Here is a 72,089-nt window from a genome sequence, read left to right as displayed (position 1 = left end):
AGTGAAAGTATTGGGAATCATATTTGCAGTAAATATAATGCATATGTGAACAAAGTAATGGGGCGAGAAAATAACTCGCCACTGCCAGGTACAGAACCAGTGACCTTGATATAACGCCTTCGGTACTTCACCAACTGAGCAACTGCAGCGCCGTCTCCTCGTCCACTCTATGGGCTAAATAGGCCCATTTGAACCTGGGAGTGTTACCCGTCGCCGCTAGTATCCGTGACGGTGAGTTTTAAATGCTCCTTTCTGCTGATGTCACGGAGCATGTGATTATATTGCGAACTGGTAAGCAATGAATTATTCCTCACATACTATCTAAATGCATCTAGTCTATCAAAACGAGGGTGCTATCCGAGATCGCCCTAGTTTCCTCTGAGTTTATCTCACGTTGTCCTGACAAGAAAGTGGAGAGCGAGAAAGAAGGTTTGCGTAAAGTTGCTACGAATGCGCACATGGTGTCCCGTTTGCATGAGCGGCATTTGCAGATGTTTGAGTGAAGAACACCACGCGCAAACTCTTCAGTACCTCCGCTTATCAAACACATCAACAGCGCAACAACTCCAGCCTGAGTGCTGCACTATTTCTTCTGCAAATGAACGTCACACGGTCCGCGTCGCAGCGACACGGCCGCTGCAGTGGTGGCGTAATTACTTAATCACGCCGTCTACTATGACGGTGTAATTACCGCAGCCTCAACAAAACATCGCGTAGATTTATCTTAAATGGGACTGTTCTGATTCACACAGAATTATTTTTTCAGGTTTACTTACCAATGTTTTATTGCAATTCAGCTAAAATTAGCTTGATATTTGCGAGCGACGTTCAAAATATTTTGGCTCTAATTTCTACACTGTTAAACACTTATGCTTTATATGGCCCTAAGTACCTTGTTATTAGCTTTACGTGGCTTTCTCCGATTGGACTCAGGGAGGTACGGCCTAATTACCTTAGTATTAACATAACGTGACTTATTTATCTTACCCCCAAATACCAGACCAACCCTTCACTCAACTCTTCATCTTGACTTGAGAAAGTACATGAAAGCGCCGTTTCTCGGCAGAGGAAATCACTAAATATTATCGTCAATCAGCAGAGAACCTCAGAAGTGCAGCGTCATTTTCAGTGTAGTAGTGGCCCAGGTTTCCCTATAGAGTCAAGCGCAGATGAAATTTGAGTCAAGGAGCACTTGTGAATACGGGGGTTAGTATAGCTTGTCTTGACTTATATAGCTTCGTATACTACCCAGCCAATCAATTATCAGCAGGGCGCAAGTGTGGGGAAGTAAGTACGCGATGAATAAGGAAATGAAGAGAGCTTGTGGTGACAGAGCTACTGGAACGTTTAAATGTACAGGCCGACCATGATGGTTACAAACGTGGCTTCGGTGATTAGCTCTGGCCGAGGTGTTGTAAGGAAATCGTTGGGAAATAATTTCAGCAGCACTACTGCTTATTATTCTGAGGACCACTTAACCATTTATTCACAAACGTTGCATTGCGTGTATTTGACTTGCCACGGTCTTCAGTGCAGCGTGTTTGAAGCACGTTTGGGCTCCATTTGAGGGAGCGGCAAGTCAAGTTCAATGCAAGAAGCGTTTCTGAATACGGGGTTTATAGCGTGCATTAATCGTTTGAAAATAAACTTCAACTGATGGTACCTCAAAATTGTTTCATCATTAAAGTTTACTGACACTTTCTTGGAGGTTTCTGACCCCTATGGCATTGTATTCTTAGAAAAGGCAGTACAAGAGGCACGTTACGCTATGCGTGAGATTTTAATATGCAAGCATGGATGCAGCTCGATTCTTGCACGTGTACCAGCCGCTCCAGTGGTCTGGTACTTTTAGTGCTCAACTGTTGACCCACAAATCACCGGATCAAATACCAGCCGTTCAGGGCTGCCGCATTTTTGGTGGAGGTGAAATTATTCGAGACCTGTGTAGTTAAACTTAGGTGCATCTTGAAAAACCCCAGGTGGTCTAAATTTCCAGAGCCCTTCAGTACGGCGTCTTTCATAATCATGTGACAAATTTCGGACGTTAACCTGAACAATTATTATTCCAAATATACTTGTACACCCTTGAGCTCTCCCACTAACACCCTCTCGTATAGCCTAACACCCTTTTTCCACTTACATCTTTCTTTTAGGGTGTACAAGCAGAAAAAAAGGTGTTAAAACAATTAGAGAAGGGTGTAAATCAGAGAAACAGCTGTTTTAAACCCTTATGAATGTAAAAACATTTACTGCGTAGGTGTCATAGTAGTGAAGATGCATTTGATTTTGTATCTCTTCTAGCTATGTGAGCCAACGAATGTCACCGGGAGCATTGCGCAGTACATCGGCCATCCGCTGTTTACGTACGGGATTATATCGAATTCGTCGATAGTTCTTACAATGGGAGAACTGAACGATACATTGGCTATAAAGGTAAGTACTTTGTCCAATGTTTCTGTAAGCATTCCATGTGTGAACTTAACTAAGCAATCTACTTAAAAAAAATTACGAAATGAGGTTTCGTTGAATCGTGCGGCATGATGTTGTGCATATCAACTCATATGTGATGAGCCTCGCTTTAGTTGAGCAAAAACAAAGACTTTTAGGGCTTATTTTTCAGTTTTGTTGTTGTTAATACAACCATAATCAAGGCAAATTGATAACTATGCTGAGGAGTATATAGGAGACTTGAAAGTTTTCCAAGTGTGACATAGATGTGTTATAGTAACTAAGAGAAATATGGGGAGGAACGGAGGTCGCGGTAAGGACCAGTTGTCGTTTAATGTAACTGAACCTGCGACCGTAAAGTAACGCATCGTTGCTCGATAATTTGATCTAAGGCGGTGACCATCCGCTCGTACAAGTTTGTAGTGTATACTTGTGCATACAAACCTGAAAGTGTATTTAAAGCCGTGCGCGTTTTTAATGGTGTGTGTGGAACACTCTGTGGAACAATCATCTTTCATATCTTCCTTCGCTTCATTGACTTTTGTTTAAGTAAACTTCTATCAATGGAGAAACGAGGCCTTCAAATTGCATTCGTGCCATACAGCTTTACAGATTTTCTACAGTAATCTGCCACTTATCTCCGATGGCGCTTGTTATCTATACCATTTTTGTCCAACTATACAGAGATATTAGCCTCGTTGTTTTGATGCATTCAACTTATTAGACAAAGCGATTCCTTATATAGGTGGGCACATGATGAAATACGTATTGCAAGCAGTTTAATACCAGCGGTGTGTTAACGATGTACCCTTTATTTTCTGAATTATCAACACCATTGCTCGGGTGCCTACGTCATATTCTGTACTTAGTTTACTGTGGGGTCCCATTCTGTCCCAAACATTATCCGGAGAGGCTTTGCTGCATTTTTGCCCTTTAAAGAGTTTCTGTAAGATTTTTGCGAATCTTTAATCATTGGTAATGGAGCGTTTCGCGTCCATTCCTTTTCGATTGCGAGTGCTATGGCAACGTCTTTTGCTTCTCTTGTCGAGGGTCGATTTATTTAGAGAGAACCTGCGTGCGAGTGAAGGGCTCGAGGCTTTAAATATCGTTGAGCCACTCCACACTCTGCACTATAATATCCCACGCCCCTGGACGCTTGTTACGCAACAATCTTTAGGTAGTACAGGGCAAATACGCAGCTATGTCTGCTTCCACATGGCAAGCTCACCGTTGCGGAGTTGACCGCGCTAAGATTACAGACAGACGCTCATATAAATCAGTACACTCTTCACCTGATCTATCCCACAGCGTGTAAAGACGTATGCTCGTGGTGTAGAGGCAATCCAAAACTCTTTCACGTCACGTGAGAGAGTGCAAAGCACGCGAAGAGCACGACACCAATGGCACATAGAACGAATTCGAGGCGCAGTGGTCTAAGCCAGCCCTGGTAGATCAACATCGGCTCTTTCAAAGATGTAAACGCATTACTCTTAACAGTGTGGCCCTGAAATAGGGGCACCACCCTCAATGAGAGACTACGCTCTTCACCTTTTATATTTCCTGAAGGCCACTGGAGTTATAGCCTGTCTGGTTTATGTATATAACAAAGCTTTGCACTAGTGGTACCACTAACATCGTTGGTTCCGTTTTTTTTGTCTAGAGAATAATTACCCGTACTAATGTGAGTGAAGGAAGTTGGACATGATGGCGTATGACGACGTCGTGCTGTGGCCACTTCAATATGGCGGCATGGCTGAAGTGATAGACTGAAGCGATTGCAGCTTACAAGAAGAGCATGGTGAAGAGCCAGGGCATTGTCTACTTCGGAGCATGCGCATGCGCAACCTGAAGCTCTCTTCTTTCTTTGCGCTGTCAGAGGTCTCAGACCTGAGCTGCGCTAAATCGTCTTCTCCGGCTTTCCGCGTCGCCCAACTAGAAGTATGTGTACGAAAGGAAGGCAGAGGAAGACTGATATGAAATACCAGCGACAATTCGCAGGTTGTCCTTTTAGGAGTTCGAGTCAGCATCGGAAAAATTGTAGGCTATCTGGCAGAGACTGAAGTGGTTGCAACTCCCGCGCCCAAGAAGACCAAGAGCCAGAGTGTTCGGATTGTGACTTGAGGCCCATGCTCCCTCGAGACACGCGGCTCCTTTCTATTGTCGCGTCTGCCGCCATACTAGATGAGCAGGCAACGCACGGGAAAGGAATGAATATCAATAGGGGAGTGAGTGCAAAGAAGCTCAAAACGAATTTTGATAACAGCTACATCTGCCTACACAGCAATGTGGCAGACATTTTGGCGCCCCTCCTTCTGCAGTGCACAGTAAGCGCCTTAAAGCTACAAGCTGCACCAAGAGATGGAGACTCAAACCTCCTCAGTGAAGAGAAGGAGGCTGCGATCTTTCAGCTGGATCAGGTCGACCATCGTCAACTTGTCGATTCAGCCGGGCGGGTAGTTCAGGCCAGAGGGTTCTTTCATTAAGGGACCCTCCCACCTTCACTCACAAGCTTTACGGAATAAATGTTTTCTCTCTTCTGGCAATGACATTTCCAAGAATAAGGTAGGAAAATGAAGCTCTTACCTGAAGTCTTGCCTCATCAGACGGATGTCCGTTTTTAACAGCAGCGCTGTTTCGTCTAGGTGAACCCTCGTGTCGCCTTGACAAGAAATAGTCTTGCTGTGAAGTCACTTGACCTTGCCTATCAACTACCCGGCAGAACTCCACTATCCTTGCCAAGCTTGGCAACCAGTCACATGATGAAGTAACAACTAAAAACGTGATCACGATCACTTAAAATCACTCGACTTGTTCTCACGCTAACCACTTTACATGTCCCGCCAGAAGCATATCACAACTAGTCACGTAATGGTTCCAGCCGTGCTTGATGGTTCCAGTGGTGCGCCACAAGCGGAAGTCGTGAAAGCTTTTTTGCGAGACACGGAACGTGTGACATACGCGGTGGCTTGATAAGTTAAAAAATGTCATAGCGTTCGCACCAAAGAACGCTGCCCTTTTTAGACGGATAGTTCAACACATTCCGGTAAAACACGAAAAGCGCCTTCATTGACGATTTTATTTCAATCGTACCAAAAGCTATTGCAATATAAACTTAGCATTGAAACATTAGTTTTGTAGATACAAAAAAGTGTACTTTTTACATGCGCTTTGTTAAAATAACCCTATTGTTTATATGCATATTTATTTAAACACTGTATTAGTCAGCGACTATGGGCCTAACCAGTATTGCCTATTTTGACGTACTAGTAAGAACTTCAAATCAAGATTCGTTTATTATTGATGATTAGCGGAAACGTACGCTCATTCCAGAAGAGTATTTGGTACCACAACCGCAAGAGACGCTGTTGGCAGCCAAGTTTACCTTGCGTTCAGTCGACGCACGCTGGCGGCGTTCCACAATGTGTTTTTCTTTGGCGAGGCTATCAGCTTCGTAAACACAAGTTCAGTACACACAAGCTGGCCTTAATGGTTCGCTAGAGAGAATATGGCAGCCGGATTTTCGGTGGAGGCGAATATACTTGAAGGCCGTGTACTTGAATATGCGTGCATGTCGAACAGCCACAGGTGGGCGAAAGTTCAGGACCCCTCGGGCACAGGGAGCGTAATCTTATTATGATTGTCTTGATACGTACAATTCCAACAATTACGTGATATATTAATAGCAGATGATGGCATATTATTGAGTTTCCCAAATATACACTAGAGGGAACTTGGGTGCTAGTGTCTATAGAAACTGCAACGCATGGCGCTTCAGTGAGCTTGGGAATGATGGGTAGTACATTGATTCGTCTATTTTTCTACTCCTGGCTCCCTGTGTGTTCTTGTGGCTTGGAGCTGTTTTCTCACAAAACAAAAATCAACAAATGTTCAATGGTTGCCCTTCACTACCTTATTAATTTAGGCTTACTATTTGAAATCGAGTCATGAAGTTCAAAAGGGCCCGTTTTTTCCTCCGAAACGAAATTGAAACCAGGAATAAACGAAGCCACAAGCGCCATTCACTGCCCGCAATTACGAAGACTAGGCAAATCCGGGTGCTACCCATCATTGCCATCGTCGCTGAACGATCGCGGTGCCAGAGCCTCCTGTAGTTAATTTTAGAAAACTCTATGATGGCAACAGCCGCATTAAAATGACTGTCACAGAAAGAGCGGCGTGAACTGGAGTGACCGGCTCCTGGCCATTGAGATGATTGATTGGAGAAAAGTCAGAAGTAGAGTTACCAAATGAATCCACGTTACAATCACTATCGCATATAATTTTAAGTCAGTATTCGTAACGTTTACCGTGCCGTTCTACTAACAAGAGAAAGAAAGTAGGTTGTTGAAGGCGCCGGTGTACCTCTTTTTTATCTATTTATTTATTTATTTATTTATTTTTTATTTGCAATACCTCAAAGGCCCCAATGATGAGGTTTTACATGAGGGGGTGGGCTGGGAATAATGAAGTAGATGTTCCATCGCTGCTATGAAGTTGATGATACTAGAGTAATGTACAACGTAGCGTAAAAAATAGTGAACTTCTCAGGTCTCAAGTTTACTGTGACCAGCAACGGGACGGCCTAGTGCTCTCCAATAGTGCATTACCAGGTACTCTAAATAGTTTACCAGTTTTTTTAAACACAACTTGAGGAGGAAGGCTATCCGAATCTTGTGCGCTCTTGACAAAAAAAAGATTAAAGGTGCGCAGTGATGTGAGCACTTGGCGAGTAAACAGCTTTCCCGTGATTTATGCGATCTGAATGACGATGGGCTGACTTGATGATGGGAGTGCGTAGTGATTCATGATAGAACTTCAAAAACAGGCACAAACGAGCAACACAGCGGCGTGTCGAAAGGGTGACGAGGTTAGCGCGAGATTTAAGTTCGGTTACGCTTGACTGATATGAATAATCTGAAAAGATGAATCTTGCCACCCGGCTTTGCACTGTTTCAAGTGTTTAAGTATTGTTACTCTGATGAGGGTGCCAAACAGCGCATGTGTATTCAAGCTTTGGTGTGATTAGTGTCAGATAAGCGAGTAGTTTGACAGAAGTAGGAGCTAGAGGAAGGTTTCGGCGCAGGCAGCCAAGAGCACGGCTTGCTTCGTTAGTAATGTGCGTCATGTGGAGAGACTATGTTAAATCAGAATGAAAATGGACACCTAGATACTTGTATTTAGTTACACATAAAATTCGAGTGTTGTTGATGAAATATGCGGGAGATGGGTAGTACTGGCGGCGATGAAAAGAGGCTAAGGACGTTTTGTTTGCGTTAAAGAACATCAAGCATGTTTTGCACCAGATTTCAATTTTATGAAGGTCAGTTTAAAGTTCATGAACATCCCATGTGTTGTTGACTGGGCGATAAATGACAGAATGATCGGCAAAAAGTCTGATGTTAGAGGAAATATTACTCGGCAAGTCGCTAATATATATGAGAAAAAGCAAAGGTCCTAGAACCGTTCCTTGAAGCACGCCTGAAATAATGGGGTGTAAAGACGAAGAAAGATAATTAGCGTAAACTAACTGCTGCTAATTAGTTTAAAAGTCGCAAATACACTGAAAAACTAATGGGTCATGTTTCAGACAGAAAGTTTTTAAGAATATGCGTTTATGAGAAACTTTGTCAAAAGCTTTCTCAAAGCCTAAAAAGAGTGCGTGTACGGGTATCTTTGCATCAATGCTAGGGGTAACATTGTTAGTAAACAGAGCTAGTTGAGTGTCACATAAACACTTTTCTGAAAGCCATGTTAGTTTTAATGAAAAAAATGAAGAGTTGCGAGGAAGGTGACTCTGTGGGAATATATTACGCGTTCCATTATTTTAGAGCATACACTTGTGAGCGAAATGGGATGATAACTTTTGCGTGAGTACGAGTAACCTTTCTTCGAGATTGACTATGCGGGAATACATTACGTGTTCCATTATTTTAGAGCATACATTTGTGAGCGAATTGAGGTGATAAATTTTGTGTGAGTGAGAGTTACCTTTCTTCCGAATTGGAATGACCTTGCCTACCTTCCACTCTTGGGACACCACTCTAGATGAGAGTGATAGCTGAAAATGTGTGATAAAATCACACTTATTACAAGTTTAGTGTTCTTCAATATTTTTGTGTTAATGTGATCTATACCCATTAATGAAGTGAGCTTTATTGAGTCGATGGTTTTGGAAGTCCTATTGACATGAAATATAATTTTGGGCCGTGTCAGGTTGCGTACAGAAAGGGCATAGGGAAAATCACCGTCCGGGTCTATGGAGAATACAGAACAGAAGGTTTCATACAATACTTGCGCAGTAAAGCGTTCAGGAATTGAAACATTTTGTTCGTCTCGTAGTGTAATGTTCAAAAAAATGGCAATTGACGTATAATTGAGATTAACTGTTTTCCAAAACTGCTTAGGATTTTTTCGGAGCATATCATGCATACCTTCACCGCATAGAGTGTGGCGTTAGCATAGTTGCGAACTTGACTGCGAAAATACATTGATCATGTACAATGCCTATTGCAGATTTACAAATGTAACATAGATGCATCACACATTGTGAAGTAAAAAAAAACGAGCGCGTAGATGTCTTTTTCGGCACTATTTTGAAACAAACGTCGCCGCTGCAAGGTTCAATGCTAAAACCGGCGCAGAGTGATATACACTGGTGCCAACTAAAAAAAGCAAGAGTTGAGAAGGAGTTCGTAAAAATCTGAAAGATGGATTCATCATAATTTTACTGTTCCCTTGATCGCACTCACATGCATTCCTTTTACGTTAACCGCATAGCCCAGTTAGACGTCTTGTTCAACTGGCGCAGTATCTTTATGATCAAGCGTTTAGAGACGAGGTTTGTTACTGCATATACAGCGGTCAGTGTTTGTCTTGATTTCACTAAATTGGTGCACATTCATTGAGTCATAGGAAAAGCAAACCAGGTAGCTCAAAACCATGCGTAATATGTGTGTCTGTTTTTAACCATCAACCTGCGAGATATTCTGTTAGTTAAAATAGCTGACTAACACAAACTCTCATATTCTGTCACTCGCAGCTCGTCTACGCGACACATACCTTCGGAGAATTGCGTGCACGCACGGCGTGGCTCCTGTACAACGTGCACAATGTGGGCATCGGCAACCAATGCGGCGATCATTCGAAGTCATCAGGCAGTTTTGTTACTCCCTGAAAGGCATCTCACATGAAACGTGTCAAGACTGAGCCGCCTTTTCGTCAATTAAACATGTTCAGCTTCACATTGACTGAATGTGTCCTGCATGCAAACGAACTAGCGAGCAATTAGCTAGTTCTTCCCATTTCTTGGGAGTGGGCTCCGCGAATCTTTGTGTAAGAAAACCTGCCCGAGTGTTTTTAAAGCGAGAACCTTAGATGCCTTTTCATCACGCGCAAAATGACCATATGCGCCGGTGGCGTCAACACGAGCGATGGAAAAACTTGCCATCTTGTGATGACTTCACCGTCTGGCGCCACGAATCACCAGAATTCGTGACGTCACACTGACGTCGCAGTGACGTCATGTTGGTGCGTCATCTCGTAAAGTCACCACTTTTTCGAAGGTAGGCCGATCACGGAGCCGGGAATGAGCGATGTACAGGTGCGGAAAACTTTCAATGCCTCATCGCGGAGGCTTCTGGAAAACGAGATTAGGTGTCAAAAATGTCTCGGACGGGAGAAGGACGCTGATTGCTCTAGTTCGGAAGAATATAAAGCAGGTGGCTCGCGCTTTGCAGCCATGTTGCAGGTTAGTGCACGAGGAGCACTGTTTCTTCTCTCTTTCTTTTCCTTCTTTCTTTCTTTCTTTCTTTCTTTTTTTCTTGTTAAACAGTCGTGCTGGTAGCATCGCATTGCGAAGCATAGTCTGCATCGGTAGAAAGCTGGCCATGACTATTTGCATCATGCTCTTACAACCGATCAGTTCATCAATGTCTCTTTTACTTTTTTTTCTCTTGGTTGTGCTTTTTTCTTGATTCATTTCTCTTTTTTTTGTTTTTTCTCGTTCTTGTATGGTATACATAGTTCCTGCTCTTTCGATTTCATTGCTTAGGCTGGTAACACCGTGCCTTTGTGCTTGTATATATCTTTGTGGAAGGTCGAATCAAGAAATAAATATGAATTCGATACTCGTGCGTGCGTCTCACGCCACTCCCTCATTACAATGGCGACGAAGATGGGTTATTGTCACGCTCCAGGCAACCTTGCGTTGTACTGCTCGTTGAGCTACGCCAAGAAGTGGCTCAGGCCGAACTTCTTCGTCCTCTTTCACACGTAGTTCACCCACATGGAACTATGTGGCAATATCTACTGAAACCTCGAAAGACAGCGGCTAGCAACTGCTTCTGGTTGCAAACGTATTCAGCGAAAGCTGTGTTGAGATCAAAACTCGGGTCAGGCGCGGCGTCGTAGTTGGCCGCCGCCGGTGTCCGTAACCACTTCGCACGAAATCGAATGTGCCAAGGACACAGTGGGACTCTTGCCCCGCTGTGGTGGTCTAGTGGCTAAGGTACTCGGCTGCCGACCCGTAGGTCGCGGGTTCGAATCCCGGCTGCGGCGGCTGCATTTCCGATGTAGGCGGAAATGTTGTAGGCCCGTGTGCTCAGATTTGGGTGCACGTTAAAGAACCCCAGGTGGTCGAAATTTCCGGAGCCCTTCACTACGGCGTCTCTCATAATCATATAGGGGTTTTGGGACATTAAACCCTACATATCAATCAATCAATCACATTGGGACTCGAACCTGGGTCCGCTCCGTGCTAGCTCAGTATTCCACCACGGAGCCACACCAGTGCTTGCGACTTGTTCGCAAACTTGCCTTAAGCAGGCTTGATGTTGGGAATGGAATTGCGTTAATGTTAGTAAATAATGTTTTAGAACAGCAAAAGAACAACCAGGAATCACACAATGCGATTAGCGTAACGAGTGGGTCGTCCAATGCTCCAACCCATTACAAAATCTTGTCTTTGATTACCTATTTACTGTGGCGCATGCCCATTTCAGGCATGATTCCTCATCGTCGTCAGCCACTGCATGAACTATTTGCACAAAATTTTTTGCAAGTGTTTAGCGGATACCGCACTTCTGAGAAGAATGACGAAGGATAACATAGAAAATGTCGTCATACTACCCAGAAATTGTTATTATTATTATTGCCATAGTTGGTACCCGGCAAGTGTGCTTGCAGCAGTTACCCAATGAGTGTTTTTAAAAAGCTCTGAAAGGCTCATCTAGCTCTCGCTGTGACTCTGCTGAACCTTCGGCGCTGGCCTGGATTTTTTTTTTCTTTAGCTGGACAGCATTTCATGATGTGCGATGCCACTTATCATCATATATAAAGCAGGCGAAGAACTTGCGCGTAGATGCAAGTTCAGCGAACAGTGTACTCGAGATAAGGAGTGGTTCCAACACGGTTAATGACTGCGTTGACTGAAAGTGCGAGCATGCTGCCGCAAATGCAGTGACTGCAACGAAGAACTGCCTGTTGCGCAAGACTACGCAGATGCTGGCTGCGAAGAAATGGAAAAATTCTTTCATTTCCTCTGCTGCACGCTCAATTTCGCTCGCGAGAGCAACTGCCTTGTTGAACAAAAGTGAAGACCCTTCTAAATGAAGACGCTCCTGAATACGATGCGAGGGCACAGCAGTAACTTACTGGTGACGTACTTGCGAAGTAAATGCGCATTTCGCGAAGAGCACGGTAAGTGTTGCCACGTATTTTTTAATAGACTGGCCTGGTATGCGATGGTGAAGTGAATGTGATGGTGAAGTGAGTGTCGTTTGACGACCAGGTTGCAGGTGGCATTGATGTGCTTGACCAAAGTCGCCACCGTGGAGATGTATACGTTGGGCGCAGCTATGGTCTCTTCTACTCCTTTGGTCTTTTCGGGCGCCTGCAGACAAGACAGAGTATTGAAGACACGTGGACCCTGGGGTCCCAAAGAGTGCAAATAAGTGCCTCTCATAACTCTGGAAAGAACTCCAAAGCACTGGAAGCCCGCAGGTTTTCTAAGAGATCAATTTAAGTACGAAGTTGCTTCTATTCCAACGTCACTTTCAAGAATCACCGCGCACCAGTCTTCTTTTACGTCGTGGAACAGGGCACTTTTCCCATTTGTCTGGGTAGATGGATGGATAAAAAAATCTTATTAAGATCCAATAGGTCTCGCTAGTGTGCTAGCCCGAAGCGGGCCGCTCCCACGTTGGCATCGAAAGACCTAGCCTTTGAAACGCTTCACCACCCCGTTGGACTGTTCAGTATTGTTCCTCTAATGTAGTACTGCGCAAAGCTGCGTCCCATCGTTCTTCAGTATTTTCCTTGTAACTACGTAACGCGAAGCAGCGCCAGAGCCAGCCAAAGCATATGACCAAGATAAATGGCAGAAAACCTTGAAGCTGTGCATCAGAGGGTCTCAGCTGCAGTGTTTTCAAACGAGCATGGTACTGATTGCTGGAGTAGCTTTGAAATATCCGACAGAGCCGCTTATCCAGCTACCATCAGCACTTCATCAACATTTTCGCTCAATATTCACAAATGAGCTTGCGCTTGCGACAGTTTGGTTCACAGAATTGAGGCATGTGCGCGTGCTCAGCCAGTAGCATCAAAGCTTCGCCGGCTTCTTTTGAAGGTATGAATGACCACGTGTTTCTTCCGAACTGCAGCGATTGGAAAACTTGGACATCGTTGGGCATTTTCATACGTCAAAATTGACGTCCCCTGTTGTAATCATTGAAAAGAAATATGGAAGTATCAGGCTTCGTGTAAATTTACGCGAACCTAACAGAGTCGTCGGGACGAAGAGCTTTCCGCTGCCTCACATGGATGAATTGCTTCTTGCTTTAGTAGTTGTCCCGCCCTTTTCGAAACTGAACTTAGCCTTCACCTACCGTTACGTTCCCCGGTATCTTCAGAGTAGGGACTTGACAGCTTTTACTAGACATGAAGGGCACTACCGGATCAAACGCGTTGGTTTTGGGCTAGCCTGAGCACCTGCTGCGTACTACAAGATGGTGTATTGAATCCTCCGAAGTTGTGTGGGCGTACAATTTTATATGATGATGTCATTGTTTTCGGTAAATTGGCTGAGGAACGCCTAAAGAATTATTGAAGTGTATTGAAGACGCAGGTCTGAAGGTCAGCATTCAATGTGCGTTTGGAGTTCAGGAGATTAAATTCTCTGGTCACAAAATGACACACTGCGGTATATCGCCACTGCCAGGGTATGTGGACGCTGTTGTGGAAACCCCAGTTCCAGGCAATATAACTTAACACAGTTCTCTTTTTTTTTGGGGGGGGGGGATGGAATACTACGCAAACCTGTGTGTCCTACTAATGATATTTTTGCATGTATATAAATAATCTGGTGTATATTTTGAAGTATATTTCCTGCTGTGTGTTTCCTTTTTCACGTATAAACGGTACGCGATTAGTTTATAATAACGTACTAAAACCTTAACGGAATAAAAAAGATCACGAGGAAATATTGTATCCTGGACATAGTTCCTGCATTTTTGGTTTCAGTGTTTAGGCTGGCGACTTTGTGTTCCTGTGATTGTATATATTTGTGGAATGCATTCTAAAGAAAGCAGAATGATATCGCTACCCCTGCGTGCGTGACACGTCGCTCCCTCACTAAAGCTCTGCTTCTCTGTTTCGTTTCCATTATTTATTTCTCCATTTTTGTAATTATTTTTTCATTCCTTCTTTGTCTTTGCTTATATCTCTCCCAGTTTCACACAGGATTTAGCTCGCGGGTTCTTTGTCTTGTAGTTGAGAAGCACCAAGTTTTTTTACTTTTTCTAGTTCTATAGCACATGACTACTGGGAGGCTGCGGACGTTTGTCCCCAGGAATAAACATCTATCTATCTATCTATCTATCTATCTATCTATCTATCTATCTATCTATCTATCTATCTATCTATCTATCTATCTATCTATCTATCTATCTATCTATCTATCTATCTATCTATCTATCTATCTATCTATATCTATCTATCTATCTATCTATATCTATCTATATCTATCTATCTATCTACCTATCTATCTATCTATATCTATCTATCTACCCATATCTATCTATCCATATCTATCTGTCTATCTGTCGATCTATCTATCTGTCTGTCTGTCTGTCTGTCTGTCTGTCTGTCTGTCTATCTGTCTGTCTGTCTGTCTGTCTGTCTGTCTGTCTGTCTGTCTGTCTGTCTGTCTGTCTGTCTGTCTGTCTGTCTGTCTGTCTGTCTGTCCGTCCGTCCGTCCTGCTAAGTGTGTGTGCTGTCACAGCAGTGTTTTATTTGGTGTATACCACAACTTGCTGTGGTAAAAAGAATATTCGCCCGTCTACCAGGACTTGCCTTATCGAAAATAATAATATACTATACGGAATGAGCACGCTAAGTCCCAGCTGTAAAAATTGGAGCAAAAGCCACAGATATTTTGGAAGTAATTGTTTTGTGTGGTGAAGACATATTAGCAAATAATTGTCCAGGCGCACACTGGGCACCTGATACATTAAAAATGAGCATTCCAGTGGACGGCCGATTCTTAATTTAAATTAGTGCTGAGCGCAGTAAATGCGAAACGCTTTCGATTGCTTGTTTTAATCATCATATCATTAAAAGTCAGATAGCGCTATTGCGGATATGAAACTATGCACCACGCAACATTATCCTAAGAGTTCAAGCCTTATGAGCACCGTTTTTTTCTGTTGTTATTGTGCGTGAGGCCTAATAAATTCGCTGTATATCAACGTGTAGTTTTCTTAGTGGAGCTCATTAGGCTGCTTGTCACGCTCGATGATACGAGCAGCAAGTACCGTCGTCTCCATTCCGTATACACTCGTTTCATCCTCTTCATCCATGTTTGACTCGCTTGAAGCTTGAGCCGAATTGCGTGGCGTGGAAAGAGTATTTGTTACATGACCAAATATTTTGGAGGATCCTTGAGTTTCGCCTTCAAGAGTGGAAGACTAACAGCGTTATTGGGCCACTTGCGCATAGTCTTCGCATTGCTAGCGTCGTTTTGGTTTTCAGGGCATAGCCCTAACCACGCCGCAAGCGAATGATCGACATTGCGTGGAAGATTTGCCGTTTTTTGAACTAACCGAAAATACCTACTGCAAGCATATTTCGTTGCCCACTACTATATTTTTCTTTTCCTTTTGTAAATTAGCTAGGGGCTTACTGTGCGTCCATAAGTCAATACAGTAACCTACGCAGCTGCTCACTCTCTTGATTGTTGCACTGCTAATGATGTTGAGAAAATACGTCCGAGCACGTTGTAGTTGATGGCCTTTAAAACGCCAAAGCGTGGCTCACTTCACAATTTTCGATGCCTGGAGAGATTTTAAGCTTTTTACGGCGCAATATTACGCGCGTTGTAGGGGCCCTGCAACAGTTTTTCAACTATCCTTGGAAGGTGTTCACTAAAGGAGCTTTTGGCTTTACGAATCCACCACCGCCGCTTAGTTTTTTTTTTCGGAGCCCGTCAAAGTACCACCAGAGTTACGGAGATTTATTGCACGCTGCAATTGCATTTTCTCTTCTCTCGTCCTGGCGTGAGCGCTCAAAGATAAGCAGGCAGTGATAACAGAGGGGAACAAAATACTCCGCTCACACCTCGTGATCTTGAGTACTTCCTCTCTGTTTTATTTTATTTTTCAAATGCGCGGCCTTTCAATGGCATCGCGCGCGCACGCGTGGACAAGCCCAGGTATCACGCGGCGGCCTCAGTAACGACCGAGCGCGCCAAGTTCTAATCAGCTAATGGCTTACTCTTGGCCTGGGACGCCATGATTTTGAGCCTATAGCGTCATTTGTCAAAATAAGAGAAGGCGATGTTTAGCTGACTTTGAGAAATGATTCTTAATTTCAGGCCGCGCAATGCGTTATAACATTATGCTCACGTGTTCTCAGGAGCCTAGAACGGCCACTTTTTATGACCTTACTCAAGAAGTGGGGCCCTGATAGACTCCCATATGGAAAATTTTAACAATATATGTGCCACATAGGGGAGATTTGTGAATGAATAGATATCAATTGTATCTGTTCTTGTATCATCACACGAGTTTTTTTTTAATTAGTCATTTTTGATTGAGTCATTCCGCTAGATAACATTCATATATTATTTTTCCGAAACATTTTTCGGCAATGTGGCTCCGTGGTACATTCGCTTGTGACGCAGACGATCTATGTTCAGTCTTACCCCGTACTAAAGTCTTTTTTACCTATTTTAGCTTCATATTTTCCTTATTTTTGGTGACGCACAAAATTACTTTTTTACTGTTCCAACAACTTCAACATTGATCCCACCCTGGCGTCTCTCATAATCATATGGTGGTTTTGGGACGTTAAACCCCACATATCAATCATTGATCCCACCATTTCTGCGAAACAAGCTCTTCTACGCCATCGCGTTAATATCCAGTTGCATCACGCAAGAACCAGTCATTCATTTAAAATCACGCAACATCACGTAACAAATGTCACGGCACTTAAAATACCGTATTTCATGTCATATCTAGTAATTTTGCCAAAAAGCACGTGAAATCACGTAATGGGACTAAGATTCGCGTGGAATTTAGTAGCGTGACAAAAACACAGATCTTCGCTAGTCGTACAACAATGGCGCCACGCCACAGCTAGAGACGTGACTAACATCCCAACACTGCGTAGCAACTTGTCACGGGAAATACGCAGCCATAGCTAGCCATACTCAGTATTACTATCAAACTCTTGGGATCCCGAGCAATACCTAGGCATTACTAGCAAAACTTAGTCACGTCGAGCTCTAGCTCCGCTGGTGGTTCCTGTCATGGGCCACCAGAGTAGGCTGTGCACATATTTTCAAATATTTATGTTATCTCTTAACAAGGGTGTCTATGCAGGCTATTCGGTAATTCATTGCAATAATGGGTACACACGTTGCGTACAAAATTGTAAGTAGTATTTGACAGGAAAGACGCGCACTCGCAACTAAGCTTTATTTTGTGTTATTGGTACATTTAAAGCCAAGAAATGACGTGATACCTGTAGCACTGTTACAATGTCAAACAAGATAAAACCAAATAAATACAACATCCGCTCTAACTGTCTAGTTGGTCCACTTCACAAGAAAAGAGTTCAACCAAGTCAAATTCGTTTATTATTCTTACGCAATAAAATCTTGCTACAGAATGATTTACTAGTGTGTTTGCTGCCCAATTTTTTTTATCACAAGCGCCTCAAACAATTCCCTCTATCACTTGCTTCTACACCTTTTTAGTACTCGCGTCTTCTCAAGTTCAGGTGCGCAGTGGCCTGACGCGCACTGCTTGTTGCAATGGAGGGCGAAGTTACTTCCCGTGCCACACTTTAACGTGCTTTTGTGTTCTCTTAGACGATCGTTGAGGCACCACCCCGTTTGGTCAACGTACACCAGTCTGCACGTCAGAGGGATCACGTGCACGACGTTCTTTCGGCACCCAACGAAGAACACGATATGCTTCTTGGTGCACGTCAGAGTTTTGTGTTCACGATAGTTCACTTAGTGGAACATGGCTCTGAGCTCTTTTTGTGCGCTGAAAGCAATAAGAACATCGACGTGTCCCACATTTTTTCTTTTATGCGATGCGAGATGCCGTAAAGATAAGTGATAACCGCAATCTCTGTGTTTCACATCTGTCCTTTGTCTTTCTCTGCAGCTTTGGTGCGTTTCTTACACAGAAACATTGTCGCCAGTTTGTATAGTATGTGAGAGAGAAACTCTGCTTCATTTAATCTCTTCGTTTGGTTTACAAAGCTGTCCTGTACCTTACGGTGGTAAGATCCCTACAATGTGCTCCTCAACGCTGATACCGGGATGACCCGCTTCACGAGCGTGGAGTGGGTAGACGTAAACAGAGGGGAACTTGTTTCGCAGACTTTCGCATGCAGAGGAACACGATTGTTGGCCATACTATCCCTGCTACAAGAAGGCACTTCTTCCGTTTACATCTAGCTCCGGGTACGATGCATACAGCCGCGAGCAATGCTTTGTAATGTGTTCTTTTAGTTGTGAAATTCCAGCCGCCTCACGGCATTTCTCTTTGCCTAATCAACGTTGAAAGCAAAGTGCTTCTGTTCATCTATTCTTTTTTTTGTAGCCACCCAAGCTATCCGATTTGATACAGAGCTTCGATGTTTTTTTCACTAGAACTGTGTTATCGGACGAGAAGCCGCCTCCAAACCAGGCAGTCGTCTCTTCTCTGCCAACGCCCACACCCACACGCCCCTCTGTCCACTGCTTCTTTGCCGCTTAATTTTTGTCATTCTTCTTTCATTCGGAAAGCGTAAGTTTGCTGTAATGAATTTCATTCAACAAAAGGACCATCCGTTGCTCTTAGATACATGACGATATACACACTAACACTAGAGTAATCAATTCTAGTCTTTATACGTTTCGACTAGTCCACTTGTCAAAACGTATACGTTCACAGCCCTAATTGACGGATGATTTCATTGAACAGGGAGTATAACTCCAGTGAATACCGAATTAATCATTCTTGTTCCTCAAGACAGCATCTGCCTACCGGGCTGCGCACTATCGTAATACAAGAGTATATCGTTGTAGCCTCATCATCATCGTCGTTCGTCATCATTATCTTCATCATTTATTAGCAACAGCAATATGCCTCCCACGCAGTCATGCATAGCTCGAGCTGTGCGAGCAATAAAACGACTTCACGTGCCTGGCGTGTCGTATGCTGGCAGCCCCTTCCATTCCACTTCAGCCCTGAAATAAACTGGCGAGATTGGTACGGCCACATCCGCCGCCTTCCCTATGTCGTTTCAGTTCTCTCCTCCCGCCAACTCGCTACACTGGCGACCTGAAGGACACGCCCTTCGATGAACCACCATCTGCCATGCTTCCGCCACTCTGCCCGCCAGTGCCGCCGTTCCAGCTGAGCTAACACCAGGCATGGCTCATACTGCTCGATGCTGTTCTCCCTGTGAATGGCGTCGCGGACCAGCCGCCCGTGCATGCCACTTTCTTCGACACGCTGCCACTTGAGTTTCGCCACCTTGCTGCCAAATTAAACATAAGCCCGCAGCTATATTACACCTTCTGCACTGCGGCGGTCACCTGCTACGGACTCACGCAACGCCAGCTTCCGGGGTCCCACGTCTTTGGGGTTGCCACCGCGTCGCAGCAGGTGCTACCAACCAGCCCACAGCCCTTTATTGAAGACAACCTCACTAGCCTGGCTACGACTCCTTCTACCTCAGATTCACTCACAGGGACATTGTATCCTGCGCCTGACTACGACGGCCAGGTAGAAGACGCTCCCACTTCGACTTATCTCCCCTCCGAGATGTCCGTCTCCTAAGACCCACGTACGAAGATTTATTGCACATGCCTGCCATCTTCACGTCCTCCCGTCCTCCACTATATCGATGGCATCTGATACCTCAGCGCCACAAGACTCTACGACGAATACCTCACAGCACGCCCTGGAGCCTGTCACGACCATATAAATCGTCACGCCCGCTACTCACCCCCTATCACGAAGGCATCACTGTCGACGTTGCCGAAGGAGTGTCTCTACCAACCTTAACGCTCAGCGCGTCGTGCCAGCAGTGACTGCTTCCACCCTCGAAGTCTTGCGCAGCCGAAGTTAAAACAGGACGACATCCCTGATACACATAATTCAGTGCTGACTACACATCTCACGCCTGCTACGGAGACAACCGTCCATTATACAGACCTATCCTCATGCGCGGACAACCAAAGGTTGTTTCACAAGCATAGGTGTGCTACCCGATTTTCTTGCAGAGCCGACGCTTACTGGGTTTTACAACCACCATCCCAGGTGCCTTGGTCACAGGCCGGCAACCACCAGACTCATGGCCACAACGCAGGCTCGTCGGTCACAACAGCGACGATGCCAAATACTACTGCATGTCTATCACCCATGACACTACGCCGATGGAGTTGACAGACAGACAGACAAACAGACAGACATACAGAAAGACATACAGACACACAGACAAACAAACAGACAGACGCACAGACAGACAGACACACAGACAGAACATTGCGGGCCGCTCCCACGTACGAACGGAAGGCCTAGCCTCACCGCCACACCGTGGGCTATCTGGACAACCTGTAGTTGTGGTAGTAGCACTGAACTTCGTAAGACAGAGTCCCAATCGTCTTCTGTGAGCCGACATGGGCCCCGTAACGAGGGGCATCACCAGACATATGCTCGAAGTCACCAACGTCACCACAATCGAGACAAGTAGAGTCAAAAGCCTCGGAGGAGGCCAAGCTGAGGAAAGAAAGACTTGGATAGCATCTGGTCAGGAACATTCTAAACGTGATGGCCTGACGCCTAGACAGCTTGCTGTACGGAGGAGCAAATGACCGCCTACTCAACTGGTAGTGTTTAGCCACTTCACTGAATGTAAGTAAGGCGTCCCTAAACACATCACTGTCAACCTGCTGACCTACGTCCTTCCCAGCGCGGAGGGTTAGTGCGCGTGACCGGGAGTGAGCAGTGTCGTTCAGGTTTATTAGAGAGTCCAGTCAGGGTACGAGATGTGCAGGAAACCATGTAATGGTATGTGAGGAAAGTGTCTTACTTTGAAGTTTAAATATTTCAGCACAGACGGAACCAGAGGCAAAAGCCCTGATTGTTGACTTTGAGTCAGCGAAGATTTGCGATCTACTGTCATCCAAAGGGGCAAGAACTACAACCAACTGTTCAGCTCTTGATGAAGTGAAGTCTCTTACTGACGCAGAATCGATAATAGAACCCTCATAAATAACGGCAATAACTAAAAACCTAGCTGAGCAACCGTACAGAGCGGCATCGACAAAACACCTTGACTCAGGATTGTTATTGATGTTCTTCAGAAGCGTGATGGCCTGACCCGGTGCCTGCCTACGTTGCGCTGAGGATGGACGTTTCGCGGAAAGGGAGAGATCTGGATGGCAGTACGGTGTTCACCTGGCAGTAGAAGACGGTGATCCTCTACGAGCGCAGGGGTGGGACCTAGGATGAACAGAATCTGGCTACCAGCTGGCATAGACGACAGGCGAACCAGATGTGCAGTCTCTTGCGCTTCAATGATCTTACCTAGGGGGTTATGAACTTCTAGTGGTATAATCCGTTCAGTGCTTTTCCGCACGGGGAAGACCTTTACCCTCTTTATGCTCCTTGGGATCATATTTTCCAGCTTCTTTTTGAATCCGTACCAAAAGGGCATGGAAGCTACGTACGTTATACAACTCATGAAGAATGCATGAAAAAGAGCCAGAGTAGATTCTCCTCCGAGAGTCCCCCCCCCCTTCTGTTCAAAACCCCATCAATTAAACTGATCATGTTCTCGGTCTTGGTTGAAATCTTAGCAATGGTTTGGCAGTTGTACCCATCCGACTATGTAATGTGCCTAGCACTCTAATCGCGTTCACTCAGGAAAGGCGGGCGCCACGTCTGGTGTGAAGCACAATGTCCACCTCGGATAAAGGCTTCCCATTTTTTCGCTTGGCTCCTTTTTAACTGGGCCTGTGTAAAAGCAGCTCCGATTTACTCGAGGAGCACGTCAGGCCTGTGCCATCGAGGAGGAGCTCCGTCTGATTGACGGCTTCCTGGAGTGAACTCTCGACTTCCCCTTCACTACCTCCACGACACCAGATGGTAATATCATCAGGGAAAAGCGTGTGCCCGATGCCCTTCACATTAGATAGCAATATGGACAACTTGCACATAGCGATGTTAAACAGACGTGAGGATATCACCGCTCCTTGATGCGTGCCTTCAGGGCCCAGTGCTATGCAAGAGGACTTGAGGTCCCCGATATTGAGCGTGGCCTTCCTGGATTCGAGAAAGGAGCTGACGTATCTACGAAAGGCTTCGCCCAGTCCAAGCTCTGAAATGGAGTTTAAGATGTACGCGTCAAAGATGTTGTCAAATGCTTTTTCCAAGTCAAGACTCCGGATGCCTTTTACGTTCCTTGTGTCCTCGCCTATAGCTTGATGTTTGAGTACCTTCATTTTGTCTTGTGCGGACAAAGACGGATGCAACCCAACTATGTTATAAGGAAAGCGACCCTTCTTCTCGATGTACTTGGAGATACGGTTGTGAATGACATGCTCCGCCACCTTGCCTTCACACCACGTTAACGATACGGGCCTAATATTGGCTAAATCTCGAGGTCAGCCCAGCATGAGGATTAAGATAACCGATGCCATTTTGTAATAGTTTGGGACAGAACCTTCTCGCCATATGTGATTAATCTCATCGGTAAGAAGAATAATGTATTTGTCTTCCAGATTTCTGAGGACCCTGTTAGAGATGCCATCCGGCCCCAGAGCCGGTCGTCTATTAAGATTTCAAATAACTTCTCAGATGTCGCTGACGCTAAAGGGCTCTCTGAGCTCAGTGCAAGGGTTTCCAGTGTAGGACGGGTTGTCTGAACAGCTCGAGAAGTCGATGGGTAGACATCTGTGGGCCAGATCATTCAGCATAGCGTCTTCAAATTCAGACTGTCTGGCTGCACGTAGAGTTATGTGGTTTGCCTTTGATTACTCTTCGAATTCGACTTGTTCAAAAGGTGTATTAGCAAATTACAATCCCCTCCGATTCTAGTGTGGCCACCACCAGAAATGCACACCTCATCGCACTGCCGCTTAGAGAGGGTTTGGCGGTGGTTCTCGATTGATCGGTTAAGTTCTGCGATTTTCATGCGGAGCCGACGATTGAGCCTCTGCCTCTTCCACCTATTGAGTAATAATTTCTTGGCCTCTAGGAGCTGCGTAAAGCGGCTGTACATTCTATCTGTTTCTAAACCTGTGTGTATCTTTTTGCCGCCTCGTTAACGTCATTTTTTGAGCTGTTTGGCCCATTGATCCAGGCTTGGGGTTGAGTCTTCAGCTTGAGCGCGTTCATTTCAAATATACCGGACGTAATCCCAATTCATCAAACTAAACTCTCTTTCGGGCTTGCCATTTACACACTAATATGGGTAGCTAGGACAGTATGGTCACTCCCCGGATCCACGTGCATATTATGCCACGTAGCAGATTTAACATTTGTAACAAATGTAACATCTGGCGTGATGTCCCTCGTGCAGGAGTTACACATCCTGGACAAAAATTCTGGCTCCGTGTCTAGGGTGAGGTTCAATTTCGCCGCTGCTTGCCTAAAATTCTCGCCTTTACGTGATGACCGCAGATAACCCCAAGCCTGATGAGAAGCGTTGAAATCACCCGCAACCACAAGTGGGGAAATACCAACCCTGGCGGCAGCCCTACTCAAGAGCGCCGCAAACCTTTGTCTCAAGTAATTGGCGAACTATAAATATGAAGACTGAAAACTCTACTTGAAATGACACCCTGGAAAAATTTCGACCTATGAGTGTTCCACCTTAGCAGTGTCCATAGGAAGATTGTGCGAAATAAAGGTGTATTTCTTAGAGACGAGCGTGCAAATGCCTCTTCGTCCGTCTCCATAACGAGCGTGAGATTGGTAGCCTGGCAGAATGACAGCCTCCGAAAGCACCCCCTGAATCAAAATGACGTGTGGCTACTGAGACTGTGAACGAATTAACTGCTGAAGAACTGCCTTCTTGCGGGTGAATCCCCAGCAGTTCCACTGCAAAAAAAAAACTGTCCCCGAGTTTGCATTTTACATTGCAAATATCGTCCAAATACGATAATCTTGTGTCGCGTCTGGAGAGAGGGAACAAAACGTTTATTTGATGCTGTGCGCTAGAAAATCAGTGAATGGTATTGCGTAGGCGCTGCGTTAGAGTGCCTCGAGTGTGTAGCAGAGGCGAACGAGTACATCAAGGCACGTTAGACTCGAACGCCATTTCGCAGTGATCTTTAAAAACGAAGGCTTCCGCGCCCGCGCAGAAAGCTGCGCGCCTGTCTCGGAGGTGACAAGGTGTAAAACTCAAAGCGACGGGCAGGTGCCACCACCGTGTCTTCTTATCAAAGCGTTGGAAACACTCAACTCTTTGAGCATCGCGTTCTACTGTCAGCGCAACGTGATAAACGCTACGGTCCTTAAAGCTACTTCTGTATGCCCTCACTTGTATAAAGGCACACATACAAAACATCGGCGTGTTGTTATGGTGCCTCAGATATGCACAATGATTGCTTTTATAGACGATTGTGTTTCTTGGGGACCTTCGATGCAAAACGTTTGGTCTGTCTGTGTCTGTCTGTCTGTCTGTACATTTGTCTGTTTGTCCACTCTTATCGGCGCCGGGTATGAGAAACGGCCAGCCCCATCCACAGCGACCACCAATGTTGCTCAAGGTTGAGCGTTCATACTTGTGATATTATCAATTAAAAAGCAATTATTGCGCGTGTCTGGGGCACCATAACAACACGCATATATTCTGCATATGCATTTCTTACTAGAAAAGGCATACATAGGTAATTTTAAGGACCGTAGCGCTTATCACGCTGCGCTTACCATGCAATGCCTGCACGGAACGGGGAGCCTTTCCAACGCTTGGCCATGACGATAAGGTGGTGGCACCTACCCGTCGCCTCACGTTCTACACCTTATCACCTCTGAGACGGGCGCGCGCGGCCACGTGCTTTGTTTTCCAAAAGAAACTGCCAGATGGCGCTCATGTCTCACGTGTGACGTGTCTCGATGAGCTCGTTCGCCTCCGCTACACGCTCGAAGGTCTCTAACGCAGCGCCTCCGAAATACCATTCACCGGTTTTCTAGCGCAGAACATCAAATAAATGTTTTGTTCACTCTCTCAACACGCAAGACTATCGTTTTTGACGACATTTGCAGATTACATGCAGATACGAGGCCATTTTTTTAATTGATAATCACACAAGTATAAACGCTGAATCTTGAGCAATATTTGTGGGCGCTGCGGATGGAGTCAGCCGTTTGATGACGTTTGAAGTATCGTAAAGGCAGACCCACAGATAAATGTACAGATTGACAGACCAAACGTTTTCCGTGGAATGTCCCCAAGAAGGACTATCGTCTTTATTACTGAACTCTTCAGGCGGATGCGCCATGATTAGGCTTGAAGGATATGCACCCGCGTTCAAGTGCGTTGACCTTAGAGTGTAATGCACAGACGTTCACTTCCAACGCATTGACCTTAGCATCCCGCGCTGAACTTCTCCGCCAATGTTTCAACTTTAACATGAAGCGATGGGACTGTTTAGCTAAGCGACTGGAACATTTCTGTCATCTCCGTTTCAAAACTATATAGTTTCTCATCAAGTGCGGGCCTCGTCAAAGCCCTCGTTTCGGTTGGACGAGCAGTACACTGCACTTTCATCGGCGTTTCCACGGAAGTTTCCGTTGGGTTTTCTACGGGCGTTTCTACGGTCGTTTTCATAGGCCTTTCGACGGGCGTTTTGACTCTAGTGACCTGAGGAGGTTGTAAAGCTTCACTCTTTGCGTTATTAGCATCCATAAATGGGACCATCTTGACCCTATGTTTTGCAATGAACTCATTTGGTGCAGCGTTCTTTCTTTCCAGCTGAATTGTTCTTTCCTTCATCTGCTCTGGCGGAATTCCCCCCGTTAGCTGTTTCTGGGATGCTTTGACGCGGTCAGCTCCCTCAGTCGCAGTGGCAGCATGCACCTGAATGCTGACGGCCGGGCCCCTTGATAGTGAACAGCTCCTGGAGTGGGAACGGCTTGTGGATCGGGTACCACTTCTGTATCAGGAGCTCCACCTCGAGCTTCTGAACTTGGACCTGGACTTGCTGGCTGGTTCGGGCGGCTCATGTATCAGTGAGAAGTCCTTGTCAAAGTCGCATCTCTCCCTTCTTCGCTGTCTGACGATGTAAGGCATCTCCAATCTTTCTCTACAGGTTATGTTGGTCGTTTGGGTGAGGCCCTGCACAGAAGGCGCATTTCGGCGAGCAAACATGCTGTTCGCCATGGGAGGTCATTCAGCACCCGGGCCGATGGTATTTCCTGGAGTGGGACGCACGTGAGCTCTGTGGCCGAGTCTACCACACGCATAGCAGACGTCCGTTTGTCGTCTGCAGAGGGTGCAATTGACTAGGGTGGCACCACACATGACGTACTTTGGGACTGGAAGTCTTCCGAAAAACATAACGACTGTGGTAGAACTCTTCATTCCCCGCAATCCGAGAACAGCGGGATTTCTCGGCTGAATAAGAGGTCTTCTTAGCTCTTCATCGTCAATTTTCATATTGATGTTTCTGATGACACACTTGCATGTGTTGTTGGGCGCAGCAATGTATGAGCTAACTTTCTACCCTGCGTGAATAATGGTGATGGCCTCAAATTGCGCGTAGGCTTTGGCGTTGGCTCGCAATTACGTGCTAATTACAACAATGTTCTGCATAGCGTTAGGAAAAATGATGTCTTGTGTGATATCTGCAGCGGAGAGACGCGCCGCTGTCGTGAGGGCTTGAGAATTCCGGACGTCACTGCTATTCTTAACGTTCAGGTCTCCCCGGGGCCTAACAATGATTCCAAAATACTCTCTTGGTAGATGAGGTAGCCTTGATGCGTTGGCGAGGCGTTTCTTTACGTTGGCGGGAGATTCGGTGCCACCATTCTTGTCATATGGTTGGCCTCGAAGTTCAGCGCATGTTACCCATTCTTTAGTTTAATTACGCTTAGGAAGCGCCGTTGTCCATCCAGAACACTGGAATTATTCGCAAAAAATGTCCTACCCTTGCACAGTGACTTGCATAGCCATCTTGGATAGCTGAAGCGCGCTAAGCCTAACCTTAGGCCTAGCAAGCCACGGCTTGGTCACGCAAAAAAAATCTTCAAAAGTCGGCAAAACGTACACCCACCGCGACAAAATTGTTTCCACATGGTCATCAAGACTAGAGGCATCGACTGGATTAAACACACAGATATATTTCCTCAGAAAAAAAGTGAACAAGCAGAAGCTGATGTTTAGACGACCGCGTGAGTCGGCGCCTTCGAGCGTTTCGTGTATGTGAAAAACAATAATTTATGGAGAGTTTGCACGCCCACACGGGCGCTTTATACACGGGGAGTCCTTATTCCGGTACCCCGCTGGACAACGCCGCTACCCGTGCCCACTGGACTAGAGCTCTTTGGACCTTCAGCCCTGAGAAATTGAGTAGGGATGCCTCCCATGCCTCTCTGGTGGAGGAAGGGTTAGGGGAAGGGAAGGATTCATCTGACATGCCCACACCATGTGAAAGTTATTCAAGACTTTTCCCCAGTGAGGGCACCGCCCATCGACTTTCGGGTCAAAATGCTTTACTATTGCGACGCACTAGTTGTTGGTCTGCAGGCGCCTTAGGGTTCGTTCATCGGCCTTACTCAGGCCCTTAGCAGGCACCGGAAAAGGCGATGTCAATCGCAATAGTACATCAGAATTTCTTCGAATCGCAGAAGTGGTTGGCTAGTCTCTGAGCCGGAAAAGTCTGGGTGAGGTGGCCGTTAGTTAAGCGCGTGGGTGGCCGCATCCGCTGCCTCGTTATGCCTAAGGCCCTGGTAGCTTGGAGTCCAAGCAATACGTTTGAGAGAGGGATCAGAATTCCGAACACCTTGCTTTAAAATATCGTAGGCTAAAGCATACCTCGCCCGCCAGATTTATATAATTTTTACGGGCTCTGCGTGAGTCCTAATGATTTTTATTTGCAGCTTAAGGCGCGAAAACGACACGGACGAAGAGAGACAGTACACACACACGGAGCGCCACTTCCAACAAAGATTTATTTCGAAAGAGCACAGAACATATATAGACACCGCGCGCGCCGTCACCGTGCCTTAATGCGCAGCCGCATTTAAGTAGCGTAACTCCTTTGGCGATAAAGAAATGGAGGCTACGCTGACGCACAGATCACCTAATTCGATTATTCTCTTGGCCTCAATGATTAGTCTTACTGATTTATCAGGGCTTCGGGCGACTACCGCGCAGGCGCTAAAGTTAGGAACGCAATGACAATCCCGGCAGTGAATTGCGAGGTGGCCCTCTCTGCCATTTCTGACGTTGTTATTATGCTGTCTTAGCCTATCATTCAGGCATTGCTCGGTATGGCCTACGTACCATCTACCACACGAACAGGGGAACTCGTAGACCACACCCTTCTGACAAATTACATACTTGTTCTGGTGGTTCACATTGCAGGCCGGAGCTTTCCTGAGAAAGGGGTTAGTCAACTTGCAGAGCCTGGAAAGTTTTAACGGCGCAGAGAAGACCACCTTTACATCAACCTGTTCGGCAATCTTTTTCAGATTATGGGATACGCGGTGTATATAAGGAATCACAGCAAGCTTAACATTATCCTGGGGTGACCCTTCGCTTGTGTGGCAGTTCCGCTACTTCTTCAAAATCTTCTCCGCCACTGACACCAAAGTGTGCTGTGGATAGCCCGCCTGCTCAAGACGGTCAACCTGCTTGAGGAAACTGTCTGCTGCTCTGTGTGGGCAGGATTTCTTGAAAGCATTCAGCAGGCACATGTTGGCGATGCTACGTTTGACAAGCTTAGAATGGGACGAGCTAAAAGGTAGTAATGGTTTGTTAGCACGAGGCTCATACTGCCAACATGTATGATCAGTTGTTACAAACAATCTAAGATCTAAAAACCTTATAGTCGAATCGACCGAAAGTTCGTGTGTCACTATTAAGGGCGATAAAACAAGCCTAAAAATTGTTAAGGTGTTAGTAACGACTTGGTCGGTGTCCATGAACTTTTTGTCTATGAGAACTAAAAAATCATCTACAAATCTAAAAACCCTGATGACACCGCTACCTTCGAGAAGGCTAGAAATGGTCCTGCCTGCGCGAGCTAAAAACAGGTCACTTAAAAATGGCGCTAAACAGGAACCTATACAAACGCCACTCTTTTGCAGGTATAGGTTACCGTCCCACTCTACAAAAGTCGACCTCAAATACAATTCTAGCATTGCCATGAATTTTCCCTCTGGTATACCTGCGTCATTTTGAAATGACAGGGGGCCGTATTGGTCAATGCTGTCCTGAACACACTGAAGCAACGCATTTTTCGGTATAGAATAATACAAGTCTTTCAGATCAATGGAAAAGGCGTCGAGGGCTACCCCTACTTGCCCGGCAAGAAAGTTTACTACTTCGCTGGAATCTTTCACCCGATAGGGATCGTCAAACTTAAGAAGCCGGAACTTATCGAGCAGGAAGACGGCAAGGCATTTCTGCCAAGTGTTACGTTCTGACACGATTACTCTGAGGGGGCAACCCTCCTTATGAGTCTTTGCACTGAAGAAGACCTCGAGAGTGCCTGATTTGCTGTTTGCGACGTCCCTAACCAACTTTGAAAGGTTCATACTCTCACATAGTTTTTTAGCTTCACTTTTTAGTTTGTTGATCTGGACGTTCTCGCGGCATTGAAATACAGAACTCAACGCTTCAAGCGCTTTCACCTTGTAAAGGTCCCGTGGGAAGACGGCGAATCCACCTTCCTTGTCCGAAGGGAGAACGCAGTATGAGTTCGTTTTCAGGTAGGACGCCAAACGACGAACAATAGGACGCCTTGGTTCCCGTTGGTCACGTAGAAGTACATCTACACCACTAGAAACACATCTATCCATTTCACTCGCGGGAGCTAGGCCAGACACCTTGTGCACCAAGGAGAGCAGCTCCGGACCGGAGGTCCGCGGCTGCACGGCGAACTTTGGCCCTAAGGCGAGACCCTTGCAGATATCCTCTGGTAACGTGACGTTTCCTTCGGTGTAGATTCTGTTCACTTGTACCGTTTTCACTTTTGGACGATGATGTGCTCGCAGTTGTGACAAAGTGCACTGCCAGAGGGATTCGGTTGTCTGATTGGCCAGATGACTGAAATGCCGAAACGCCCGCTGTGCTTGCTCCGCTCCCAATGAGCTGTGTAGTTGGCCTTCAAGGTGTATTCGGTAAAGGCGTGCCTGCCTTGACCATTCCGACTTGAGGATGCTGCAGATGCGCTTCCCATGACCCATTGAAGGGCTGAAGCCTCCGAACAGTAGCCTCACGTCCTCAGGCAAAATCCGGTGACGATTGCAGAAAGACAGCATGCGAGCTTTGCATGTGGCGACGCGCGGTAGTCGCCCGAAGCCCTGATAAATCAGTAAGACTAATCATTGAGGCCAAGAGAATAATCGAATTAGGTGATCTGTGCGTCAGCGTAGCCTCCATTTCTTTATCGCCAAAGGAGTTACGCTACTTAAATGCGGCTGCGCATTAAGGCACGGTGACGGCGCGCGCGGTGTCTATATATGTTCTGTGCTCTTTCGAAATAAATCTTTGTTGGAAGTGGCGCTCCGTGTGTGTGTACTGTCTCTCTTCGTCCGTGTCGTTTTCGCGCCTTAAGCTGCAAATATGTTAAACCAACAAGCCCAGTCTGCTATTCTTACATCCTAATGATTACTCTAGAATCCGTGTGCGAGGCGGCAAGCGCTATTGCTTCTACCTCAGCGCGTACGGAGTTGGAAGCCCGATAGGAGAGCCCGTTAACACGTTGGTCTTGGTGAACTACAGCGGCCGTGTAAAATCCAGTGAGCGACGGCCCTGCCACATCTACGTAGTATACACCCCGCTTAGATCCGTATTGGTGTGCGAGGGCCAGAGCACGCGCCCCTTGTATACCTTCGTATGTCTGCGAGTGCATGTTTCGAGGAAGGGGACGAACCCAGAGCTTGTGGCGCCGCAGCTCAGAAAGTCTGCATGTTTCCTCAGAATGCAGTAGTGTTTGATGCGCAGGCGGCCTAACAGGCAGCGCCCAGATACCGTCTGCGAAAGTCGCGTATATTGGTTGACGAGAGGTGCCTCCTTCAATTCCTGATAAGAGTTGAGCACCCCTAGAGGTGACAACTTGGCATTGAAGGTGGTTACCGGTAGGTCGAAAGCTCGCTTTGTAGCCTTCTTAATTATGGCGTCGATGCGCTGGTCGTGTTGCGAAAATGACACAGTCACATCGGCTGCCTTCGCGACGTCGTCTTACACCTCCCCCTCTACACTGGCTACAGTGGTGGTATCTCAAAGATTCTTTTGTGTTTCTACTAGTCTCTATCAAGATACATTGCAAAATTGTATTACGTTCTCGGTTTTCAAGTACATCAATGGGGGCAGGTTGTTTTTGTGATGCATGCTAACATGAGAACGTGGCTACTTTTTTGTCGATATTCAGCTGAGGCTTACTTTTAAAGCTATGCGAAATGTTTTCTTGCTTCAGGAAAGCAAAGGTGCTCCACTGGTCGGCGACAACGTGGAGGGCGGTGATTGTACTTCTCAATCATTAGTGGCCCACATGGTGTAGTAGAATGGCACTGGCGAAAAGAATCGTGGAGGCAGTGCTGCCGGCTTCTACTGCCGAAATCCGAAATCTTAGTGTTGCATGCCTACTTCTTCTTCATGTTGCAAGCAAACCACTTAAAAATGGCTTATAAACTTCCAAACAAAACAACGAAAATTCCAGTATAGCCCCAAAAGAAGAGTCCCAGCTCCTCTATTTAGTTATACTTCATTTCGTGCAACTGAGTTGAGATGAATTTCAAATGTTTGATTTCCTTTCCATTGTTTCTGAAACACTTGTGGCCGCTTCAGTGACGACTAAGCGCTGGGTATTTCCACTGTCAGTCGTCTGACAAAAGCGTCAAAGGAATTGTCAAAGTTTTCTTCACATGGCCTAAAGATCTCTTAATGACCTGGGCGCCTTAAGCGCGGCAATTCGTTCTACGTTCGTGCGACGACATTCGCGTTATGACGTGCATACTTTGACGTGCACGCTATTAACTATGCGAGCTCGGAGAGTGGCATATGTTACTTTGAAAAATCGACAAATCTTCGCGGAGTGAATCCTGACGAATGGGTGACTTTGTAGGTATTGCATCCATGAGCAACCGCATGTTACCAGAGCGTTACCACATATATTGTAAACTGATTGACACAAAGCGTATACACAAATGTAAATTTGTTTATATTTCCAGTCGTCTTGGCCAATTGAAGGAGGATTTAGAATATTGCTGGAGTGGAGCATGTCTCGAATAAGAATCCAAGAGCCAACTGTCTGTACCAGTGGCAAGATATCAATTTATTAGGGGTTATTTTTTGTACATATAGTGCTCGACGTGTGTATTTGTGTAGGGAGAAGCCTTAACATCTGCGCACTGTATGGTAGTGAGCATATCTTCAATCTTCTAATCTTCTTGATGGGTCCTTTCACCAGGCACTGCGATCTCAAATTAGACCATGTCTACGTTGAAGTTTAGTGTGAAACCTTTTCTTTGTGTGTGTATCAATTATCCTTCGACTTTAGTTACTATTACATACTTTGACCGCAACGTTAGACAAGGCTACGTTCAAGAGATGTACGCCTCTAACACATCAAGCGCCAAGCTTTCATTGCCTGAAAGTACATAAAATGAGAAGTACTATCAACAGCAAAAGCTTGTAGGGCACGAAATGTTCGATGAAGCTGAATTCCCGGTTTGTCGTGTAGTGTAATTTCGAAATTAATGTTCTATACTGCACTTGGCATTCCGACCTGTACAGTCACCACCTTGATTCCAAGCATGAAGCACTGCTATAGCAGAAATTCGCAATTGTTGTAGATCCAACGTCCCGCAAACTTTCGCTGTTGATAAGACATCAGTACATCTGATGAGGATAAATATAAAGGTTTTTGTTTTCGAACTGTCCCAGGTGAGAGCGTAAGAGACTAATTTTTATTGGTCGAGTTTGCGTGAAAAGCGGAATCAGCAAAATGCCAGGTCTTCCGAACATTTTTTTTTCAATTGTCATCATCAACCGACAAGCGAAAATTGTTGCCATTCACTGTTAAAGAGCAGGCCACGCTGTCAATTTAATTATGTTTTAAAAGGAAGTCGTGTTTACCAGTTACTTCCTAAGTGGCCGGATACACCCGTGCAGGAAACACTACAGGTGAAGTCTGCAGTTCATTGAGGCTGAAATTCAAAGAGACGGCGTGCTTTAAATTTGACATCGCTATGATCCCACTTCTGCGCCTGGCAATATGCCTTGGTTTGCTGCTCAGTTATTCTACGATCACAAGCTCAGAGGCCACTGAAGTAGCTGAACAGGCAATGCTGCCCCCGGTATGTTCATACTTAGGATTTGCACTAAACATGGTGATGCATAGATTTCTCGCGATTTTTTTAGCACTGAACAACAATCGAACATTGTACATATTTATATATAGATGTTAGTGTGCGTGCGTGGGCTAGATACTTCTGTGGCTTTCAGTTCTCTTATGAAAATAATGCGTTTTTTTTTCTTTGTACACAAGTTGACGTAAGTTTCGTGCTGGTGACATGGCAAGTGCTATGTGTATGAAGATCTTTTTGTACTAACTTAAGAATAGCAATCCACTCGGAGACACAGTGATGCAGAAACTAACTGCCCTTACACTAATGGACATGCAGAGAGTGTTTGATTGGCCAATAAACCAATAATCATTCTGAGGTCAGCCATAATTAACCAAACCTGACAGCGTTTTTATCCGTCTTGATATTGCTTTTGCGTGTTCTAACCCGCCTAAACTGTCAGGAAGTCGAGTCACACTAAGAAAACGATAAATGGCAAGGTATTGAAGGGCACTGTAGCATTTTTGGACTACACGATGTTTTTTTTAATGCACACAAAACTAAACACACGGGTGCATTTTTACATCAGGCGTTCGACGCTGTAGCCCACGTGATCAGCAAGCTCGTTGCAATACTTCAGTCATTGCTCATTTAAAGTATTGTAGTTCATCCATTGAGTACGGCGTAACCACAGGGTTCTTTCTATCAACTGCGCAGCTTGGAACGTGCATTACGGTCCACTTTTAGGGGGAACACGCGACCGCGTGGCCGTGGCCCACTTAGCGCGAACTGGTGGCGAGATTTGTAATCGTGGCGCACGCGCATAAAAGCGCGAAGGCGACCCTTGTCTGGTTTCGGCTGCTACTTTCCGCTCCTGCGCTTGCCAAGCGCTTTCGTTTTTCCGCGGAGCGATTTATGTCGCTGCTGGTCTGCCTGTGCCCCGTCAGGTAATCAGCAGGCACAACAAAAGGCGCAGCTTGTTTATTGCTGGGGTATGTCACCATTTCTGAAACAATGAGGTTCACACCCGCAGCTGTGGAATCTCACTTAAAGCTGATATGCTATGAAAAGCCATGCAATTATATTTAAAAGCATGTTAATCAATGCCGAATAATTACATTTGTTGGTGTTCAACACCGCACAACAGTGGTGTGAATATGGACGACTCCGTGGAAGGCCCGAGAAATTTCGACCATGCCTAGGGTTTAAATCAAAGTATACACGGGCCTCAAATCTTCCCACCTTTATTGATCATGCGACTGCCGCAGCCGGGAGTTGATCCCGAGACCTGCAGGTCAGCACTCGAGCCCCATAACTCCCATAGCATCGTGGCGAGTTAAGAAAACACTTGAGTATGGAATCTCTTCATTAATATGGCGTGATTCAAGATGATGTTCTGTCTCTGGCTTGTTACATCCCGGCAAATATTAGTGTTAACGTTCTCAACAGTGTGAGTTTTTTTATTATTAAAGCCACACCGGAAAAAGCTTCATATTTCGAACAGCGATAAAATGCACTTCTATGAAACGAACGGCGCTTCCCTAATATGTGTCCGTAAGAAACATGAAGCTGGTAGAACTATACATTAAACACGAAAAAAGATTTATTCGTCATATCTTTGCAACAAAAGATGAACTAGGACCGATCTACAGCCTCTTAACATTAGAAGACTGACCCCCGTATTCACAAACGCTTCTCGACTCGACTTTCACCCTTCACTTGGCAGAGGTGAGCGCTGCGCCACTGCTCGGCTGTAAATGGCACTGCGCTAGTCAAGAATCGCAGCATATTATCGCTCATACGCAGTGACTTACCGTGCCTAGAGATGGCACTCCCATTGGCTTTCTCAAGTGAATTTGAAGCGTTGAGTGAAGGGACGTTCTAGAATACGGGGGTGAAAAGTTTCGTTCAGCATCGAGTAATGTCACTTCCAGCGTCGAGTACGGCTTTCACCCTTGCAGGCGGAGACCTGTAGAGAGCTTCCGTAAAGGATGAATCGCGATTAGGTTGCTCCCACTCTTCGTTTACGGAAGCCCGCAGGTTATCAGTAGCTTTGACGCTATGAGATGATTTCCTTCTGCTTTAGACATTTTCAATTACGTTCAAGTCAGGTGAATGGAGGGGGGGGGAGGGGCACATGAGCACTGTCACGCTTTTTAGTGGCCTGTTTATGACGCCAGCGACAGAACTCTGACTGTATTCTTTATTGTAGAGCTCAACTATGAGAAGATTTTCGTCCTCATGGTGCCCTGGCCATGTAACATGTAAGAACTGGCACCACCGAAAATTCGTTCAGCGAAGAATTACACCCGCATATGTAGAATTGTGTAAATGCGATAACAAAGCGCACCACTTGCGTAACCTAAAGTGTCAATGTTCACAGAAACGTTGGTCATAAGATTTGCACAACGCTCGAATTAGCCTGCTGCCTTTGATAACAAACAAGGAATTTGTGCTTGATGCAACGAGCATAGTCGGCTTCTCTTTCTATTCACTTAAACATAGCATGACGTTAGCGTGTGCCGAGTGCCAGGGTGGAGAACAGAAGACGATGCATGGCATGAACCGCCCTTGCAAGTCTGTGCGCTTGCTCCGCATTTCCAAATCTCGCCAGCAGATTGCGCCCCGTGGACCGTCGGCCGCGCACTCGCGTGTTCCCCCTAACAGTGGGCTGCACTGTACATCCCTTTCACGTGGTTTTGAAGCAGTATTTCTTCAATAAAAACCAGAGATAGGCAACAGCTACATACACCGTGATCGCACGAACTGTAGTGTAGATTTCCGTTGGTTTGACAGCCTGAGGAGTAAGTAAAAAAGTCGCAAAGGCAAAAACACATCATAGTGCTTGAAATGCCATTTTGTTTTACACATATACGTTTTATTCTTCATTATTTTTATTAAAAAAAAACGTTTTCGTATGCAGTGTAAAATACAGCTGGCATGGGACTGACCACACAATAGTTGTCAAAGTCAGTTGCTAGAGAGAGAAGAGGGAAGAGGATAGCCGAGACGCTAACCAGATACTAGCATCTAGTTTTCAACCCATTCATTATTTTTCTAACGCCTTGAACCCAGTGCAGTGGTGGGGAAGAAGGAACAAAAAGAGGGTGTAGAGAGATAAACAGCAAAAGAAAAAATTTGACACATCTCACGTTTCATGGGAATGTTGTTATGCGAAACATGTAGAGGGGAGGTGACATGGGTGCAATGTTTTTATTGAGCGAAACGTTGTGAAATTGCATCTAAGATACGGGCAATTGTTGTAAGCACCGGTATATGTTGAGATGTTGCATGTGTTTTGCCTAACCAGTTTGCAGTTATGTAACCAGGCCAACAGTTACATGGATATTATCAACACCAGAAGCGGCCGGCTCAGCGCTTGTGCTTTCGTGCCTCGGATAGTGCTACATAGACCACCTTCACTGGATGGCGCTTAAGTACAAAAGTAATGTTAGCCCGACGTGACACCTGTATCATAGGAGTACATACGCAATTGTCATAAAGTTAGATGTACAGCACTGCAACCACAACTGACGTTTCACCAACATTACTCCCGCGTAGAGGGGCTCTCCAAAGCAATTCCGAGGTCTCGCGGGGCTCTGGGGCAAAATACTTGATTTTACCGCAGAACGCGTAGGTTTGATTTCTGTTTGCACCCTGCTATTGATTATTTGCTTTCTTCAGGTCAGAGATGGTGGTGTCAGATATTTCTAACGCTCTCGCATGTGAATTTTCGATGTCTCTTTCCGCCCTGAGTGAGTAGACTTGACCTTTCGATCACCTCTGGTGTATGCCCGCATAGCCCGGCCCGTGGAGGGCAGGTATGCCTGGATGAATGGGTTTGACGATGTAGGAAATGTTTTTTTTTTCACGTTATTCATGTCATGACCAGCCAGGTACACTCGTCAAGCGCTCTAAGCCCTCTTACTCTCCCATACTAATTTTGATCTGCGTCAAATTAAGGAGGGGATCACGAGAGCACCCAGATGTCGTCGGCTTCATAAGCAGGTAGATATGTAGAAACTCGTATAGAGCCAGCAGTTTAAACGTTGACAAGTTTCGCTTCATTGGTTGCATAAGCATCAACTAAATATTACTTGCTCGCAAATAAGAGTTCCAGAACCTGAATACTGAAAACGTTACGTTCAGCCATGAACTACCACAAAGGTGAATTAGATAGAAATCGCAGAAGGTTAGCGGGTGGTAATAGCGATCATACACAAGCAGCAACATGCCAAAACAGTTTAAATACGAAATTAGAATATAGGAATAGAATAAAGCAAAAAGCGAATTCTGAAACAGTACCCAACCAAAATACAACGAGGAGTCAATTAAAACACAGAAACAATACGGAACAGAAGTTGAAAAAGTTGGCCAAAAATGAAAAATATCAAAAGAACTTATTCAGGAGACAAAAATAAACGCAAAGGGCACAAATGTGGATATGTAAAAAAATTATATAGATTAGCTAAGGTGAGAAAGCAGCACTTAAAAGGAAAGATTTTATAAGTTTTCTGAGATGAAAATGTTGGAACAGATTTAAATTGAACAGGCAAGCTATTCCAAAGTTGGATGGTAGAAAATTGAGATGTTTTCCTGTCGTAGTTAGTGTGAACCAGTGGTCGCAAGTAATTATAATTAAAAGCAAATCTTTTCGCTAAAAAATGCTTGTCACTTGAGAAGCGCATACACAGAAAATAAGGGCAACTTTTATCTATAAGCTGCTGCAAACTTTTAGCTCACACATCAATGATAATAAAACATTCCCTGAAAATGTTAGCACGTTTTCATTTTAGAGTGCATAAAAGAATGTCTTTCACCTTCAGCCGCGGTCGTGTATACGGAAGGCCTGCAACAGTTTCAACCTCGATTCCTCCATGTAATATGTGTTTATACTCACCAGTGATTTTATTTAACCTATTAGATTCGAGAAACCGCAATTTCATTTCAATGTCAACGACTTTCAATTTTCTACCTGACTGGTGACTGTAGTATATCGGGGGCTGTTTTTGCTTCGCGATTCAAACGTCAGCATAATGAGTATTTACGGCAAATAAGACGTCCCTAGTAGCATTTACGATAATATGACCTCTATGGGGTATCTTCAAACCAAAAAACCAGTTTTCAATCTTGCACTTTGTTCTTCATTGCTGAATGCGCTTAACATTTCAGAGCTCATATTGAAGGATCACTGACAAAACTTTGAAGGCAAGATACTTTCAGGGATAGATTTATGTGAACAGAAACAAGTCATCTACGAAAATTCAATAGATACTATAGCCTAGAAGATATTTGAAATTACTTGTAGTATACCTGTCTCGGTACCACACGTGAAATGCCTCTTTGGTAGCAGTGTTGTCAGCCAACAACCATCTGCTTTCCGAGTTTGTGTTCGCTGCCATGGTCCTTGCGAGTGGTTCTGCTCTAAACGACATTTTCAACGGAATGAGAGCTGGTTTGCGCGGGAGCACAAAGACTTACGTACGTACATTGTCAATGCATTTTTGCGGTGTCATGCACATTCGAAGCGCCTCCGAAGGAGCCTGATTGACAACAGTTTTTAACGCTGGGCTCGTGTGCATGCCATTCTGTGTGCTCACGTTGCCAGCTACGTTCACACAGAAAAACCTCTTGGTGACGCCCCGCTCGGCGCTCTCTGAAAGCGAAACCGCGACTGGGTGGCTTGAAACAAACTTCAAATAATTTGTCATCACGCTCTCGAGAAAACGAGTTTTTCAGCCGTGATAGGTGGGTCAATAGCTACCTATTGCAAAAGAAAAAAAAATGCCAATTTCTTGTGTCTGTGCTCCTACAAGAAGAGCGCACCGTATACTACAAGAAGAGCGCACCTGTCAAACACTTTAAATATGATATGCAAAAGTAAATCCCGAGGGAGAATGCTTGAAGTGCGTGCTCTGGCCTAGCCTGTATACAAGAGAGTCCAGAATAATCTGACCTCTTAATAATAATTATAATATTAGTAATGATATTGATGAAGTGTGGTGGTTTTCAAAGACCACAATATTATTAGAAGAAATGTCGTAGTGGAGACCTCCAAAGATTTTGACCATCAGAGTCGTGCTCTGTAGCGTGCACTGAAATCGCACAGTTCGCGGACCTCTATCATTATGCCTGCATGGAAGTGCGGCCACCGCAGCCGAGATCAACACCACGATAATCGCTTCAGCAGCCGAGCGCCGTAGCCACTGATCTACCGCGACAAATTACCCCACCCCCCCACCCTCCCTTACTTTCACCACTGCCATACACCATGGTTCAGCGGCCAACTTTCTCGCATTAATTGAAAGCACGTGCCCAAACACGTGGCCACACAAGTATGGTTGAACACTGCCAGTTTATTTGAACAAAAAAAACGCATCTTCATGAAATAAATAATAATTAGCGGGTCGAGCTAGGTCCTATGGTTTATAACTTTTCTGTTGAAGGTGCCGACAAATATAAAGGATGGACAGATGGACGGAAGGACGTAAACAAGCACGCAAGCACGTGGGGACGGAAAGAAGAATTGACGAACAAGTTGACGGATTCAGGGATCGACGGATGAACGAATGGCACAGGTGTTTTTTTTTTTCGGCTGTACGGAAAGTGCCATACTAGTGTAGATGCCGGGACACCACTGGACGCCGGACAAGGCTAGCCTCTAAGAAGCTTTGCCCCTAAAAGCCCCTGTAATGAAAATACGAGACCAACAGCAAATTTATGCTTTGTTTATTTTTAACATTCGGGTTCCTGAAGGTGGCTGTTGAAAATCCTCTCTTGCGTATGACTAGGACCACGACCATTTACTTATAGAGGGCATAGGTAACGTCTTTACTCATTAAAATACACAAATTTAGCAAAATTATTCTCTATTGTTATCTCTACATCTATTAAAGCGAATCTAGTGACGATCTTTCCGTTATTCCGCAAGCAATTGTGGGCCCTGAATCACAAAAGGTGAGCTAATAAATGCCAAGTAAAACGCCAATGAATCACCGCGCATGCTAATAAAGCTGAAAAACTCACCGCTCAGCAAACACCTTATCTACGGGGTATGTATTATGTTGGTTGAAGCCACAAGCATAAGCGTGCGCATGGCGTCAGAGGGGGCGCAGGGGGTGCCCCCCCTTGTAACCTAAGAGGGGGGCGCATATGTTCCCCTTGCGTTGACTTGATAGGGGGCGCTCTGTAAGCCTAAATACCCCACCGCCCGCTTCATTCCGAAGGAGAACAGTGTAAGCGCCGGTGACCACAAGCTTGACATAATATAGACAGCCGCTAGTGAAGCGTGGGGCAACGTAAGTTTGCTACGTCAAAACTGAGACAATTCTTTGTGGCATGCCTCAAATCAATACGCTTTCTTTAATGCATCAACAGCGCTGACTAATAATTTCAACTGAATCAATTTTTTTCAACAGGCTGATCTGATGCGCTACTTCGGCTACAATGTCGAAGTTAACAATGTTACCACGGCTGACGGCTACATCTTAGAAGTGCACAGGATGCCTTCGAAATTGACGGATAACGCCACTACATCCAGAACACCTCTGCTGCTTGTTCACGGCCTGCTCACGAACGCCGCCACCTGGACCGCGAACCTACGCTTTCAAAGTCCAGGTATCGCATATCGTGCAGTGCTAAAAGCGAGCAATGTGACACTGCCTACAGAGCTCCTGAAAGATTACTGTGATTGCCATTGTGATAAAAAAAAAATTTTATTCTACCGCTATTACCACGAAACGACACACATTGTGCTAATTCAGAACATATTACAGAAACATAAGCATGCTGAAGGTATTTGATAACGTACTCAGGTAACACGATGTGTTGCGAATGCTTTTGACAGGGAAAATACCGCATGTACCACTAACCGTGGGAATCAGTGTTTGGCGGAGGGAAGGTGATGGCGGCTTCATTTTTTACTTTGCGAAACGACACGAAAATGCACTAAAGATATGTACAAATGCTGTACGCACCAACCTGTGTTGAACACTAATATATGCTTTATGCAACCAGTTGGTAACAACTGCTAACGATGCCAGCGCCAACACAGGTATCACCAATACCAAAACCTCGAAGCTGCTACGTAGCTCTTGTGCTTGCGAGGATGGTAGCACTGGCTAGTGCTACGTTGACAATGACACTAGATAGAGCCTAAGTATTCAATACACGTTAACCCAACCTGACGTCTAGAACACGGAAGTGCATATGTATCGCTTATAAAATTGAATAACAAGCACATCAACCTTCACTGACGTTTCACCAACATTGCGTCTGCATAGGATCATAACCGAAATTGTTCCGAGGCCTGCTGTGGCTCTGTGGTAGAGTACTGCATTGCCAAGCACAACGCTCGGGTTTGATTTATGCTGGGACCCTAATGTTAATTCTTAGCATTCATCGGCTTAACGCTGCCGATGCATTTTTTTCTTGAAGGGCCACTAACCAGGTTTGACAATTTTGAGCTGACAAGCGCAGTGCATAGACGAGGCGTTCATGATCACGTCTGCCGAAATTTGCAACCCGATGCGCCGTGGATATGAGTCAAATTTCAAGATGAACGATGCTCCCCCTCCCTTTTGCCGGCGCATGCCCAGAGAATGAGGGCTTGACGTGTGCGTATGAATGGCCGTACGTACACGCCCATGTAGTGACGTTATCCCTCTACGTAGACGACTCTGCTCTGACGTCGCAAACAGCTCTACATAAGGATTTACACGCAATAACGGAATGTAAGCATCTTTTTTTCATTTTTCTCCCCTGAATTGCAACGAGATGCACGGCTAATGTGTCGGCGTTTCGCATGTGTACCTGCTATCAGCGCATCGAGGAGACGACCAGCGTGAAACGCACCTGCATTTTCACGCACTCATTGTGCTCATCTATTATACCGCGTCTAAGCCAGCATTTCCAAATCATCCCCCAGAAACAGGCAGAAGACCACAAAATAACGCTGGTCAACGAAGCGATGCTGCTCGCGTGCTGGGGGTTTGGAGTTGTTTGGGCACGTCATGCGCACGTGACCTCTTGGACGGATGCCTGAGAGGGTGGGAAAGAGATTTGGCTTGCGAATGTTACGCGGAGGAGCGGCAAGGGTTTCGAGCTCGCCTCCTCTTATCCTGTTTTCGTGCCGCTTCAACAAAAAAACGTTTTCTCCGCTCGTGATGAACCGATTGATGATGAATAAACTTTATTTTAGTATCCGGCATGCTTGTGGTCTGGGCTAGACCGCACAATGAGGTACCGGGAGACCTTGTCTCTGTGCAGCCTCCCTGAACTGCTGGATAGCCCATTTTTGGTCTTGGACCTCCGAGCTGAGCAGCACAAGTCGCCACTGCTCCCGGAAGACCTCCGGAGAACTTGTTGATAAGCTGGGACATTCCCACATTATATCGTTGTAAGACGCCTTTTCTGTTACACATAGCTTACATTTATTGTCAAGGTATAAGTTTGGGTAGCTCCTGAGGAGGTGCACAGGGTTCGGGTAGCAGTTCGTCTGTAGCTGTCGGTATTCCGATGCGTCTTTCCTGTTTATGCTCGGATGAGGGGCGGGAAAAACGCGCCTTGCGTGTTGCATGTATTCTGTGTAGCTTGTAAATCGGTTTTTGTGTGGTACGTCGGCAGCGCCAGGGATGATCATCGAGCGGTGTGGTCAGCTTGCGCGGCGGGTTAATTCTCGCGACAACTCATGAGCCAGCTCGTTAGGATTGGGTGTATCAGTCTCTGTGTGCGCCGGGAACCATACGAGGTATTTCAATTCATCTACTTTGTGTAGTTCTTGGTTATTAACGAAGATTCTGAGGGCTTGCTGTGAAATCCGTCCTTGCGTAAAATTTCTGATTGCTACTTGCGAATCGCTCAGTATAAATGAGTGTTTGTTGGAGGTGATAGCCATGTCTATGGCTACCTCTTCAGCCTCCTCTATATTGTTTGTTATGACAGAGCACGCATTAATACAAATGCCGGACGTGTCAATCACGACAGCTGTGTGAGCTTTTCGTTCAGGGTATGGGCTAGCATCTACAAAAAGAGATTTACTGCTCCGGCCGTGTGCTTTGAGCAGTGCTTTTGCTCGGTGTTTTCGGCGGTCCATGTTGATAATGGGGGTCATGTTTTTCGGTATCGGGTTAGAAATGATCTTAGCTCTAATTGTATTAGGGATGTCATTTTTGACACCATGTTGTGCCTGGTACATGATCCCTAATCTACTCATTATATTTCTTCCCGTTTTAGTTTTACTGAGCCTTTCAAGCTGGGATATCCGCTGATCTTCTATAATCTCTTCAAGCGTATTGTGTAGTCCTAGCTGAAGAAAAAGGTCTGTGCTAGCATACTCAGGTATTCCTATCGCTTGTTTGTAGACCTTCCGGATGAGTGCATTTATTTTATTAGTTTCAGCTTTTTGCCAGTTGTGGTATGCTGCTACGAACGTTATATGAGTTATGACGAACGCCTGAATTAGACGAATTATGTGGGCTTATTTCATACCTCGGTGTTTATACGTGACCCTGCGAATCAGTCTCCTCGCATTCGTGACTTTGGTGTTTAGTCTGCGTATAGTTTCGCCATTGGCACCCAGTCAACTATTCGTCTCATGTTACATATGGTCGTAATCCTGTCGCTATCGGTGAATGGTACGTCTGTTTTGGTATGCGATGGTCACTTCCTAAATCATCGAATGTGTTGTGCCATGTAGCCCCCGGGGCATTCCTGGTTATTGTAAGAACCGGTGTTGTGTCTCGCTGGGTGCTTGTACCTATGCGTGTGTGTGCATGCGGGTCTGTTATCAGAGTAAGCTGTTCATCGTGTATTTTCCCTTTGGGGGTGGTGTAACCGTACCCCCATGCCTCGTATGCGGCGTTGAAGTTCCCTGCTATGATGAGCGGGGCGTTGCCAGCTATTATCACGGCCTGCCTAAATACAGAGTGAAATTGCTGTCTGTGATTTGACGGACTGCTTTATACGTTAAGAATAAATCTGCTGCTCCCTTTTGTTTTCCTAGATAGAAGTTCTGTCATTATATAGTTGTATCCACATACTAGATTATGGGTTCTAACCGTAATTTTTCTCCTTACTAGTGTAGTGAGAGCTTTATTTCCTTCTTCACGCTCGGGACTTACTGACTGGTATTCCGGTAGTGTGGCAAGGCTATGGGTTTCTTGAAGTAAAATAACATCTCGCTTGTTACCTTGTCGCATGTACTGCTGGATGACCGATTTTTTAGCCCTGAATACTCTTGAGTTCCATTGCCATATGCAGAGTTGTCCTTTACCACGCCTCACCGTCACTGTTCGTTATTTGTGTGGGAGGCGTGAAAATAGGTGGGTGCGTGAGAGGGGTTGGTGGTTTTGTTGGAGTTGCCTGCAGGGGATATAGTGCCTGCGGTTGTTGGTGAACGTTCGCGACTACACCCTGAAGGTCTGCGGATGTTTTTGGGGTGCTTTCTCGTTCCAGCATTTCTACCCTGGCTGCTAGTGCCGTCAGATCAACAGACGTCTTAGTGGTGGTTTCCAGGATAGATTGTAACGTGGTTAATAGCTGGTCTACTTTTTCTCAATGTTATCCAACCTTGTTTGTTGCGAGATGCTTTCTTGTTTAGTGCTTGGGGGATCTGTAGTTGAGTTTTCTGCGTTTCGGCCTTTCGTTTTAACGGAGGGGTAGTTATCTCCATGCGATCGTCGGCTATGGGTGTTTCCTTCTGCATTACAGTATTAGTTATATTAGGGCTTCTGGTTTTGCCACATTCGCGTTCATAATGAGGAGTTCTATTTGAGCTTGCATCTGTTCTATCATTTGTTTCATTCGTCTGTTTTCATCTTTAAGCCGCTCTAACTCTTAACTGTTGTTGTTATTGCTACTGTTATTATTTTTAACCTCCTGAGTTCTCTCCGGTCGCAAGCCCCGTACTCTATCTGCCCAGCTCATCTTGTTTTTTGGTCCCTTAGACGTCGATCCCGACCTGGAACTGAGGTGGGAGCTTGCAGGGCTGCGGTTCCTTGAACCGGAGCGGGATCTTGTTTGCTGTCGTTTTCTGGATCTTGATGTCGAGCGCTCTCGTGGACGTCCTCTTGGTGGAGATGAGCTTTGCCTTTGATGTTCTCGTAGTCTGGCCCATTGTCTCTGTTTTACAATGTAAGGTTTCTGAACCTGGCCGTGCAGCTTTTATCGGCTGTAACGTGGTCTTTTCCACAGATTTGACAACTAGGGCCACATCTGTGGTCGTATCTGGGGTTGTGAATGCCGCAACCAGCACAAAGTTCATCTTGGCGGTAGGGGCACACGTCACTTCTATGTCCCAGTCTGATTCACTGATTGCAGTAGTCGATTTGCTTGCGGTATAGCATGCACGGTATTATTACTCCATCATAGCACACACTGGGGGGTACCTTGTTTCCACTGAAGAGCACAATGACCGTTGTAGTATTACCAAGTCGTTTCGCTGTGATGATGCTGGGGTTACTTTCAGTGACAAGGGCCGCCCTAACGCTACCGGGCGTTTCTTGAAGTGCGATTCCTTTAATGATACCCTTGGCTGTATCTTCTGGCACTGTTTCATACGCTGCCACTTCATATTCTTTGCCGCGTATAAGTATTTTCATGATTTTAGGGGCGAAGCTTTTTATAATGGCACCTGTTCGTCCCCCGTAGTATGTAACAAGTATAACAATTTGACCTCCAAGGTGGTGCCGGTGAGAGACCTCTTCTGTGCGTTGTTGAACAATAAAAATTAGTGCTCAATGTACATGTCTATGGCTGGTAATGGGGAATGAGAGACAGGAGCATTCGGCTTTTAGTTAACGCGCAGGCTGCGATCACCATTAGCAGCCATTGGCATGTACATTGAGCACTATCTCACAAGAAAGGGTTGCTACGTCATACTCGCTGGGCGTAACCTCCTTGGTTTTCGAAAGGTTTAGCGAGCGTTCGGCCGCAGTGCCATGAATACAGTGAACTAGTATATGCCACGAACTCGAGGTGATTAAAGATGGGAAGTAGACTCGAAACGCAAGCAGTGAGAAAGTGTGCGTGTGCCACCTCTCGTTTAGTCCTTGGAATGTCCGCTGGATGGCGGTGCTTCTATATGGGGAATATATGATGAAAAGATGCGAGATGGTGGTACTTTGAGTGTTAAATAGATGAACGAATGGACACATAGACAGATGCATAGATGGATGCATGAACGGACGCAGGTGCGGCTGCATGGACGAACGCAGGGACGGACGCACGAGCAGACGCACGCACGGACGGGCTGATGGGCGCATGGATGGTCACACTGACGGACGCATGGACGGACGGAAGCAAGAACGAATGGACGGACGAATTCTTCGCCCCAATCTCCATCATTCACTCCGTGGATATGCTGCCATTTTTTTGTACTGGTCACCTCGGTCGGGGTCTGGTGTGCTCACTATCATGATGTTCTGTGTCTTGTTGGGGCATATCGCGTCGAAGTGCCGGATTTCTGGTGGTGTAGCCGCGGCTTCATGTATGCCTCTGGGTATATCGGTTGGGCCGAGTGCGACTACGCGTAGGCCTCCCCTCGGTCGGATGACAATTTTGTAGTCTCCCGCTGACAGCTTGGACATTCTGCTCGCTTTTTCGATGCGACTCATCTGTCTTTCCTGCGTTTTGGCTTGTGTGCTACGAAAACCGGGTTCTACCTAGTTGCTAGCACTATAGACGCCATCAGCGTCCTTGACCGATTCATGTCCGGCCTTTCGATGACGTCCGTAATAGACGGTGTGTCAGCCTTCTTCACTCTCGGTGTGTCAGCCTTCTTCACTCTCGGTAGTGGCTGGCGATTCATCATCATCGTGTTGTACGTCTATCGTCCTCGAATCAGCAGCATTGTCTTGCGCGTCGCTTGCCGACGCGGTGGATTCCATTGGGTTTACAGCGCCGGCTCCCTGAGGAAACCGGCCTGTTTCGCAAGGCTTAACAGCGTCTCGTGTGGTGTGCACAAAGAAAAGGCCGTAAAAAGATGAAAAACAGTTGGCCCACCTTGTCTTTGGTATCCTGAGAATTTGGATGACGAGGCGAATCTTCTGGTATCACTCTGAGAAACGCACGTGGTGATTTTCACTGCGAAGTTGTTCATGAAAGCAGGAGCTGACGTGAAGGGCGTCTGCACTCGTCGGCGCTCGTGTAGCGTCTCTCCGTGAGCCTATTCAAAAAAAAAAATTGTGGGAATATGTTCCTCATCCGACACCCAACAACTTCCACTGTCTAACTAAAATTTGGTTTAGGGCCTGCTGAGTGCCCCTTTAAAAATCTCTCGCATCAAAATTACCGATGTCTGTGTCACCGTTCTCTGTCAATCACCCGTTGCTCGTTGTAGCATAGCGCGGCCCGTGGTGTGCAGGTATGTGCCACAAGTGCCTGGAGCATGGTCTCGAATATAGCGCTTGATAACGTACGCGGCAAGTTTTTCGCGATTTCCGCAGCCAGGCATATGTGTCAAACTCCCCGTAATAAAATTTGTTCACTGGTTCAACCTAAGGAGACGATAGTTATAGCGCGAGAACAAAACGACGACACAGAGACAAGAAGGACACGAAAGGGGGTACCTTGTAAGAAAGTGTGCTTCTTGTCTCTGTGTCGCCGTTTTGTTCTCGCGCTATAACTATCGTCATGCCATACCAACTAGCCCAAGCTGCCACACTTCTAAGGAGACGATTACGAAAGTGTCCAAATGTCAGTTGATAGATAGATAGATAGATAGATAGATAACGAAAAAGTGCTTCTCATTTCCTAAAATTGACGAGCAGGTATCCAGACAGGATATCTTCTTTATAATTTCTTCATGCTTCTGCATCTACCTTTGCCTCGAAAACGTTTGAAATTCTTCAGGTGTCCGTGTGAGCTCCTTTAAAAAAAAATATTTTCAGTAAACACCAGGCTGCCCTGTCTGAAAATGACCTTAGAATAAGAGCTTTCCGCAGAGGTTGTCTACATTCCAAGCCAACCTTGTACGCTGGCATATTTTAGCCCGTGACGACGTAGTGCACAAATCTGGGACGTTTACAACAAGAACTCATTCTTTAATCGACTCTGGAACACACGCTTCTTTCGACTGTTCATGTGGTTGTAGAACTTTGTGTTGCAATAGAGTGGGATGCGTTTGTTAGATGTGAAGCAGCTCTTTGATTCACGTGGGTAACGTCGTACGTACGTGCGTCCATACGAACATGCCACAACGCATTCTTCTCACCGCAGCTGTTGAAGCCGTGTCAAGTAGGTCACGCCTGTGGTATAGTCACACCGCAGCACGCCTTGACGTCATGTTCCCTTGACACGCTTCCCTCGCAGGTGTGCGCAGGCGTCACTTTCTCCCTCACCCTCAGCACGCTCGCCGCAGCGCGCGCAGCTGCCTGCTCCTCCGCTCGCTCGCAACAACCTTCTTCTTAACTTCATCCTCCCCTCAACCCAGAATGCTCGACCACACGTTGAGTGGAAACACTCTTTCGGCTCAGTTATCTTCCATGAAACTTGCACAAACCCAAGCTGACTCTCATCTGTGCCTTTGCGTTTCAAGCAACTATTTATTCGAGTAAACGCTACACCGAGTTTAACTTCAATTTGTTCTTTAAGCACCCGCATCAACGCCCGTTTCAACCGGGTCAACACCATTGCTGCTTCGCATTCCATCAGGGTTCCTTTTGGGGAAACGGTGCATGATTTTCTTTCCATAAGTATTCATCCACTCCGTGGTTTTCCACAGAATTCCCTTTATGCCATCCTTGTCATAAATATCATCTTTATGCTTTTTTAATGCGAAGCATTACTTAGTGAGCTTCGGCGACTTTGAGCGTATCTCTATCTAGCCGCCAACAACCTTTAGCTCTCCTGGCCGTTTCGATAAAGGTATCAATATCAAACTTTGTATGGCATAACATGACTGTATGAAGAACATATTTCACCAGTCATAACATGAAATAGATGATATGTATGTCATGAATGTCATGATTTACTGGTCATGGTCCTGCAGGTCTTGCGGTAGTTTTGTTCACATGGCATGTCGCAAAACTGGTATGACATGACATGATTGCATGGCGAACACAAGTGACAGAGCCTCACATGAAAATCATGACATGCGTGTCATGTAACAACGTGACTACATGCTACGCTCATGATGCGCTCGAGGCCGTTTCGCTGGCTTCACATGTACCAAACTCGGTATTACGTGACGCCAACGGACGACATATGTAAGTGACACATTCCAACATGATAATCACGACATGCTTGTCATGTAACATGACTACATGCCAAACTTATGATGCCTTCGCGGCCATTTCGCTAGCTTCACATGTGCCAAATTTGGTATTACGTGACTTCAATGGATGACGAAGGTATGTGACTGGTGCAAACATGATAATCATGAGATGCACGCCATGTGAGAACATGACTACTCGCCACAGCGAAGGCGCCAATACATTTTGACGTGACGCGGTGCGCGTGCTCGCCGGCGTTCATTTCGTCGCGTCACGCCGGCGTGTGCACGCCAAGCGCCGGTCCTGCCATATACTCGCAGGCACGCGCCGCGCTTCGTTGCTTTAACGCATGCGCGTTTCAGCGTGTCCGGCTTCCCTCCGTTCCGGGCCGCGCTGGCGCTGGTCATGCCTGGCGCCAGACTATATAGTGCTCGCGTTTTGCTAAGGTAGCGTCGCTGTCCCCAGAGTGCGCACGCGTCAACGTTACGTTGGAGTATATTGGGCGCTTCATTATACGCTCGTGGTCATTTTGATAGCTCCACATATACCAAATTTGGTGTTACGTGACGTCAATGGATGATGAAATATATGACTGGTGCAATCATAATAATCCTGACACGAGTGTCACGTGAGAACATAACAACATACCACGCTCATAGCGTGCGCGCGTGCGTTTCGCTAGTTCCAGATATACTAAATTTAATATCACGTAACGTGAATAGATGACAAAGGCAAACGATACATCCAAACATGATAATCATGACACGTAAGTCATGTACGGTATCAGTTACCTCCACCTCGTAACGCTGTGCTGGTTTTAAAGAGGCATATTAACCTTTCTCATTCGTGCTTCGCATATCATCGATTCCCAGTGGGATCTGCCAGTTTTTTTTTTCACTTCATGTGCGCGAAGCTGCCCCTTGCAATAATGTTATACGCTTAATGTACCTGTTTTATTCAACTGTTTATAGATCATACTAATCGCAGCTTCTGCCCAGCGCTTTAGTCAATCTCAAAGTAAATGAATATCACCTTTAGCCACGTTTGATTACAGTATACATTAAATGCCCCCTTTAGGGCATCTATGCGATTACCTAGTTCCAGATAACAGATGATGCAAGTTTATTTTAGTGACCCACATTTCTAAAGTACGCTAATTGGTAGATAAAACCGGAGAAATAATTTGGTGTTGTCACTAAGTTTATGTTCGACACAGCAATTTTCCCTTAAAGTAGAATGAAACGTCGTATGAATCGTGAGCATGTTAGTTTATCAAACCAACGAGATCAATAGTTTCTCCAAATTGACAAAAGTAGAATACAAAAAAAAAAGTTGTGTCTTGAAGCAGACTACTCTATTGTGGTTCTCATATTTTACAGGATTCCTCTTAGCAGATGCTGGATTTGATGTATGGCTCGTAAACACCAGGGGTGTGCCACAGTCGAATCGCCATGTAAATCTAACCACGAACGACAAACGGTTCTGGAACTGGAGGCAAGTCAGTGATTTCACGTCTTTTGAGGCATTAACACTGCACCAAACTATAATACTTGCGGATCATGAAATATACGAATAATAAATGCGCAACATTCCTTATTCGCATGATGTCGCGCTTCGGTGTCGGCGGCAGCACTGTCCACGCCCCCACAGCGCATTCTCGCGTGTCGCGTCTCGTGCTGCATGCTTGCGTATCGCGCCGGCTCAGGAAGACATTCGGGAAACTTCTGCTCTCCTCCCCTTCATTCACCTCGCAAGGCTGACGCAGGCAGTGTCTGCTAGTAAGAAAATGGCGTTCGGAAAAAATGTAGAAACAGAAGTTTAAACTGGGCACGTGCTTTTTACGCGATGTTTACGTGATAGCGTTAATTAAAGAGCTCGTTTCGCAGACATGTTGGTGTCAGCGTTGGTGTAGGTGTCGATGACATCAACTGCTCGCGCTGCACAACCGTTCAGTAGCCACCACGGGTTTTGAATTCACTCAAAGGCGTCTTTACTTGGCTTTCGCTTGACTTGACGCTTAACTCGAGTAGATGCGATCGAAGCAAGAGCATCTTCAACCAGTAGTGGGGCACATCCCTACATCAACATTCCATCATTCGTTAAAGGAAACGCTTCTCCTTCATTCAATGGATAAGAATGGCCCTGCTTCGGTGGTCTAATGGCTAAGGTACTCAGCTACTGACCGGCACTTCGTGGGGTCAAATCTGAGCTGCGGCGGCTGCAATTTTGGTGTAGGAAAAAATGCTGTAGGCCCGTGCGCTCAGATTTGAAGGCACGTTAAAAACCCCAATTGGGCGGAAATTCCGGAGGCCTCCACTGCGGCGTCCCTTATAATCATATGGTGGCTTCAGGGAGTGAAACCACGCATATTGATCAATAATTAGTAATAATTAAGACTTAATAACAATTAGGCATTGTATTACCATACTCTATTACGTAGCGTTCACGTGATACCCCCTCACCCCCCCCTCTCTGCGACGGATTTACTCGAGCTCCCCTGTGGGAAGATGCAGGCGGAAAATATTTGGTCGGGATGTGCAGCAAACTAATACCTTGTTACATAATGTATTATTCATTTCACGATATCAATGTTCGTATAAAATAATTAGTGTGGTCTCACTGGCAGTATATGAGAGTGGAGCTCCAGGATGCTTGGTGGTACACAGCACCTCCACCAAATGCGATTAGGTACAACTTTATCATAAACCAACTCTCACGAGCAGCAGTTTTAGCCAGGTTTATTGATTAGCCTTACTTATTATTCACGGAATCTCAACAAGGTCACCACCCGCTGAAGCAGCGTCAGATCCGCAAAACAGCACAGGCTTGCGCACAATCGCGACCTCGGTCTTTCGTTGTCTTTCAATGACTTCAGTGCGTACGTCAAAAATTATCAGACCATCACAGAGAAATAGAATCATGCTGTTGTACGGATAGAATGGTAGCTTGAACGAGGGGTATTTCCGTTCACACAGCGTCATAGAGTCCTCAAGGTTTCCAGTGTGCATAGCTTTTTTGCTGGTCTAATATTTATGTTGAAATGTGATTTCAGCTTCGAGGAGATTGGCACACAAGACCTTCCAGCCGTAATCGATTACATCTTGAACATGACAAATTGCACGAAGGTGGGCCTGCTGACAACATCGCAAGGAACAACAGCCTCACTGGTCCTTCTCTCTATGCGACCAGAATACAACCAGAAGGTAAAGTAACAACAGCGGAGCCACTATGAACAATGACACGGTGTTTCACCTAAACTGACGCTTCGCCAGCGTTCGTCAAAAAGTTCTATTGGCACTGCAAGCTGTAAAATCATTTAGATCCTTATTATCAGTTCTGGGGCTGAGGCTCACGGGACGGCTTTAAGCTCTCCCATAGTAGAGTACCAAGTGCTCTAAATCATTAACCTCTTTTTCTAAACAAACCAGCTACAGGTCGAGATGGAGTTAAAACGCAAGTTCTACCTGACAATCAAACGATTTAACAATCACTGTCCAAGCGCTCCGTAAAGATTGTTTACCAGCAAAGCGGAAACTTGCGGCCACAGGCGGTTGCTGGCATTCCAGCCGAAGCCGCTCAATGAACACGCACCGAAAGTAAACATCGGCCCTGGCAAACACGTTTCCGACCTTGCCTCTTAGGCGCTGCTCTACTCGTAACGCCGTCTCTTCGGCTCGCCGCTGTCCCATGTATTCATGAAGTTTGTTCTGCTCGGCGTCTTGATTAGCAGAATCCGCATGCCATTGGCGCTTGCGCTCTGCTTCGCCATTCAGCGTGGCTGGAAAGCTGCCGTATCTTCAGTAAGTTGTTTCTTGCGCTTGGGCTCCCAGGCCTGCTCTCGAGCCCGGGCTGTATCTCCTCTTTGCCTGCTTCATGGCTTTCCTTGGGTGAGAGGTGACATGCGCATGCCGAAGACAGGGCGTGTGGCGGACTTTAAGAACGACGTCACTAATGGAGCACCCGCTTGAGATGTTTAGCGGCACTTTAGTGAACGGTCTTTGATTTTGCCCTGTCATTTACAGTTTTCGCTCTTAAAAAAATGTATACAACTCAACACCTCGAATGAGGTCAAATGAAGGCAATGTTGTGTTGTTAAAGCTGATAATCAGTTCTTATCCTTCAGTAAAACCAAAATGTGTCCTATCAGTTAGCCAGCTTCAGCCAACATGGCCTAACAGTTACCATCCTAGATAGAGTACGTGCTTGTAACATGCGCGCAAACACTCGCCGGCTTCTTTTGCAATCTTGTAAGGTGATGTGAAGGCCAAAGCCATCTTCTTCTTTCTTTCTTCACAGCTGGCGTATTCACAGCCGGCGTAAGGATGGACATCGTAGAATTGGAGAATGCAGGAGACAACTGCTGATTAGTAACTAATTTTGTTTTCAGGTGAACATTCTCGTCGGCTATGCTCCGGTGGCAAACGTCACGCACTTCACATCTCCGATGAGGTGGCTCGTTCCTTTCTCAAAGCTAGTCAAGGTACGCAATCTCTGCCTGACCAACGTTCTGTCTGTACACTTAACTGTAGCAGCATCATTTACGAGCACTTTGCAAATATGCCTCCAGAAAGTGCATTTTCTTTTCGGCGAATGCCGGTATACTGTACGCAAACACCTTGATCGGTAGCAGCATCTCGCCCGGTGGAAACAGGAAATCGAAAAGCATTCAGCGAATTGCATCCTACCTGCCATATAATGTAAAATTTTGGCAACAGCGTGCACACTCGTTTTATTATATTGGTGAAGCCTCACTCACCGCCGTAACCCATACCGGACCGCCAACTGGAGAGGCTGTCCGAACGTACAAGGTGCCTGTCTTTCATTTGCACAATGTGTTTCAGATCATTTGCGCTTCGTATTACATAAGAAAACGTATACGATACACGTGCCGGATTGGCCCAGTACTATTCACAGCCGATAAAAGCGCGTCATGATATTGGCTCCAATTCTCCAAGCCGGTTAGCTAGCAAGTATTGCTCAGTTTCCTTTTTAATTAATAAAACTGGCAAGAAATCTAACATGCAAACTTTGTAACACTTATATTGAAGAACAAGGATATTTCATCTATGCTAACATGCCTGCATACCAATCTCTTAAGCTGGGTAAATGTTAAGCAGTGCTCAACTAGCCTTCGAAATAGTATACCTCCAGCAAAAATATTGAAAGAAAAGATTGTAACGTTTGTGCAGCACCTGCATAATATTTCATTGATGCTGAAATAACTGCCCAGACTATTCCTTTTCCAGCTTTTCAATAAAGTACACGAAATTTAAAATAATACTAGGCGCAAGCTAGCTGAAACACCCTGTATGCACTTGCACCATCGGTCAGATTTGCCCTGACTCTGTCGCAAGAGCTACCATTACTTCAGCAAAGAACAATCTTGTTGATCTTGCTTGTTGAGCTAAAAACTACTTATTGCGTTCGCAGAAACGCTAGCGTGTTAGGTTGTCCAAAGGTTGAATGAAATTTTTCGCGCCCACCTACACTATGGGCGAAAACTCGATGAGCCAGGTTGCCGGGATGTATCTATATACATGACTGTGAAATCTACGATAACTCCTATATCAATGAGTTGTCGTCAATTTGACGCCATTGGAAAGTGCAGTGGCAGGTCCGTGCCTTCAAATATTACACGTGGTTTTTGTTTCTCATTCTTCGTGCTGTTTTTATAGAATGGGCTGCTGTTCGCATAATCATTACAGGCGGTGAACTACTTCTTCACGCATGGTGGATTCTTGGTCTCGAATGCAGTGCGACAAAAGAAGGTTGCCTGGCTGTGCGATCACCGATTTTTCCGCAACCTCTGCTACAAGCCACTGGCCTTCCTGTATGGAAAGAATCCGAAACAGTACAACAGCGTAAGAGAGAACTTGACCTTATTATGCATATACTGCAGTGGAAAGTGTTGGTCGTGTATGTATGTGTCATGGCATGGGTACGTTCCTCCGATACTAAAGAGAGCGGGCCCACTAAACGAATGCTTTCAAAAAACAAATGGTGACTGTGAGCAGATTGGTAGAGATATCGCGAAGCGCATGCAGTTGCTGTATCTTTCCTTACTTCGCCGTGAGCCTCTCTGTACCTTATCGTATACACTCACTACATAAGATAAGGGTGAATTAGCTTTTGCCTTAAGTGCCACTCTTTTACCTCCTTCCACAAATTGAGTCCACATATTTTTAATTATTAATAATACCATTCAAATGTGCTCATGTTCATTCGAGAAGAAAAGGAAGCTTAGCGACACCTAGAAATAGTGAAATGTAAGACTGGCATAGTTAAAGCAATGCTACGCTGAATTCATAAATTAGGTTTGAGCTGAGAAATTACCACTGTTAAGTTGTCTTTAAATACACATTTGTGATATACATAAATGCATCAGCAAGGTTGCTGTCATTTCGTGGATTACAGATTTGCATGAAACCCAAATGCGAAAAACGCGAACATACGCAACCCCACACACACCTTAGGCACACACGCACGTATGAATAAATTATGTGCATAATATACAAGCTGAGGTGATCGAAATTTATCTGTCCCTCCTACAGCGCCATGTCTTTTAATCATCACGTCGTTCTGGCACTTAGCAGCAAATTATTCATTTCAATATGCTGGCCCCGCCACGATGATCTAGTGGCTAAGGTACTGGGCTGCTGACCCGCAGGTCGTGGGTTCAAATCCTGGCAGTGGCTGCTTGATTTCCGATGGAGACTTGAAATGCTGTATGCCCATGTGCTCAGATTTGGGCGCACGTTAAAGAACCCCAGGTGGTCGAAACCTCCGGAGCTCTCCACTACAGCGTCTCTCATAATCATATGGTGGTTTGGGGACGTTAAACCCCACATATCAATCAATCAATCAATCAAATCAATCATTTTAATATGCTGTGTTGAGAATCCATGCAGACCGAAACATCGAAGACAAGGCTGAGCGAAACGCAGATAACCCGCATAAATACCACTAGTTAGCGCCCTGTGTGTGTGTTACGTGTGCTTCGCTTTGTCCGGTCTTGGATGCGCTAATGTTTCCTGTTATTGGTTACTAAAAATCTCGCAGTGCAACTACACAGATACCTTAAACGCTGTCAGAGTTCTGAGTAAGGCTCTCGTAGTAACTTCTGTACTGTATGCCTCGTTGTATCTGGCCAGGTTGCTCGGCTGCTGACGCGAAGGTCACGGTTTTGATCCCGGTCATGGTGGTCGCATTAAGATGAAGGCAAACGGTAGAGTCCAGTGTACTGTGCGATGTCACTGCTTGCTGAAGAACATCTAATGATAGTAATTTCTGGAGTGTCCCCCTATGTCGTCTCTAATAATCATACCATTGTTTTGGGATGGAAAACCTCACGTATTATTAAACTTATGCACTGACGCACACAGACGAGGGTACCCGTCTACGTGAACAACTTACCTGTAGGCTCCTCCAGCAAGAACGTGCTTCACTATGCCCAGGTAAGTCGACTGCTTTCACTCATTTGTTGTTGTACACACTCCCCTGTGGTAATCATATAATTGGAGAGGGGGAAAAGATTGCTCTAGTTTTATTGAATCGCAATGTCACAATACCCGAACTACAACTTTTGCCTGGAGAACATTCCCTGTAAGCAAGAGAATGTAAAAAAAAAATGATACACGTCCCCATAGTATCGCGCGGTTTTCGGAACCAACGCGTAGTGAAGTCGTCGTTTACGACGGTGTCTGCTGAACCCTATGTAAATATTTGTTTTAAAAAATGAGTGAAATTGTGCTCTAAGCAAGCTAGACATTATTATAAGATTTTTAGGAGACTTCATAGAGCAGTCTTAGGGGCAAATCTCTTCAAGGTCAAGGCTTGTTCATTGGCTGGGGATTCGCCGCTAGGGGGCCAACGTGAGCGGATGCCTGCAACGTCGGCTCCGGCAAACGGTACGTGCTACTCTTTACCAACCTTTCCTGCGGTCACTAGCCTGTTCGAACAGCGACATAAGGGTCTGAGGAAGACAGAGACGACGCCCATTCCGGGCAAGCTCCGACGTTCTGTGTGCAACAATTCATGAACCGAGACGCTGAGCATCCGAGCTAAGCCTCTCTGAGACTCCGCTCCTTCGTCGACACTGGCAGCAACGCCTCCCGTTATTATGGAAGTAACGGTTGAGGGCCACACCATCTCCGCTGAAGAGCTCCAGGCAGGCAATTGGACACCAGTTCTCTATAAAGCCTATGCGTCTCGACCAGCCTGTTCACAGAAACCACTTTCGCAACCCAACGCTACCGTCAAGGAGACCAACCCGAACGCCATGCGCGTCGAAGCAGCTGCAACTGGAAGAGGCAAGACGCCAACCCACCTACCACCTGCTACCAAGGAGACGCGCATCATTGTAAAACGCAGCAAGCAACTGCCGCCACTCCCACCGAACGCTATTCGCGTCGTTGTTCGTCCGCGAGGTCAACTGCGACTCCTAGATGTCCCAACGCCTCGACTCATGAAGGCAGTGCAGGCCGCACTTCAAACCACTCTGCCCGATGATTTCTGCCTGCGCATACACCCCACTAATAATACATTCACGGCAGCTACAACACACTCCGCCGCAGCCGAGCTCCTAAAGACGCTGACTTCACTCACCATTGGTGGCCATGCTTACCCCTGCATGGCTTACGTGGCACCCCCACCAGGAGCTACAAGAGGGGTCATCTCAAACGCCTTTGACGACGAGACGCCAACCCAGCTGTACGAAGACCTGGTCAAACGGAATCCTGAATACTCTATACTCGCAGCCCGACGAATGGGGAAGACGCACTCCATTCTCATCACCTTCGACGCCAATGAGGTGCCACATTCCATTAAATACATGGGAGCCATTCACCGCTGTACTCCATACCGCGGAAGTCCGGATGCTTGTACGAACTGCAGACTACCGGGCCATCGTCACGACGTATGCCCAAGCCCCAAGACTAATCTTTGCCCACGCTGTGGCAGCCAACACTCACCCCAGGAACCTCCTTGCACGCCTAAGTGCATTCTGTGCGAGGGCCCTCATCTTACCGGCACTGGTTCATGCAAAGGACGCAACCTTCACCAGCCACGCAAAACGACAAAGCAACCTCAAACGCAGCGACAAGAACCGGTTCCACACGGGGACAACTTCCCCCAGTTGTCAGCGGGACCCACTCAGCCCAGCCAACTCAGCCAACCCAAGCAAGCCTGGACCGAGCCGCTTAAACAAGATTGGGGCCCTCCCCGTTCGCCCTGCAAGAACGCACTATCATCAACAGTGACTTCCAGTCTGCAAGACGCTCTGGCCAAGTCTCGGGAGGAGGCAGCGGCAGCCAAAGCAGAAGCTCAAGCAGCCCGAGCTGAAGCCGCTGCCCTTCGAGAACACATCGCGAAGCTGGAGACCCAGATAAGTACTCTCGCCACAAGCCATGCCACTCCACCTACCCCAACTCCTACTACATCCCAAACTCCTGCGCACAACCCACCCAACACCTCTAGCATGTCTTTCCCACCCAGCCATGTCAACGCGACATCCTGCTCTGATTCGCTTGAGTTAGATATCGACACGGCATTTCCTCGGCACACAAATCAGGACATTACCCCGCGTCCCTCAACACACAGCTCACTAGCCGATATTCCAACCATGCTTGAGTCTTTTACTGCTCGTTTTGAGGCAAAATTGCAGGAAGGTATCACCAGCATCAATCAGGAATGCACAACGCTCCAAGATGCGGTAATCCGTGTAACAACAGACAATGCAGCACTTAATCATCGTCTTGATGCATTAGCTCAAACATTAACTGACCGCTACAACAATCTTGAATCACAGCTCAATTTGTTCGCAACATGCCTTGCAAAACGGGATCTCACCCCAAGTAAACGCAAGAAGCCCAAAGCAACTGAAGGGCAAGACAATCCACTCCCTGACGTCACTAACGACTCCCAACCTTGCGCGGCGGCTACGCCCCTTCTCAATTCTCATGATGGCAGCTCTAAACCGTAATCTGACACTCTGGCAGTGGAACTGCCGAGGTTTTGGCCAGAAGCGTCATGTTGTCCACCAACTGCTATCTTGCGCTGCGGGACCCGATATCCTTGCCCTACAAGAACCCTCCAACCCCCTAACCTTACCCGGCTATACTTCTATTACACCCACATCCCCTACACCCTCTCGGGTGGCGTTTCTAATTAATCGCTCAATCACCACCATCTCCCACTGTTTAGCAGTCCAAGACATTGATCACCTCTTAATTGAGCTTGTGCCGCAACATGCCAGAGCTAAAAGCCTCTTCATCCTGAATGTATACAGCAGCCCTAAGTGCTTACAGGGCAACTTCCAGCGCCTCTTTACGCTCGCGAAACGCATAGCCAATAAGTGCCCCCTACTCGTCGTGGGAGATTTCAATGCCCCACATACAGCCTGGGGTTATCCGCGCGACACACCAAAAGGACGTCGGGTGTGGTTAGCAGCGCAGCAAGCCGGCCTCTCACTGCTCACCGATTCTGCCTTTCCGACACGCATAGGGAATAGTGTCTGCAAGGACACTACACCAGATCTCTCGTTCGCACATCGCCTCCCTCATGCCACATGGTGCAACACACAAGAGAATTTGGGTAGTGACCATTACATTATCGAAATTCTCTTAAATATGCAACTACCCCGCAGGGTTCTCAGAGGTTCCACTTTTACCAACTGGGATTTTTTCCGCACTTATAGGGCAACACGCACCCACGCCTCTATCACGGACATCACTGAATGGTCAGAACAACTCCGGAGTGATGTCCGATCCGCAACTCGTCTAGTACGAGAGGACTGCCCAAGCGACACAGTTGACTCTCGTCTCCTACATTTATGGGACGCTAAAACAAGCCTAGAACGACGCTGGCAAAGCCAGCGTTGGAACCGAACTCTTAGACGTCGCCTGGCCCGCCTGAGCAAAGAGATAGAGACCCATGCAGCCACTCTTTCGCGACAGAACTGGGAATCGCTTTGCAACAAATTAGATGGCAATATGAGTATGCCTCAGACTTGGAATTTGTTCCGACACTTAATTGACCCAACTCAGTCAAAGACTACCCAAAGACACAACCTCACCAAACTCCTACATACTTGCGATAAACCTCCACCAGAACTACTACAGGAACTTCGAAATCAGTACTTCCCAACATACCCTGCCGTATTGTATCCCGATTATACAGGTCCTCCTAATGAGCTCCTCGACCAACCCATTACAGTAGCCGAAGTTCAAGCCGAACTACAGAAACTAAACACTTCCTCAGCCCCCGGTCCGGACAATATTCACAACAAAGCACTCCGTAATCTCGACGACCAATCAATTGCCGAGCTTACTGAATACTTTAATGAGTGCTGGCTAAGGGGCATCCTCCCACCACAATGGAAAGAGGCCAAGGTTGTCTTTATACCCAAACCTGGGAAACCTCTCCTTACGTCTAACCTCAGGCCCATATCCCTCACTTCTTGTGTCGGCAAACTCGTGGAGCACGTACTCCAAACCAGGCTCTGCCAGTACCTAGAAGGCAAGAATCTCTTGCCTGCTTGCATGTTTGGATTTCGCCCTGGACTTTCCACACAGGACGTTTTCCTACAACTAAAACATCACATTCTTGACTCTCAAACCTGCGATACCAGAGCTATCTTAGGAGTAGATCTAACAAAGGCATTTGACAACGTTGCGCACTCAGCTATTCTAGAGAACCTTATAACCCTGGGAGTCGGCGTAAAGATGTACAACTACGTCCGCGACTTCCTCAGCCACCGCACAGCAACACTTACCTTTGGCGATCACAGCCTGCCAGGCATCACGCTTGGAGCCCGTGGTACGCCCCAGGGAGCAGTCCTCTCACCTATTCTTTTTAACATAGCACTTCTACATCTGCCCCAAAAACTGGGTCAGATCCCCGACATCCACTTCAGCTTCTATGCCGACGACATCACCGTCTGGGCAAACCGTGGTAGTGACGCCGAAATAGAAGAACACTTACAGTTGGCACTAACCACCATCGACACATATGTTCGAGAACGTGGCCTTACCTGCTCCCCTTCCAAATCAGAGCTCTTTCTTTACCGACCGAAGCAGCATGCTTCAGCCATTCCCCCTATCTCTCTCACGCTAGGTGCCCACCCCATCCCACTTGTCTCAAAAATTCGGGTGCTAGGGCTAGTACTCTACTCACATGGCGCACATGGAGAAGTCATCAGGACTCTCCAAACACATGCTCAGCAGACCATTCGGCTGATTCGTCGCATAGCGAACCGTCGGGCTGGCCTACGCGAGCGAAACACGCTTCGCCTCACCCAGGCTTACATCGTCAGCCGCACCACGTATGCCCTCCCATACCTACCTCTCCGACAAAAAGAGAGAGACCGCATTAACGCGCTTCTACGAAGTTGCACAAAAACAGCTCTACGCCTTCCCCCAAGCACATCCAATGACAGACTCTTCAAACTTGGTGTACATAATACATTTGAGGAACTCGCTGAAGCCACCTTTACGGCACAAATATGTCGTCTGTCTAATTCGGTGAGTGGCCGCGCTCTTTTGACCCAATTAGACTTATCCCCAATAACAGAATCACCTGGAAGGGTCCCTCTTTCTTCTAACCTCCGCTCTCACCTAAACGTACCGCCCATTCCCAAGAACATGCATCCTGTGCGCGACGAGAAACGCAGAAAGGCAAGGGCCCGGGCCCTCCAGAGACAATATGGCGAGGACCAGAATGTAGTCTACGTTGACGCAGCGGAATATGCGTCAAGATCCCGCATGGCCCTTGCGGTGGCTGACAATCAGGCAAATCTCCTAACTTCTTGCTCAATTGTCACAAATTCCTCCACAGAGGCAGAAGAGGCAGCCATCGCGCTTGCTCTCATCTCCACACCTGCCACCACTATCATTAGCGACTCGAAATCAGCTATTCTTAACTACGCCAATGGCCTGATATCATGTAGCGCTGCTCGCTTGCTACGCTTCTGGCAGCCTCAGTGCTCCACAACCCTGATCTGGACGCCAGCACATGCCGGCCTCCTTGGCAACGAGGAGGCTCATTCTCTAGCCCGAGGTCTCACATTCCGGGCAGGAGAAATGGAGCCCCCTCCACAGGTCGAGGAGCGCTTGCTCTCTTTTCGTGATATTCTATCGTATTACCGGGAACAACGAAGAATATACGCACCCCCAGCCCCATCCCTAAACATAGCGCAGGCCACACATTGGCGACGCCTACAAACTCGAACTGCTCCATATCCCGTATTACTAAACGCCCGTTACCCAGACCATTTCCCCTCTTCATGCAAACTTTGCGACAAACCAGGAGACTTCCTCCACATCCTCCTCACATGTCCCACCTTCCCACATCCCCCACCTCCGGCTGTGGCAGTGTCATACTGGGAGACCATCATGACCAGCACTTCTGCGTTCGATCAGCGCCGGATCATCTCGTGCGCCATGAAGAGGATCGCACTTCAAGGGCTTTCCTTTGCTTTGTAAGGGTGCCTCCTCACTGCGAGGGTGCACCCACGTGCCATGAGGGGGCTCGGCCCCCACGCTACACAGTGGCAATAAATGTTTCTACCACCTTGTTCATTGGCTTGCGCAGCAGCCTTGGTGAGAATTACGCTGATGACGGTCATGACAATGACAATCACATACAATAACTGACTTTTGCAGCATATGATGCCTCGATATGTTCTACCATGCACTTTGTGTGGCTTGAAACAACCAACGAACTTGACGGGAATATGCACGGACTTCGTTTTTGCCAACTTGAAACAAGATACGATATCACAAAGCAGTAACAATGAAAGCAAAACGAAGCTCGCTACTTAACCCAACTTACCATGTATGACAAAGAGACAATGTATTTAACTGTCTAACACTTCATCACTCATATGCACTTGTGAGTTAACCATGCCACAAAGGATTTACGGTAACACTGAACAATCGCACTGCTTCGCACGCTCATCATCATTCACTTCGTGGATCTGGCGTGTTTCTCCTACTTCTAAAGCTCAGTGCTTAGAAAGGTTTTTAGAACACAATTGCCATCGAATTGGCGGAATGGTTTAATTTAGTGTTTCATTGAACTGTTCCATAAATGCACAGGTGCCAGGCATAAAGGTGAATTGGCAAAGCTGCTCTCGTCTACGCTCCCTGCTTTATTTATGTGCATGGAGAGGGGAGAAATTAGTTTGTTTTATTTTGTTTTGTTACAGATGTACCAGACGAGGAATTTTGTCCTATTTGATTACGGGAAGAATAACACGGCGATATATGGACAGGTATGCTGCTTACCTCAAAGAACACAATTTTTTATACGTTGCAGTCCGTCATCGCCGTCGTCAGATATATTCAACTGCTCCTCACGAATTACGGCTTTGTGTTTATTGAAGTTGTTATTTCTCTTGTAGTTCCAAAAGACCGGTCATTGGCAGGCAAGATAACCACCACAGTCAATGACGAGGAGCGAGCAATTAACGCCCTAAATTCTCGTGGTAGTGACATTAATGCAAGTGCACTCCCAAATAGGAATGCAGAAGTGGCGTCTATTTCTTTCCTCAACCTCTCCTCCTCGTTCCCCTACACTAAAACTGATGCCAATTTTACAGTCGCAATAACGCCTAGCGGTAACACGGGTTTACGAGCCGGAAGCAGAGCCACACGGCCACACGGCGCTATCAGTGGCACCTACTTATAACAACCCCTGGATCGGCACGTGCGCCCGTTGTTTGTGGAAAAGCACCCCACCATAGAGCTCATCCAGTCATCGCTGAGCTCCGTAGTACGTAGACAAATGACGGTGAGGTATGACGGTGTGCTAGCTGGCTGAAAATCTCGCCACTAACCAGTTGCGTATGTGACAAGCTTCATTCTGCTGTATAGGTACGCCATCAGCACGTGCGGCACGCATTCCGGCGTACACACATACAGTGTGCTCAAGGATGCACATAGCATCCACCACTTCGTAATAGGTCTGCCAGGTGCTGTCTCGCCTACAATCGATAAACTTCAGTGGGAAAGAGAAAAAACAACTTTACTTAAAATAAATGAACCTTTGTCCGGGTCCACCAATAAATTATTGTAGTAACTATGACTTGGTTTTTTTCAACTAGTAGGGCAAATAAAGTTTGGCCGAGCTCAGTTTTCTCTTCTTATTACAGAATAAATAACTAGTGACAATCTCTCGGACAGCACATCTTGTACGCAAACTTATCACCGGCAAGAACGTGGCACAAGGTACTGCTGGGTTGAAGCGGAAAGACTAAATTTTATTTGCGCAATCAGCCCTGATATTTGGAATTTCAGTTATATTTCTTTCTTTAAAGGAGAACTCCGGTGAATTTTCGATCATAATGAAATAATGCTGTTTTCTAAGAATATTGGTAGTCCTGCAAAAGTTAGGGTGGTTAATTTTGTCCTGGCACTAGTCAATAATTTTAATTAAGCAAAAAACATCAAGTCAAAACAGAAACCGAAACAGGCAGCTGCTCCATCAGCCATCGTGCGTATCGGATGACGTTACGAAAATCCGTCGTTGATAAAGTAACGAGATCCGCTACACCCCGTCATGGCTTACCAGTGTGTAAACATAGCTCATGTGCCTCTTCTAGCGTGCGCAAAGCAATTAGGCGATGTCATAAGAAACGGAATCAAGCTGTGCCATTCGTCTAAACTTACCAGTAGTAAGTTCAGCGATTATTCAGGCTACAATCTGAGCGCGGATATACTGCTTTTTGGTTTCGACCCTCCGGCGTGTGAATCATCTGAGATGCCCGGAATCACTTTCCTCGTTGTTCAAGGGGTTGTGAAATGGTCGCTTTACAACGACAATGCGGCACCATCGACTGCTATATGCACTAAATGTATCATCAGCCCGAGTGGACCTGCATAGAGGCTTTGCCTATCGAGGAACGCGCAACTCACTGGGATATCGAGCACGTGCAAAAGGCGATCATCGGCGTCTGCCATACGCGATCCGCGTTCCACAAGAACGCTGCCTAATATGACGTCAGAGTTCAAGTTAGCACCGATTGCGTGTGACAAAAACGCTTATGAGTGTCTCAGTTGCACGAAATTGCAAGTTCTGAAGAGTTCCGCGTTCCTCGATAGGCAAAGCATTACTTATGATGACGTCACATAGTTAGTGTGTGTGGACGCCGGCGGCTTCGCATTGTCGCTTTAGAGCGAATGTTTCACGACTTCTTTGAAACGACGACTAACACGCTGTATGCATCTGACGAAACTGAGAAGATGCCTAATAATATATAAACATTATTGTTAAAAGCAGATTGTGGTGTCCCTCAGTGACGGGTGCGCAGTTATTCGATCGACTCCTTCGTTCAGTGCGAAGGCCGGTTTTTCCAGTGGCTTGACGCGCCGATATTTATTATTTTCAAACGAAGTTTAAAAAACGCGTTTCTTATTGAAATTGCGACATGAGGTCTCGAACCTTTCATTATATTTTGCAGTCTTTTCCTTTTCAAGATATTGTGTAAACACTTGTCCTGGCGAGTTTTCAGTGCCTTGTTCTGGGGAGACTTCAGTCCCAGTTAAAAACTGTACCACCTCTGGTTTTCACAGGGACATCCGCCACCATATCCTTAAGAGAAAAATAACGTTTCCTTCGCAGTATACCGGGGAGATGGTGACATTTTTCGCTAATCCACAAGACGTGCACGACCTTGCCGAGCGTCTACGAAGCATCCTCGTGGTGAATCAGACCGTGCCGGATCCCCTATTCGGTCATCTTGACTTCATCTACGGCTACAATGCTACTGATATACTCCACCATCACATGGTAGAGCTCTTCAAGAACTGTACCTCGACCAATGAAGACTGTAGACATTTGGTCCCGCAATCAGTACAAAATGCCTGTAACCCTGTACCCACTTGTTGAGGTTAAGGCAAACATTATTTTTTTTTTCTCGTCAGTCAAAAGGCTTTGCGAGGCTTTGCAAGACCTGAAAATACTTGGAAAGATCGTATTTTCGGCTGCATTACTACGAATGATGAAAGATTTTAGGCAATAAAAAGAGTCCAACATTTGGCTGGTGCATCAGTGAGTAAACGTAAACGCATGTCTTGGCCTACCCAATGTCTCATAACCTCAATGTCATATTACATCATTACTGACGTTATTTTGTGACGTCATCAGGACGTCAGCTAATGGCGTTCGTGTGACATCGTTGCTTGGCAAATGGTGTGCTGGCCCCGATGGTAGTGCAAGATTGAGTGTGGTGCAGAAATGTTTGGCTGGGAGAAGGGCGAGAAGGATCAACACTACAGATTTGGGATAAACCGATTCAAAAACATGCCTTTCACTTCCGAGTCACCTACGCAGAATATGTATTAGACCATGTGAGGTTTCAAAGGTAGTGCTTTTTTTTTACTTTTTCATCCACATCTATTTAAAAGGTTTTATGACCACTTCTTACCAGCATATGCCTTACTGCGCTTACCTTTGCTTACGTCCTGTGGCATCTCCTGATTTCAAAAGGTTGCCGGAGATACTCTGTTACTAACGGCTTGTGAAGTATAGTAGATTGATTGATTGATATGTGGGGTTTAACGTCCCAAAACCACTATATGATTATGAGAGACGCCGTAGTGGAGGGCTCCGGAAATTTAGACCACCTGGGGTTCTTTAACGTGCACCCAAATCTGAGCACACGGGCCTACAACATTTCCGCCTCCATCGGAAATGCAGCCGCCGCAGCCGGGATTCGAACCCGCGCCCTGCGGGTCAGCAGCCGAGTACCTTAGCCACTAGACCACCGCGGCGGGGCGAAGTATAGTAGAGCCGTAGTCCTTGCTGAAGAAGTGACATTTACTAATCATAATTTGTATAAACCGCAAATAATGTTGTTAAGAAAAAACTCCGAAAATTATAAGCGCTGTGAACCAACTTGAATTGAGGCAATGAATGTCAGCTTGTAATCTACATTTTCATCACGCTCAGTGAGCAACAATACATGATGCTGTAAAGCCAATTAAAAATCCCAGCATATCCACGGAGTGAATGATGATGAGTAGAGCGAAGCATCCGTCCCTCCATGCGTCTGTGTCTGTCCGTCCATCCTTGCTTCCGTGCTTCTATCCGTCCGTGCCAGTGTTCGTGGGTCCACCCGTCCTTGCTTCCGTTCGGCCATGCGTCCACCTATCCGTCCGTTCGTTCGGGCGTTTGTCCGTTCGTATGTTTGTCTGCCTGTCTGTCCGCCTATCCCCACCTGCTGAGTTACGTCATCGAACTAGGCGGTCACGAACCACGACTAGCTCGGAGGGGCAAACCCGCGGCTTAAGAAGCTTCGCCTCTAAAATTGTGCCAACACAACTCACGGGACAAGTTTTCAGATGCGAAGCAGCTTATGACGAAGTTCAAATCAGTTTGCGTAACCACCCTCACTGCGCATGCACAACAGCTCACCCGAGCGATGCCAGACCACGCTTACATGCTAGCGCCTTCCAGCCTGTGTAATGGGCTGAGTATGAAGTTATGGGCTCACCCCCTTACACTCTCTTAGCAATCATGTGATGGCATCGGGGAACCAGATTTTTCGGGCGCGCTATGAGCCCACATGTTCCCGTGTCGTGTGACTATGAACCAGCGTGGCTTGCTTTAAGGAGCGACTCGGAAAGCCCCATAACAAATTTTAATAGTACCGTGGCAATCGCTGTGTGTCAGAAGAAAAGAATTATGCCACAAAAATGTTGTCAATCGTTTCATTACAAGCTGAAAATGTATTTTGAAGCGACGCGAAAGCATGGCGCGTGGAGCCGAGCTCCAAATCCTTGCCGCTCGCCCCACGTAGGCTTCGCAAGCCAAAACTTTTCTCTACTCTCCCCGACATACGGCCAAGAGGTCGCGTCCGCATGACGTGCCCGAACAAGCCCAACCCTCGTGCACGCGAATGGCGTTGTTTTGTTGACCAACGTTACCTTGTGGCCAAATGCCTGTTTCTGCGGGATTGATGCCTCGGTGCCCGGTAGAATATATGAGCATATCGAATGCTCGAACGCGTAGTATCAATATTTTGTTTACAGGGCTGGCGCCTGCTCGATGCGTTTACGGCGGGGACACGACCGCAAGCGTAACGCAGGCACATTAGCCCGGCATCTCATTTGAATTCGCGGGGAAATAAATGAAAGAGACGCATGCATTTCCTTTTGTGACCTTCAATAGTTAGCTGTTGACCCGCAGGTCGCGGGATCAAATCCCGGCTGTGGCGGCTGCATTTCCGATGGAGGCGGAATTGTTGTAGGCCCGTGTACTCAGATTTGAGTGCACGTTAAAGAACCCCAGGTGGTCAAAATTTCCGGAGCCCTCCACTACGGCGTCTCTCATTATCAAATAGTGGTTTTGGGACGTTAAACCCCACAAATCAATCAATCAATGAACCTTCAATAGTTAGCCAAATTTTATTCATCTACTCAAGCAACAAATTACACGAACTACAATTATCACGTGAAATAATTTTTGCCATGTCGCGGGCTACCGCTTTCGACGTCAGAGAACAGTCATCGGTATACGTAGAGGTTCAATGTCAAACCAGTACCGTCTACCTAGAGCGATTCCTACGTCTACGTCATACCCTCAATCTCTAGGTGCACGCAAGTGAAAGGAAAGGCAAGCAGCTTTCATCTTCAAGTTTGATCCATTTACGTGGCGCGTAGCGTTGAAGGTTTTGGCAGACGTGATCGTGAACGCCCCACGTAAGAATTGCGCTCATGCAGTTCACAAATGTCAAACTAGGTGAGTGGCCATTTAACAAGAGTTTGAGACGAGTAACAGCAACGAAAATTGCAGTGCCTTCGTGGTGCGCTCCACATGTAAAGGCGCGTTCAGCATTGGGCAAGGGGCCTGTGATGAGCAAAACTCTAAGTCGACCCATGCGCTGCTTCGCATGCTACTCAAGGTTCCCTGGGACATGGTGTAATGTTTTCGTATTATATGCGGCAGCGTATAGAACATGCCAATCTTACAAAAGACGTTGTGGGATGCTCAGTTCAATTAGTGTACACATATATTTACATCCTCAATGCTGCCTTGTCGTTAAGAGCTCGCAGCCCATGGCTCGAAGGCGCGAGTCCAATCTCGGCCCTGTGGTAAAATTTTGAATACAAGCTACATGCTAGAGACCTATATTATATTTGATTTCACTGAATTTTGCGGCTCACCAGACGATTTGAATTATCAGCAGCCCTCCTCCGGGCACTCTACAATATCACTAGTTGATTTGTGACGTTGTACTCTATGCAGTTTCAAATGTTTGCGTTTGTGAGTAACGCAAAGCAAACCCAAGCTTATTTTCAAGAAAAAAACCAAGATGAGCAGAATTCCAATGATATATCGGCAATAATAAAAGAAACACCAACAACCAAAAAAAATTAATAGAACCAATAGTATTATAACATTATTATGAGCACTATTGGTCAGCTTTTAGGTATTTAAATCACGACTTGGATTAGAGTGAAGAATTTTAGCTTAATTTTGAAGACTGAACTATTCTTAACGGGCGCCTAAAGCTCATATACATGTGATTTACAAGGTAGGTGTAAGTGCTTGCGCTGATTTACTACAAGCGCAAAAGACATGACGTGTGCGCATTTTTCACCACTTAAATTGGCATTTTACTACGGCGAGTTTCGCGAGTTGAATGCGTGTACACTTGGTTCAGTCACTTTGGTATAAGGCATCTTTGCATGTATTTTTTTGCAGCTAGCCGCACTTATACGAGACCAGTCTCTTTTGAATGGTGGGAAAATTATCACTTCACTGTAACAGCTGAAGTAAAGAACTTTCCTTTCGTGGTACGGCGTTTCTTACTGATCACCACGTGTTTATTTCATTGAGAAAGTTATACATAACAACACTGCGTATAGCACTTTGGTCGGGTTCTCAGAATGCACACGAGCAAGATAGGAAGCACCAATCTACTCAATCACTTGTTTGTGTGCCTCACAGATTAGGTGAGAATTTATTTATGGATTACTTCCTTCAGATTACTCAATTTGTGGTACATATTTTGTTTAAACATGTATGCAAGTTTAGCAGCACTCATTCAAATAAAGGAGCAAACGAAATTCCATTCAGGAAGCCCGAACCCAGGGAATTGACCCTGGAAGTCATCGTGTGCGTCCGCGTTGTGGCCTTGATAAGCCTAGTGGTTGGCGTCGTGCTTAGCGCCAACGATGTTGGTGAGCACTTCTTTCTCATTGTGCTAAATAGATCTCTGCACCACATTTTGAGCATGGTCAACTCTCCTGAGAACACGCACAACCATTAAATTTTTGTCCCTGAGAAGGTACAATGACGTCGCTGCGGTCGGGCCGATGTGACGTCACGGGAAGTACTCGCCTACTCCGGCGCCGCTTGTCTCCTTCTTTTGCGCCCGCCGTGTACCCGCTCTCTAGCGGGTACATGGCTGGACGAAGACTTCAACTGGAACACGGCTGAATGAAGAATGGACGAAAAGTGGTGGGTGCCTTTTTCAATCATCTATATGCATATCCGTTCTATGGTTTATGTGTCATGAACAACAAAATTGGAAGCGACATGAAGTGGAGATTAGGTGTGTCGTAGTGGAGCTTGCACGTATTTGCTGCTGTCAACTTCGTGCTTTGCGTGCTGCTGAACTGCATATCATAGGCATCGAGCTAAGAAGCGAGTGGTTTAGACGTGCTCCGCCAGGTACCATCATATTCGCAGATGGTCACGCTTTATTTCTAACTTAAGTATTTCTATTATTATCCTAACAGTTATCTGACTTCAATTTGAAGTAAAGGAGAGATTCGGTATCATGTCTACCCATTATATAAATTAACTTGAACCAGAGCCTTATACTTGTATTTTTTTAAACACATGTGCTTGGAAAAATAAACTGCTGCTAAATGAATAGTTATTATTCAAGATATGAGTTGCGCCCCAGATAGATCTGTTACCATGAATTCATTTAGCGTATCGCTAAATGAATGTTACGGTAATGATGCAGACTAAGTGAATGAGTACGCTGGAAGAGCAGATGGTTCTCATGAGAACAGTAGCGCCTTTGTGACACTTGTCGAAATAGGTCTCAATAGCGCGTGCCTTTACACGTGGCGTACCTTCTGATATCCGCTGCGGCAGCGATGCGAAACACAACGTTGACGCAAGGGATCCACGGGTCCACACGAAGGCTCACGTGCCAGTGCCGGTACCATGCACCTATGCGGGATTGCAATCGCCTGATCTCGAAAAAAAAATAATAGCTTTAGCTCAATGGGCCGTTTTCGTTCTCACACAAGTAGAGTGAGTATATGTTTTTATAAGAGCAGGAAAATACCTAAACGTGGTTTGGCAAACATACTGTCGTCACACACAAAAAACTCGCAATTCCTGTTAGGCATTGCATTTTGCTTTATTTCTTCGTGTACTTGGGTGC

The 72,089-nt window shown here is 46.1% G+C and overlaps 1 protein-coding gene across 1 annotated transcript; it reads left to right on the top strand.

Moving 5' to 3' along the window:
- The first annotated feature begins 33,191 nt into the window (after nt 1-33,191).
- On the top strand, nt 33,192-66,569 carry LOC142768663 (lipase member J-like). The gene is made up of 9 exons (XM_075870683.1): nt 33,192-33,485; nt 40,892-41,090; nt 51,064-51,178; nt 52,737-52,887; nt 54,072-54,164; nt 55,390-55,545; nt 57,067-57,138; nt 63,888-63,953; nt 66,302-66,569. The coding sequence occupies exons 1-9, from the start codon at nt 33,378-33,380 to the stop codon at nt 66,566-66,568; spliced, it is 1,227 nt and encodes a 408-aa protein (XP_075726798.1). The 5' UTR covers nt 33,192-33,377; the 3' UTR covers nt 66,569.
- The last annotated feature ends 5,520 nt before the right edge of the window (nt 66,570-72,089 follow it).

This window comes from Rhipicephalus microplus, chromosome 8, assembly GCF_043290135.1.
Source record: "Rhipicephalus microplus isolate Deutch F79 chromosome 8, USDA_Rmic, whole genome shotgun sequence".
NCBI classification, from domain to species: Eukaryota; Metazoa; Arthropoda; class Arachnida; order Ixodida; family Ixodidae; genus Rhipicephalus; species Rhipicephalus microplus.
The sequence above is the reverse complement of the archived record's forward strand: the minus strand, read 5'-3'. Positions and strand labels throughout refer to the sequence as shown.

Excerpts from the sequence above, each read along its gene's own strand:
- LOC142768663 (XM_075870683.1), top strand. The coding sequence starts at position 33,378 with ATGATCCCACTTCTGCGCCTGGCAATATGCCTTGGTTTGCTGCTCAGT. Across the intron at positions 52,888-54,071 it reads GACCAGAATACAACCAGAAG|GTGAACATTCTCGTCGGCTA; the intron begins GTAAAGTAACAA and ends TTTTGTTTTCAG. Across the intron at positions 55,546-57,066 it reads ATCCGAAACAGTACAACAGC|ACGAGGGTACCCGTCTACGT; the intron begins GTAAGAGAGAAC and ends TGACGCACACAG.